Here is a 71,190-nt window from a genome sequence, read left to right on the forward strand (position 1 = left end):
CAAGGCTCAGGATTAAGAACTTCTGGGCTAGAGCCAGCCCTGATGGCCTAGTGGTTGAAGTTCAGCACTCTTACAGCTTCGGCGGCCCAGGTTCGCTTCCCAGTTGCAGAACACACCACCCATCTGTCTGTTGCCATGCTGTGGCAGCGGCTCACATAGAAGAACTAGAAGGACTTAGAACTGGGATGTACAACTATGCACTGGGGCTTTGGGGAGGGAAAAAAAGAGGAAGATTGGCAACAGATGTTAGCTCGGGGCGAATCTTTCCCTGCAAAAAAAAAGAAAAGAACTTCTGGTCTAGACTAGTTTACAGAGACTTGTCAGAGAGAAATCCTAAGGCTGCATTAAGAGCTTGAGAATGTTTGTGTCTTCTCTAGTAAAAGAGATTTAGGGAGGTCTGTGTGTTTGGGAATTAAATTGTAAAGTCCAGTTATTCCACAAATGCTTTATTTAGTTTCTTCCAGTTTTTATTTTTAAAATGTTCAAATCTACCAAAAAGTTGCAAGCTCACGTAGTCTCCAATTGTCAACATTTCTCCCTAATTACTCCGCTCTCCCCATGGATGCTCGTGCTCTCAGGAACCCATGTTTTCCTGGAGACTTTCCTTACCATTTGAGAGTAAGATGCAGATATTATGATACTTCATCCCTAAACACTTGGCATGTAACTCCTAAGATCAAGACATTCTCCTTCATAACCACAACATAATCCCCACACTCACCAAACTTAACATTGAAACAATACTATTATGGAACGTACATCCTATATTCAAATTTCCCCAGTAGTCCCAATAGTGTCCTTTTAGCTTTATTCTTTCTCCTTCCCTGCCTCCTTCCATCCCTCCTTTCCTTCCTACTTTTTCATCCAGGATCAAATCCAGAATTAGACACTTCATTTAGTTCTCTCTCTCAGGCTCCTTTAATCAAGAACACTACTCCAGAGTTTTGTTTTGTTTTTTCTTGTGACATTGACATTTTGGAAAAGTTCAGGCTGTTTTGTAGAATGTTCCCCAGTTTGGATTTGTCTGTGTTTTCCATGATTAGATTCAAGTTAAGCATTTTTGGCAAATGTTGCATCCCTTCTTGGTGCCTCACGTCAGAGGGTCTGTTGGCCCCTTATTGATGATGTTAAGTTTGATTCATGGTTAAAGTGGTGACCTCCAGGCTCCCCTTTGAAATTAATAGGTGATCTGTGGGGTAACATTGTATTTGTTTAAAGCCTCCAACTGAGGCAAATGCTGGGTGAGCCAATGGTAAACACCCAACTCTGTCCTCTCTCTCAGGCTGTTTTTACAGCGCCAGAGGCAGACAATAACCTAGGAAACAAACAAATAATTACACAATAGGCAGTTTTCTGAAGGATGGAGATAGGGTGCTGAGATAAGAGAAGTATCAACTCTAACACTTAAAGTGAACTTAAAGGTGAGACTTGAAGAGGAAAAAGGAGTCAGCCGTGGGAAAGTGGGGGTGGAGGGAGTGGAGGTGGTCTTGGCCAAGCTTGGAGGGTGGAAGGAACTGAAAGATGGGCGTGTGGTGGTCTAAAGGAGGGCAAAGCGATAGGAGAAAGGCCCGGGGTCTGGTAATAATAATGTTGAACACTTAGTATCTGCTAAACACTGTTCTAAGTATTTTACATGGTTTACTTTGTCTAATTCTCTCCATAGCCCTGTGAAGTAGGTGCCATTACTACTTGTGTGTGTGTGTATGAGGAAAACTGGCTCTGAGCTAACATCCATTGCCAATCCTCCTCTTTTTGCTGAGGAAAATTAGCCCTGAGCTAACATCTGTGCTCATCATCCTCTATTTTGTATGTGGGATGCCGCCACAGCATGGCTTGATGAGCGGCGTGCACAGGTCCACGCCTGGGATCCAAACCTGTGAACCCCAGGCCACTGAAGTATGAGAACTTAACCACTACACCACCCAGCCAGCCCTGCCATTACTATCTTCATGCTGTAAAATCTGCAGCACCAAGACATTAAGTTATTAGCCCAAGGTCACACAGCTTGTAAGTAGCAGAGCTGGGATTCAAATCTGGATGGATCTGACTCCACAGTCTGTGCTCTTAACTACATTAAGAAGGAGGAAGCAAGGTCTCACCTAGAAAATAGAAAGTGAAAAAGGATTGGAATCAGAGCAACCTGGACTGAGTGAAGAAGTTCCGCTGATAAAGGATGTGGGATGGGAAAGCAAGACAAAAGAACGGCCCAGAAGATCAAAGAGAGAAGAGAGTTCTGGCCTAGAAGGCAACATAAAATAGGCCAAAGTTTGGTTGGCTGCTCCACCTTCAGTCCATGCCCAACCCCTAGCCTGTCCCTTCAGGCAGGACTCTCATGATTCTCCTGCTCTCCATCCTCCCAAACGAAACCAGGGTATTCACACAGTCTCAAAGTATCTCCCCACAGATTGATTATTAATTACAAAGGGAAAAATAGGAACTTTACAGTGAGAAACCTGGCTGGCTGGGGGTGGGTTGGAGGGTTTGTGAGGAAGGCTCTAGATGAAAAGAGTGGGGAAGTCTTGGGGTTGAGGAGTCTATGGGTGACAGGACAGGGTCCATTGGGGGAAGGGGAGGGGTCTCTGGGAGGGATGGACAAATCTTGAGGTGAGGAGACTCTGAATGATAAGAGCCAGTCATTGGGGAGGCACTTGATGGGAATAGTTTGGGTGACAGGATGGTCAGAATAGGGTCAGTATGGGAGGTCGGGTGGGTAAATTCTGGATGACTAGAGGGTAGAGAGCTTGGGGTAGGAGTGTCCAGGGAAGTCCTGAAAGGGTACACGGAGGGTAAAGCTTCAGGGCAGCAGCCTGTGGCTTGGGGAGGCCCTTTGGCGAGCGCGTCCGACCAGACTGAAGATGGGCAGATTTGGAGGAGGCTGCGGACGGCGGGGGGCCGGGGGCGGGGCCGGCGCGCCCGGCAGGTCCCCCCGCACTGCAGGGGGCGCTGTGAGCTGGGCGGCCCCGGGCCGGGCGGCGGCCGCTCCTAGTGAGGGCGGCCCCTGTTCCGGATTTCCTCCTCCTTCTCCTCCTCCTCCTCCTCCTCCTCCTCCTCCTTCTTCGCCGCCGCCGCCGCTGCCCCTTTCCCGGCCGGCGCCTGCCGCTGCTGGTGCCACCGTTGCCGCCGCCGCCGCCGCTTCGGGGCCGCGAGCCGAGCGCAGGCCGCCGAGGAGCGCGAGCGCCGCCCGCCCCGCCGCCCCGCCGGCCGCTCCAGGGCCGGGCCGGCTCGGCCGGCGCCCCCGCGCCCCAGCCCGCCCGCCCCCGCGGGCCCGGCCTGGCGCGGCCGCCCGCCGCCGCGCTCCTCCTCCTCCTCCGGCGCCCCGCGGCCCGCCGCCTCCTCCGCCCGCCGCCCCGCGCCCCCGGCCGGGCCGCCGCCGCCGCCGCCCTCTGCGCCCCGCGGCGCCCCCCGGTCCCGCCCGCCATGCCCGGCCCGGCCGCGGGCAGCAGGGCCCGGGTCTACGCCGAGGTGAACAGCCTGAGGAGCCGCGAGTACTGGGACTACGAGGCTCACGTCCCGAGCTGGGGGTAACGCCGCCGCCGCCCCCCGCCCGGCCCCTCGCCCCCCACCCTCGCCGGCCGCCCCCCAGCGCGAACCGCACTTGCCCCCCGGCTCTGTCTCCCCGCCCGCCGCTCCGCTGGGCCCGTGCTTCCTCGGGTCTGGGGTGGGAGGCAGAGCCCCCCCCACACATGTGCTCATCTTCCTCTCCCCCTTTCTCGTCCCTTTCTCCCCGCCTTGCGCCCCCGTCCCTCCCCCGTGTCCCCAGGAATGCTTTCTTAGCGGCGAGAAGTGTAGGGTCCGGGGACCAGAGCCTGGTGGAAGTGAGAGAGCTCTTCCTCCTCACACTTTTGGGTTTCTATTGGGGTGGGAAGTCAGCAGCTGTCTTCTTGAGGCATTACAATTCTCGGCCTTTTTAGTCTTTTGAAATGAGGCTGGGTGGGAGGAAATTTTTCAAAGCTGTCCAGATTCTCGAAGCTGGCCCTGGCTGCCTTGAGGGTGTGAAGGATAAGACAGGTGCTGTGGAGCCCCGGGCAGAGGGGCACCCTCTGCGCCTCAAGGATGGATGCTTTGCTCATCCCTATAGATTGGCTCGGAGTGGTGTCTTCCTACCTCCTCTCCCCAAGTTAGGAGGGACCAATTAGGTTAGGAGCTCTGAGCAGAGTGAAGGCAGCCAAGTGTGTGTTGTGGCTTTCATTTAGGGAATGAGTTGTGGTGTGATGGGTAGACACTTCCAAGTGCTTGATTAATGGAAGCGGCTGGATAGGGGTGTATAGTGGGCATAGGCCTAGTTAATCCGAAGTCCTGGCATTTATGTGTCGTTCTTGCCTTTCACAGTAATCAAGATGATTACCAACTGGTTCGAAAACTTGGTCGGGGAAAGTATAGTGAAGTATTTGAGGCCATTAACATCACCAACAATGAGAGAGTGGTTGTAAAAATTCTCAAGGTGAGTGTCTTATGAGTGGCATTAAATTTTTTTTCCACAGGTCAGAAGGAGATAAACGACCCCAGCCACATTCTAGAGTGAGCAATACATGCTCTTATTTTACGTATGTTCTGTCTCATGTCCTTCTGCTATTGCTTCTCCCACCCCATTTTCCTGTGAACTTTCAAGAAAATATGCAGACCTGTTTCGAATCTGAGTTTGATAGTTCAGGACCATCCTTGTTTTGAAATGTAGTTACGGACTCCCAAAGTGAAAATTCCAGAGGGGCTCCATTTGTTCCAAAATAAATAGGTATTCAGAAGAAAGAAGATCGCATCAGTCCAAGGGCTCCTTGAGCACTGAGTTTGTTACCCTTGGTGCTCTCAGTTGTTCCAGAAAGCAAGTCGGAAAAAATTGGAGCAGGTTCAAAGATGAGTTTGAAGCCTGAGTGGAGAGAAACACCTTGGTGGATAATCACTTGTTTCTTCTCCTTTGGTGATAAAAGTTTCAGGTGAGGTGGATGTAGTGAGCCAGTAGTGCCAGGAAGGTTCATTGTTGCTTATCAGCTAGTAGAAGTGAAATTGGGAGCAGTAGAAGAGTACACTTAGAATCACTAAAATAGTAATTGGAACAAAGCAGTCTTAGTGTCTGGTTTAGTAGCCTAAGTTTGATAAGCTACAGCTTTTGTCATCTCTTGGGTGAAGACCCGATCTTAATGAGCGTGAGGAGTTGGCTGAATTCTCCTTCAGGTGACTGATTGTGTAGCTTTAATAACGTTTTATAGGGTGTACTAAAAAGTGATTCTTAGCATCTGTGAAGGGTTTTCATCATTACCAGATCATTTAACGTGTGTGCGTGTCATTTAGTGAAATACCGAGACAACCAAAAAGTAATTAATATAAGCACTTTTATATCTACAAGATTTCCAGTGTGGCCATTTTGCAGAGGCTCTGAATAAGAATGTGGGATTGAAAAGCTGTTTTTGTGTCTTAAGGATAGGGTTAGGGCAGCTGTGCAGCTGTTTAATATGAGGGGTCAGACTTACGTTGTCTGAAAATCACCTTTTGGAAAAGTGATCAACTCTGTTAGTACCATCCTAGCCTAGTGTTGAAGAAGCAGAATTGAATTAGAAATAGGCAGTTATTTGTGCTGTTGGAAACACTGAGAGTGAGAAGTGAGGAATTGATACTGAAGATGTGGAGTTTGATTCCCCTCTTCCCTAAATATGAATTGCACTTACAAAGTCACATGGTCTTTTGTTTTTCTCTTTACAAGCATAAATATTTAAAGAAATGCTTCCTTCAGAGAAGTCACCTGGGGAAGCTATACAGTTTTTTCCTTTATACATAAGCATAAATGTTTTTAATATAAGCTGCTTAAAATCTTTCTAGGCAGTAAGCAAGGCATAAATTGAAATTAGGAATATCCTTATTCCACTGCTGTGCATTCAGAAGAATGAACTGCTGACTCTAAAGCAATTCAGAAAAATGTCTAAACTTTTGTGCCATGGCAGCATTTTTAGAATAAGTCTGCAACTTCCTGTGGTGTCTTTTTTGAAAGGAACAGCATTCAGGTGTACATATAAGTAACAGTATGTTCATTTAGGAAAGCTTTGTGTTGCTCTTTACTTATCCTTCTAGAGAACTTCATAGGGTCAGTTGCTGGATAGTGTTTCCTCTGCTCTAAAGATTTGCAGGATATGTTAAGGGAACCCATAATGGAAGCTGAAGGTTATTTTTACAAAAGAGAAACCCAAGCATGAAGAGACTTAGCTAAAATCACTATATTGCAATGACCCCTAGCCAGAACTCCTGTTTGCTATTTCTTCCTGGCGCTTCCTGCTCATTTTAGCATTGGATCTTAATGTTGAGCACGGAATAAGTTCCAGTGCTGTGGAATAAGGCTTGGGAGGCCCCTCTCATGCTCTAGTTAACAAAGTGTTGTTTCTTGTTTCTTTTTGACACAAGTTCTTTTCAGGGTGCAGCCTGAATCACCTTGTTTCCACTGGTGAAAACCGTACTCACTATTTTCTGTTTTTCAAAGCCCTATGGTGTTTCTATCCAGATTTGGTTCCTATCTGAAGGACGGGGTAAGAAACTGCTAATGTTACTGTTGTGGTTTTCTCATTGTTCTGACAGGCTGCATTAAAGTAGATTAAAAGTATTGTTTTTTTAAGAAAGAACAGGGTCTTTATCCAAAGTTGTGCTCCCCTATTCCGATAAGTTGAAGTTATGACTAATATCTACTATTGTGGTGTTTAGTCACAGGAAGTTAGGTCCTTAACAGAATACCAACTGCTCATAATTTGAAGGAATCTAGAAGAAGCTTCCTCTTCATATAGGCCTACTATATTTCAGCTGCAGGGAGGAACTTAGGTATTAATGTGTGCATAGTGACCGAGACAGAGGATACATTCCACAAGGACAGGCGCTGTCTTCCTTTTTACTCGGTGACATTTCCAATTAATCCTTTCCAATATATGAATGGTTGGATGATGAATGACCACAGAGCAATTTTATATCATTTAATTGGTATCAGTAGATTTATAATATTTTTTGGATTAAAACATACTGAGGCTATTAAGAGGTTTTAGGAATTTAGAAATTTGGTGAGCAAAATTTTACTGCCTATCCTCAAGTGAAATTCTGGGGCTGAAATCTTAAAACTTTCCAATCAATAAGGAGGTTAGATCTTTTTTGACAGAAATTGTCTTGAGGAGAAAAAGAAGAGGTGGGGAATGGTAAGGATTAATACAGCAGGGCAGAAAGCCACCTTAGTGCCTAAAGGTTCATCTTTTGATTCTGAAAAATCAGTTTTTCAGTTCCTTTGTAGTACATCTAAGGAAGATGTACACAGAAATAAAAGCATTTGGCCATTTTGGACAACTTTTAGCATTTTGTGAGCACCACCTGTGTGCGGATGTCAGCCCTTCTTGGGGTCTTTGGGATCCTTCAAATTACAGTGCTATTTCCTAAATAGAAGTTAAGAGCAATACTACTTTTTAAAAAAAAACAAATACAGTGTTTTGAACTCATGGTACAGTGACTTGGAAATTCTTGTATAAGGCTTCCTGTTGCTGGTCTTATTTTGTAAAGAGCTTGTCTATCCATTTTTTTCCCCAGAAATTAATTCTCAAACCTAAAACAAAGAATGATGGTAGTACGGGTTTATTTTTTGTTTGTAGATTTTTTTTAAATTTTGTGCTGTCAGGACATAGTGTTAAAAGAAGGATGACATGACTGTCGATTACAGATCCTTGTTAGTTACCTCACAGTGAGCTGGTGGCTGTTTACGTTGTATCAAAAGGATGCTTTCTCCTGAGACTGATACTGATACAGTACTTTCTCCTTTATTTCTACTTTCTCAGATGGTAGGTTTTTTTACCCTCCATTTACTTTGTTAGGCAGTGTACCAAGACGTCATCTTCCTGAAGCAAGACATTAGTATTAATTTCTCTAAATTTTTTTGTGATTTCTAGTTTCTACAAATGTTTCATGGTATAAAAGTAGTTAAAACAGTATTAAAGTATTACTAACATTAAAAAATATACAAATTTTAAAAATTGTGTGTGAACGAGTCAGTGCTGTTTCTAATATTGTGTTTGTGGGGTCAGAGATTGAGAGTGTGGTTAACCTTTGTGAAACAGAATCAGAGAAGATAGGAGAATGGAAACCATTGGAACCCACGCTCTTTTTTATAGATAAACCAAGACCCAGAGAGAGCCTGCAGTTTGTTCAGGGTCACGTGGTTAGGGAGTGGACACACTGGGTTTAAGACCCTCTATCCCTATCATGGAGTCTTGGTAGATGTGAGGAGCACAGTTAGGACATTTGCTGGACATTTCACTTCTTGATGTACTGAACTATACTGGAAAGATGGGCAAACCCTCACTAGAATTTAAATGAAATTAATTTGTTTCTAATGATTTTTGGAGTTATTCTTCTGAAAGGAGATACTTGACTTTGGTGGGTTGCTAGTTGAAGTGTGGAACAGATGAATACCCAGAGAGCTATAGGGACCCAGACAGGGGTTCTCTGGTTTGTATCCACAGCAGCATGTTTAATGCACAAGTGAAATGTTGCTTTCCTCTCTTGGTTTGAAGCCACAATAACCAGTGTTTTTACACTTTTTTAACCCATACAGTTCTTCCAAATCTCATCATGATCACTTGCCAGATTTTGAGGTTAACAGTTTTATCCCTTTAATATATTAGAGTTTCTTGGAGGGGCCGGCCCAGTGGTGCAGTGGTTAAGTTCACATGTTCCTTTTCAGTGGCCTGCGGTTTGCTGGTTCAGATACTGGGTGTGGACTTATGCACCGCTCATCAAGCCACTGAGGTGGCGTCCCACACAGAGCTACTAGAAGGATGTACAACTATGACATACAACTATCTACTGGGGCTTTGGGGAGGAAAAAGGAAAAAAGGAGGAAGATTGGCAGCAGATGTTAGCTCAGGGTCAATCTTCCTCAAAAAAAAAAAAGTTCATTGGAGAGTGAACCAACCATTTGCGAAAAGAATATCTTGATATAGAGTACCCATTTTTGTGTGTAGAGAATGGCTCCAGATAGTTTCTAGAGCCCAGTTTTAGGATCTGCCACCTCATAATCAGATTGGTATAATGTAAGCAGTGCTATAAATGGAGGGCAGAAGACTTGGGTTCTAGAACTAGCTTCTTCATTTATACCCACTTGACTCTGTTTTCTTATCTGTAAAATGAGTATACGTTTCTTGTTTAACTCACAGAGTTGTTGGGAGAATCAAATGAAATATAGATAGATGGGTAGGTAGGTAGAGGATAGTGTTTTAGTAATCTACAAAATGATTTTCTTTCCTGAGTGTGGCCCGGCAAGTAGACTGCCTGGATTCAGATGTTAATTCCAACACCTAGAAGCTCGTGACCTTGAGCAGTTATTTAAACTCTGGTTCAATGCCTTCATGTAAAATTGCATTAATAGTACTCATCTCAGAGTACTGTTAAACGTAGATTAAATGTGCCTAAAACAGTGCTTGGCGCTTAGTAATAAAATCTGGCTATAGTAACTATATTTCAAATTGGGTCAAGTGAATGATTTTAAGGGCAAAACCAACAATAGAAAGGACTGTATCATTTTCTTGATGAGATTCAAAAGGCCTGCTGTATGCCTTGCTTTTTTAAAAAAATTTAAATTCTGAGAATAAACAGTTACCTCAGGAAGTTAACAATGTAACTGGAAAGATGAGACTTTAAAGATTAGAAGAAAAATTGCTGTGAAGAAAAAACATTGCTCAGATAATGTTTATATTTAGGTCAGTTGCAGTGGATTTTAGAAATACTATCAAGGTAATAAAATAAATGCCATCATCAAGTCTGAACTTTCTTCCTTATTCTATCCTACGTTCCTGGCAACTGTTGTTCATTGTAATTGTTCATTGCAGGTGATGAAATTATATCTTAGTGGAGCAGTTGTTGCTTTGGTAGTAGAATAAAAGGAATCCCAGATTTGAAAATTCTGAGCTGTATTCCTGCCTGTCTTGAATTTATCAATTCAGTTGTGCTTGGAAAGAAATTAAAATGGGACGTCACCTGTTAATATTTGCTGGGATTTATTGAGGTCATAATTCTTGTGCCTTTGGTAGATGTTAGTTTGCCAATTCAGTCAGAATTAAATGCCAGTAGTTGAAATCATTCTCAGATCTGGCTTTTTAAAAATCAACTCTAAGTAAATAAATAGGACAGATTACTGACTTTTATCAACTTTGTTTTCCCAAGCAGCCCATCGCTAAATTTGTCTTTTGTTTTAAATTTTTTTATGTTGGTGAATAGGAGAAGAAGTACTTTATTCTTGGGTTACATTGAACACTGTTCTTCTGAATAGCTGGGACTCTAACATGTGAGCAGAAACCTTCTGGAAAGATTCTTCCTTCCTCCCTCCCTCCCTCAGAAAATTTTAAATAAGTTTTTTCCCTTTAAATATTCTATCCAGGTGTGTGCCAAAATTCATTTATTATTGAAACTTGATTTAATACTTTAATTTCTTTTTTAAGCTTTTTGCTATTTTACCTACTAGACTTTGAGTTCAAAAAAAAACTTGTTTTTTTTTGGTTTAGAAAACAGCTAAACTAATTCAGTTAGAATCTTTTAAACAGATATTCTCTGAATTGGAATAAATGAACCTTAGGTGGGAGAGACTTTTTGTAGCAACAAGATGAAATGATGAGATTGTCATGGAAATGTATGTATTTTCTCCACTTTGCGTAACTGGTGGTAAATGAGTGCCAACACTGGGATAATGGGTCAAAGCGTACTTGTTTCTGTAAAATTCGTGATCTGTGAATTTCCTTAAGTTGCCAAGGGTCCTCCATTATAAATCCTAATTCTATTTATAGAATTAAAATGATGACTTTCTCTCTCTGGGTGCTCATTGGTTTTTTAGCTTCTGGAGTATCTCCTAGGTTCAGAGGGATAAGCTTGAGGCTAAAGGCAGTTACCTATAGCCTGGTTCCTGTAGGGAATAGGTGCCCATGCTTTGGAGGGGAGTGTCATTTAGTCTCTTGGTTTTTGTCAGTATGTGAGGACTCTAGCTGCTGCGTGACTCCATTGTGCCACTTCAGAATTCCCTCGTGTCCCCAATTTCTAGTTTGGGAAGTTGGACAGGTGACCACTGGGCAGCAAAATATGCTTCACTTGCTCTATGTTACCTTTAGACATAATGAAAGATATCTTAATCTTAACTGGGTTATCTGGGAACAGTGTGCCTGCCTGACCTGTTGCTGAATAACAGGAGAGCAAAGCAAGGCGCTATATGGGGCATTGTCATGAAAGCAACTTATTTAGTAATGGGTTACCCCTGTACTAGTTCACTCTTGTGGGGAGGAGGGTTTTTGGTGTATATAGGCTTCTGGCTTTGGTGGTTTTTTTCCCTTCTGTTTCCCACAGATTTGTAACTACTTTCCAGTAGGGGATGACAACTCTTGAATTTTCTTACATTGAATATACTGGTAGCATTTGTTGAATTTATAGATATGATAGCCAGCTTTTATTTTTCTCTTACCTTTTGACATAATTTCAGACTTACAGAAAAGTTATAAGAAATCCCTTATATATCTTGTGCCCAGATTTCTCAAATATTAACATTTGCTTTATCCTTTTCTCTCATGTATACACACACACGTGTGTGTACCAAAATCCTCGGATGCTCAAGTACCTTAGTCAGCCCTCCAGCAGGTTTCACATCAGCAGATTGAACCAATTGCAGAACGTAAACATAGTACTACATAACCCAGTTGTTGAGTCCCCAGATGTAGAACCTGCAGATACGGAGGGCCAACTGTATATGTGTGTGGTCATGTGTCGCATAACAGCATTTCGGTCAACAGTGTACCGCATAGATGACATCAGTCCCATAAGATTAGTACCATATAGCCTAGGAGTGTAGTAGTACCATCTAGGTTTGTGTAAGTGTGCTCTATGATGTTCACACAGCAACGAAATCGAAATCGCTTAACGATGCATTTCTCAGAACATATCCCTGTTATTAAGTGACACATGACTGTACATATATAATTATATTTATTTTACATTTCTGAAGTGTTTGAGAGTTAATTGCAGTCATTCCTACTTTAGTGCGTATTTCCTAAAAACAAGGACTACATAACCCCACAGTGTCATGATCAAAGATCTGAAATTAACATTGATATAATTCTGTCAGCTAATCTACAGCCCCCATTTGCATTTGCCAGTTGTCCTTATAATATTTCTTATAGCAAAAGAAAATCCCAGATCATGGGTTACATTCAGTCGTCATATCTTTTTAATCTGGAACAGTTGTTCAGTCTGTGTATTTCATGACATTGAAAGCTTATTCTGTCTGTGTATTTCAGTTCAGTCTGTGTATTTCATGACATTTTTGAAGCTTACAGGCTACTTATTTTGTAGCATATCCTTTTCTGGCTGTTTTTTTGATCAAGTTGTACTTCGTTTTCCGAAAGTATTGAGCGCCCTAATTACGAAAAGGAGAATAAGGAGTACGATTCCTAAGTGAAGATGGGGAAGAGACACGGTAGCCAGATCTGCTCTACTGGGCACCCTGACGAAGTGGAGTGGCGGGATTGTGGCCGCTGACTTGGAAGAATGCAGCTAGATTCTAGTCTCAACTGCGCACCCTGTTATAGGTGATGCAGGTGCTCTGTGTTTCATAATCTTGTCCCTCTCCGTTTTATTGTGTGTTCAAAGCTGTAGCTTAGTGGCCAAAAAAAGATGAAGGTTTCTCTGGCATATGGATATGTTATATCTCCCTCCTCCTCCCACCACCACGTACACACAGGCTGTTTGAATCTTGTTTCATGGCAAATCCATTGGACTCTTTGCCTGTGCTATTGTAAAGTGTCTCAGTGGTAGAATACTCCTTTTCCGTAGTTATGTTTCTTCCATAGCCACACCTGGGAAATGAAAGCGTAATGGCTGAGAGAGGCCTGCAGAGTCAGACTGTCTAGATTTGAATCCTGCCCTGACTCTTTACTGTGTATGACTCTTTACTATTAGCTGTGTGACCTTGCGCAAATGGCTCAACTTGGTTGAGTCTACTACATAGGAATTTTGTGAGGATGAAATATGATTTATTACTAACTAAAAACTTGAAAATAATAAAACTAACATGTGAGTTCTTACTATGTGTCAGTCACTGTTCTAAGTACTTTATGAAACAGAACTGATTGGGATATGCCTGTTTTTCCAGAACGACTTTCATTCTTCTTCAAACTCTTTAGCCCATTTACAACAAGAAATAATATGTGTAATGATAGTATTTCTCATTAAGGTCTATGCTTTTTCTCTCCAGCAGATTGAAGGGTTAGCAGGTGGCAGAGGTTTTCAGTCACTGGTATATCAGAGATCAGTTTTCTCCTTTGCTGACCATCATGTCTTTCTTTTTTTGTTGTTTTTAGCATTTCTGGGGTTTTGGGCTGGGGAGTGGGGTGGGGGGGCGTGGGGAGGAGATTGGCCCTGAGCTCACATCTGTTGCCCGTCTTGCTCATTTTTCTTTTTCCTCCCCAAAGCCCCAGTACACAGTTGTATATCCTAGTTGTAGGTCCTTCTGGTTCTTCTGTGTGGGGTGTTGCCACAGCATGGCTTGATGAGCAGTGAGTAGGTCCGCTCCCAGGATCTGAACCCGCAAACCCCGGGCTGCCAAAGCGGAACGCGCGAACTTCACCACCACGCCGCTGGGCTGGCCCCCAGCCATCTCTTTCTTTAGGAATAGGATCTGTTGGGAAGTTTTACTGACTCTGCTGATTTCAGATTGTAGATATTAAGGAAATGGGAGTGGTGACAGGAAATAGGAGCCAGCAGCTGGGAAACAAGTTTGTAACTTGATGTCAGTGAACTGGTCTTCACTCCTGGAAGACAAAATTGCATGTAACTCATGGGAAGAGCAGGTGTCTCACCATTTTGTTTCAGTTTTTCCATTTGTGAGTGCATGATGTACAGCTGTTCACAGCTATAACATTTTCCATTTGGCAGTTATCTAGTAAGCATTTTATTTTTAAAGTATGACATGGGTGTTCAAAATTTTTGTGCCTTAAATGTAACTACTTAAAGATCTGACACATAAGCTATATGAGCCTGTAAATTATTTAACTCAATCTTAAAAGTTCTTATGGGTAGGCCCATTTTATCTTGATTTTTTTTTTCCTCTTCTAATTTAGACATGCTCTTTAACGTAACACGGTGTGCAAGATAGTGCAATATACATTTGAGTAGCTAACATTGTTTTAAAGTTTTATTTATTAACTTCAAAAAGAGTCTCACTTCTGATTACTCTTGTGTATTTAAGCCAGTGAAGAAAAAGAAGATAAAACGAGAGGTTAAGATTCTGGAGAACCTTCGTGGTGGAACAAATATCATTAAGCTGATTGACACTGTGAAGGACCCTGTGGTAGGTGCCTGATGGTTGGGGGAGAGAGAGATAATAATGAGTGTCTCTGTGTGTGTGTGTGACACACAGAACCTAAAAATAATGAGAAACTTCATTATATAGTGGGGATGATGGTTAGTCTTTACTACCAAATGGTTTTGAAAACCAGAAGAAATCGCGGTGGCCCAGTGATAAAATAGTCACCACCACTTCTATGGAACCTAAGAGTGTGTGTAGAAAAATCCCTGTCCCAGGGTTATTACCTCCTTATTTTGATTCAGCCCACAAACGTTTGCTGAATATCTCCTTTAAGCCTCTGCTTTTCTCCCAATTTTGACAGCTTATTACTGCCAATTAGCATTATTGTACCTCCCTTAAGTAAGCCTGACATTTGAAAATCTGGGTTTACAGAAGGAAATATTGAATATCTCCATGTGGACTCCCAGCATAGAGAGCTGAGCAGATCACAGCCCCACGGACCCCTTGAGGAGGCCATCTTGCCATTTCTCATACTAGTCTTTAATTCAGCATCCATCGTTAGGGCTCATGTTGTATATGCAGATACAACTAAAATATTTTTTGTTAAAAAGTGCTTAATCTTTAGCCATTTTAGATGTACTGTTTGTTGTTTTCTCTCGCTGGGGAGTAACTTAACCTTAACTTAAGTGTTTATGGTTAGCTAAGGTTTTTTGTGCCATTTTTGTACCACATCCCATCCCATTTCTGTTCTTTGCCTGTTCTACCTCAAATATTTCACTGTTCTCTCATGATAGCTTTTTGTTTAAGTAGATTTTCGCTTCTGTCTGCTAAAGACATCATCATCATGTAGTAGCTAACATGCATTGAATGCTTACTGTGTGCCGAGCACTGTTCTGAGTGTGTAACTGTATCATGTCGTCTAATCTTCACACCAGTCTAGTAGGGTAGGTACCGTTGTTGTCCACATTGTCACATTGTACAGATAAGAAAACTGAAGTCTCTGCAGGTTAAATAATTTGTCCAGGATTACAGTTTTGTTGAACTGAAGAATAAGGCAAGTTTTTCCTTTTGGACCCTGGAAAGACTGAGAAGGATGATTGTATGCTAGATTCTATCTAATTGGCATTAAAAATATATCCCAGCCTGGTCGGCCTAGATTGATTTTACAGTGACTAACTCTGGACTATGTAATCTTTGAAAATGGCTTGTAGTGTGAGCCAGTATGTAGTATTATACGAGGAACATCTTCATTTTGCCTTGTTTTTTTTTTTAAACAGAATTTAGTGATACCCGTCTTACTATTTTTGTAGTTGTTACTTAAGCATGTGTGTGTTTTACGTGATATGTAACAAACGTAAATCAAAGTGGACATAAACCAACAGGGGCTCCTCATCCCCTGAGTTGTAGGGGAACAGGCTTGCTCCCAGCCTGTAGAGATACCTGGTCTTGATAAAACCCTCATAATTTTGGGCTAGTGAGGAATCCTTTGACCAGGACTGCTGCTTGTTCTGGCAGGAACCTGTGTGCGTGCACTGTGGCCTATTTTCTAGGTAACTTTCACCTGCTTCCTTGAGCAAAACTTCCCGCCATAAAGATTTCCAAGATGAAAAAAATAAAAAAGATTTCCAGTATGATATTTTTCTTTGTATAACCCTTTAAGCCCCTGCTTTTCTCCCAATTTTGAAAACATTTGAAAATGCCGGTTAGCATTATTGTACCTTACTTAAGTAAACCTGACATTTGGAAATCTGTATTTATACAAGGAAATATTGAACATTTCGTACTCATTGCATTCAAGATTATAGTGCTTTAAAAATACTTGATTATATATGATTTTTTGGGAACATATCTACTTTGTAAAGCAAGATACTCTCTAGTGGTCTCTAGCCACGGGAATAATTTCACGTTATAGCTAATGGTACTAGGTACCTTTCACCTGCTTCCTAGCTATATCAATGGTTTCCATGTTCCTGTCTTCCTTTTGGATCCTGAAAAGACCTATGATAGATACCCATACTTATGATAATTCTGTAAAATGCATCTGGCTTGCAAAACCGAGATGAAAACATGTCACTCTTTTTGTAGTTGGCAAACTGGAACACTGCAGACTGTAAATATTCACATAATGTGCCAGGCCCACTGACAGGTTGGTCAGGGAATACATCTCTTTAAAAGGAAAAAAAAAACTTTATTATGAAAGATTTCAACCATTACAAAAGTAAAGTGAATAATAGAATGAACCTCCCTGCACACATCACCTAACGTTAGCAGTTAATCAGCTTGTTGCCAACTTTGTTTCGTCTGTACCCCACCCACTTCCCTGCAAATTCCAGACATAAACTTTTAAGAGGGTACTTTCTTAATAGGCTCTTCCTCATGAGTGAATCTCTTTTTCATCTAAATGGGGTTTGGGAATGGACCAGTAAGACAGAAGTAAATTACATTTATTGTTTAAATACTTATAAAGCATTAATATTCTCTCTTGCAGTCAAAGACACCAGCTTTGGTATTTGAATATATCAATAATACAGATTTTAAGGTGCGTATATACTTTTTCTTTCTGGCATGGGGTCAGTGGGGGATGGGGGGTGGCAATAAGCACTGTTGATACTCTAGAACACAAGGGTGCCAGGAAGGACCATTGGTGAGAGTAGGAAGTAACAAATGGGATTCCTTATAGCATGAGTACAGGATGCAGAAAGGGGTTAGGGTTCTTGCATTTGGTGAAATTACCCATCACCCTTTGCCTTACTTACTCTGGGAATAGCTGCTGGGCTGGATCTAAGCTAATGCCTCAGTAACACTCCTGTTTCAGACAACCTAATTTTAGGTAGATGTTAACTTTGATTTTTGTAGGAAATGGTAGGAAGTGATAAATGGATACAGGACTCCTGTGAAAAGAAGCAGTACATGGGATTCAAGCTGTCAGATAGTGTGTGTATTCATGCACACCGTTTACAAAGCAGATGAAACAAAAGCTAGTTAAGAGTCACTGTGATTTAGAAAAGCCCTCTCCTGGGTTATTTACATTTCTTGTATTTATAATGGATATTAATTTAGACTTCGAAGTGTTCTTCTAAAAGCATGGTTTTAAGCTGGTTTTTCGTGAATTTGTTTTTATTGTTCAAACACTACCACCTTAACTTCTGATAAGGTTTTTGGGGCCAGGCGTACTGGACATGGTAGAGCATAATATGAAAACCAATATAAATTGGTTGATTGGTGTTGATTTTTAGGGGCATTTAGAGAACTTTCAGGTGATTATGACTCTGTCAGTGGATAAAAGGTTTGTGATTTTGTTGTGAGGGAATTTAGGGGCAAAACCAAATCAGCATTTGAAAGATGCTGGTATCAGGAGTGATGCTTTTAGGTGAAAATAAAAGAACTTTATCTTCACATTTAATTTTTCTTAGGTAATCCCTCTAAAATGACTCTAAAATAAGGTTAGTGAAAAATAGGCAAAAGAGAATATTATGACTTATAAAACAATAAGCAAGTTTTATATACAGTATAGCTTTTACCATATGTGATGAGTTTCCTTATTAGTGTGACTCCTTAAAGGTGAAATCAATAGTGAACTCTAAAAAGTGGGGTAAGTTTTTCATTCATGGCAGTGCTCAGCTGGTTGAGTACTGTGCTGATATATGTAGGTGATCACACTTGTGCTGTGAACCCCCCAGGTTTATCGAGGTGTACGTGAGTGGGAACTTGTGTGCATTTCTTAGAGAAATAGGCTTTAATGAAACCAAACATTTTCCTAGTGGGAAAGTTTAAAAGGCTGTCTGAGTGGGACTTCATAGTGAAATCCCTAAGTTTTCAATGCCTCTGCTTCCTTAATGAGTTTTTACTGATTGTCTAGCCTTACCTGTGAAATTTCACTCCAGCATTTTGTGTTTCTGTAATTGATGGCTGCTCTGTTGATTTAACAACATGCAGGAGATCAGTTTTTAATTCCCAAGAGAAACCTTACTTCTTACGAAGAGGATGTGTTGATGGCATACATTGTCTAGGAGCTTCGTTTAAAGGGGTCATGGGAAATTAATGTTTTTTTGAGGCATATCTGAATACATCTTTATTTTATCCTCCTGATTAATGTTTGCCATGGTATAGAATTCTAGGTTGTAATTAATAATTTCCTCAGAATTTTGAAGGGATTGTTTCGCTATTACCACCATAGCTATGCTGGTTTCATCTTATGTGATCTGGTTTTTGCTTTTTGTTCTGAAAGCTTTTAGGATTTCTCTTCATTCTCAGTCTCAGATTTCACAGTGATATGCCTTCAAATGGGTCGCTTTCATCTTTTGTTCTGGATACTCACGGGGCTTTTTCAATCTAGAAGCTCATGTCCTTCCATTTTGGAAAAATATTTTTAATGTTCTTTGATTTTCTTCCCTTTCTTCTTTGTTTTCACTTTCTAGAACTCATTCGAATGTTAGACTGCATATCTTAGAGCTCTGTTTTGTTCTCTGAACTTTTTAAAATAGTATCCTGTTCTTTTATGGTTTATGTAATATCTTCTATTTTCTCACTGAGAGTATGGTTTTTTTCCCATTATGTTTTCTTCTTCGTGCCTTTTGTCTGTCTTCCAAATTCCTTTTTTTGTGTGTTTTTGGTCTTTGTCTCTGTTACAGTTGTCTGAAATGTCATGGTTTTTGAATGTCTGCTCATATTTTAGAATAATGAAATTACTGGTTACTGATTGTCAGTTCCTGTCTCGAGGATACAAGCCTGGCTGGCATCTTAGCCTCAAATTGAGGAGAGCTATGGCGAGGGTCATGTAGGCTTTCACTTAATTCCCCCATTTTCAATGCGGTGTTTTAAACTTGTTTTCAGCTCAGTCTGTTTACCCTCTTTCAGTGATACCTGGGGTCACCAATTCCTGAGTCTTTCTGTAATTCTTCAGTTGGAAGTTGTTTGCTTCTGGACCCCCTCCACTCTTGGCAGAATTTTCAGCTTTTTTGGTCTGCTAAGTCAGCTGGACATCTGTTTTCTAGCTTCAAAATGTTGTCGTCTGTTCCATTCTCTTAGTTCTTGTGAGTTAATCCCCCTGCTCCTTTACTGTTATTTTAAAGGAGCTTTGGGAAGAAGCAGAGGTAGGGTGTGTTTGATCTGCCATGTTAAGCTGGAGAGCCCCTTTGACTGTACAGGCCGTGCCGTTTCAGTTAACTTAAGAATCATTCAGCGTCAGGCAGCAGGTGGACATTGTGGAGGAGCAGATCGTGACAGGAGAATCGTTTGTATCTTTGCAGGTGGTATGGCAGGCCACAAACAGCGTAATCAGTTGATTCAATGTCCGAGTGTCCTTCAGGCTTTTTATTTTGTCCTGTGTCCATCTTATTAGAAAAGCTTGTTTTTATTTTTTTCGTTTTATTAAGTGTGTTAATAACTGGTTTTAAGGTGTCACCCAGAGAAGGTTTGTCCCTGGTTTTAGTATCAGGGTAAATCAGTAATACAGCCTGCAGCCCATTCTTTTCAGTGTTTTTTATTGATACAATTGATAATAAATTTTGATCTATACTTTCCTTTTATTGTAGAATCCTTCTAATTTTGGTATCAAGGTTATACTAACTTTATAAAATAAGTTGGTTAGCTTTTCCTTTCTGTTCTCTGCAAGCTTATATAAAATAGGGATTATCTAGGTAGGCGTGTTTTTGGGGAAGGGGGGACTTCGGGCTACACTTTTCCTTTTTTAAACATACTGTAGGTTAAAGGTTTATCCTGGTTTTCTATCTCCTCTTGAGTGTGGATAATATCTCTTTCTACAAGTTGTCCACTTTCAATTTTATTTGCATAAAGATGTTAATAGAATTCTCATAGTACTTAAAAACTTTCGTGTGCCTGTAATTATGCTTTCCTTTACATTTTTAACATTATTTGTGCCTTTACTCCCTTTTCTCTTTATTTATTTATTTATTTTTTTATTTATTTTTCCCCCAAAGCCCCAGTAGATAGTTGTATGTCATGGTTGCACATCCTTCTAGTTGCTGTATGTGGGACACGGCCTCAGCATGGCCGGAGAAGCGGTTCCTCGGTGCGCACCGGGGATCCGAACCTGGGCCGCCAGCAGCGGAGTGCGCACACTTAACCACTAAGCCACGAGGCCGGCCCTTCTCTCTTTTTTTAAAAAAATCAGTATTTCTAGATATCTCATTAATAATTTCAAAGAACCAGCTTTTGGTTTTATTGCTCAGGTGTTGTTTTTGTTAGTTTTTCTATTTCGTTCTGTTTCTGCTCCTATCTTAATTATTTTCTTTCTTTCTTCCTTATTTTTTTTTTCTTGCGTTTTCACTGTTTTTCCCCCTAGCTTCCTGAGTTGAAGTCAATTCATTTAATTTGTTTCTGTCTTTCTTGATTGGTGGTAAGTGTGCTTTAAGTCTGTACAACCCGGGGCTGGCCCATGGCTTAGTGGTTAAGTGCTCGCGCTCCGCTACTGGCGGCCCAGGTTCGGATCCCGGGCGCGCACCGACGCACCGCTTGTCCGGCCATGCTGAGGCGGCGTCCCACATACAGCAACTAGAAAGATGTGCAGCTATGACACACAACTATCTACTGGGGCTTTGGGGAGAAAAAGGGGAAAAAAGGGAGGAGGATTGGCAATAGATGTTAGCTCAGAGCAGGTCTTCCTCAGCAAAAAGAGGAGGATTAGCATGGATGTTAGCTCAGGGCTAATCTTCCTCACAAAAAAAAAAAAAAAATCTGTACAACCCCAAGCAGCATTTTAGCTACATTCCATGGTTATGGAACTCACTTCTGTATGGTTTTCTTTTTTTCTTTTCTTTTTTTTTTTTTTTTGATGAGGAAGATCAGCCCTGTGCTAACATCTGCCAATCCTCCTCTTTTTTTTGCTGAGGAATACTGGCCCTGGGCTAACATCTGTGCCCATCTTCCTCCACTTTATGTGGGACCCCGCCACAGCATGGCTTGCCAAGCGGTGCGTCTGTGCGTGCCCGGGATCCGAACTGGCAAATGTTGGGCCACCGCAGCGGAGCGCGCGCACTTAACCGCTTGCGCCACCAGGCCGGCCCCATATAGTTTTCAAATTAGTGGTGCAAATTCTAAACTTGTGGATTTGCGTTTTCTCCACAAACTTTTTACTTTGAAAAATTTTAAACCTACTAACAATTGGAAAGAGCAGCACGATCAGTACCCCTATGTTAGTCACCTGGCTTTATCAGGTGTTAATATTTTGCCACGTTTGCAGTTGTTTCCCTCCCTCCTCCCACCCTCCTCTTTTTATCTCTATCTCCATCTCCCGTTCTGCTGAAGTCATCTTAAAGTAAGTTGCAGGCATCATGATACTTCACTCCTAAATAGACTAGCACTGGGACTAGGTAAGACATTTTCCTATGGAATCACAATGCTATTAGTATGCTTAAGAAAGTTAATTTATACAGTAATGCCACCTAGTCCACAGTATAGAGTCCATATTCAAAAGTTTCCCAGTAGTTATTGTCCTGGTACTGTCCTTCATAGCTGTATGTTTGTGAACATATGACCCAGGATCCACTTGATTTTTTTAAAAAAGTTATTCTTTTATTGTTAATTCCTAATTTGATTGCACTGTGTCCAGGGAACATGATCTATATAATGTTGATTATTTGAAATTTGTTTCATCTTATGGTAGAGGTACTGGTTTCGTCGATTTCTCCTTGAGATTCAGTTATGCTTCATATATGTCAAAGCAATAATGCAAGATACATGGTCATACTTAGAATAAAAGGCAAAACTTCCAAACAAATGAATAAGAAGAGCCAGTCTCTAAAACTTGGAATGAATACAGTAGTTATAGAAAACCTCAAACTCAAAATTTTCTCAAGGAAGCTAAGGGGCCATTTTAAGGTAGAAAAAGTTTCTGTTGGGACATGCTTTTCAGTTTTCTGTGCGTTTAGAAGCATATAAATAAAAATGAATATACAATTTAAGTAAAATACATCATTTGGGCATTTAAAGATTGATATGGCATCCCAAATGGGCTCCAATTTCAGAAGGTGGTAGACCTGTATTGAGCTGTGGAGAATTTCTAAATCACTCACACAGAGATAGGCCTTGACCAGCTGGTGTCTTGAGGCCTTGTTAATGCTGTTAGGGTTTGATGTGGAGAGAGTGAGTTCACAGACTGAATCAATAACGTTTCCTTAATTGGGGGGACAACATTTACTCTTATTATAGGTCATTGACATTATTTTGCCATTTCTTTATAAGACATTTTCAGGTGATTTGTAGTAACTTTGATTTATTTGCTTGATTAGTGATTTGTTTTGCTTCCTTCAATTTCTAAAAATGTTGACCTTGGTTTTACTCTGGATCTTGGGGTTACGTGTTCATGCCAAAACTGGTGACTCCTGCATTAAACACCTTTTACTTTCACTTTACATTCCCAGTCCCCTGGTTTTTCTTCTCCCTGCATGGGGACCCCTGGGATTTCTGGACTAGACTGAGCTGTGTATGTTGGGGAATGTGCAAGCTGTATGTTCAGGGTGGGAGTTTGTTGTGTTGGTGATTCCCACATCTGGCTGGGAACCTTCTTGAAGTGTGGAGTCCTCCTAAATGACAATCTTGAGAATGAGGCCTTGGAACCTGTAGCTGATCATGGTGCAGCTGAACCGCAGCCGGGGTCTGAGGACCTGTCTGTGTGTATACAGCAGGAGTGGGGCCCACTTTGGGCTATTCCTTGCTGGGTGTCGGTTTTAGACTAAGGAGGCCCTCAGTCTGTTGATCAAAATGCATTTTTCTCTTTCTCTTCCTCAGCTTTCTGAGGTTGATTAAAAGTCCCAGGAAATTTCCACCTTGGGCTCTTTGAGTAGTCCTGGAGTAGAACTGATTTCTAGGGAAATGCCATTGTGTTTGAGGCTTGGGAACCAAGTGAAGGTTGGGGAATAGTTTCTTCTTCAGCACCTTTGTAATCTCCCGGGAGGCATAGGCTTGTTTTGTTTTTGTTAAGTCACTTACTTGATGAAAATGTAAGCAAAGCTAACTTCCAGCCAGCATTTTGCAGTTGACTGGTTAATGATGTTCTCCACATAGCTGGCTAAGAAGGATGGAGGAAAAGCATGGTTCTTATGAAGTGTCCCCTTGTAAATTGTCATGGACTGTTAGTACTTCTGTTTCTCGGAAGACCGTTTTAATTTTGTTCCATTGACTGGTGAACAACATCAAAGACAAATATTTATTGACTGCCTTCTGTGTGCAGTCAGGGAACCACCTTACATGGTGTGGTGTATAGAAAGCATGTGTTATTCTGCTGTTCTGCTATGTGAGGACTTAGAGTATGGACTGAGGTGTGCGGTGGACCCCTGACATGTTTAGGGGAGGGAAAATTCAGAGATCTTGAATGAACAAATGGGTGACTGCCACCAGCCACAGCACCCATTTCTCCCCATCGTGTGTATGCCCCAGGACGCAGGGACGCTGTCATGGGACTCGGGGTATGGGCAAAGTGGAGCAGCCTCTTGTTGTTCACAACAGAGTGAGAAATTACCTTGGGAACTTCAGGTCTCTGCCAATACCTGAATGAGGAATGTTAATTCTGGGACACTACTGCTGTCAGTGTCCTGTGAACACCCCAGAGGACAATGAACGGCATGGGGGTTCAGAGAAAGAAGAGACCACTGTCAGCTCTGTGGAGCCCAGGTGGGGTGGGTTTTGACTTTACGGGCTAAGGAGGAGGGGTGGGCTATTGCAGATTTTGGGGGGGGAGGCAGGGACTCTGGAGAAGGAAGAATGGAGGTGGCAAATACGGGTTTGTTTGGGCCGAGTTGGGTGCTCCTGGGGGCTACAGTGGAGACAGAGCTGCAAGAGTTGGAGGAAGCCAGACTGTGGACCCTGGCGAGTCCTGAATTTTAGGCCCAGGTGGTAAAACATTACAGATGTAGTTTGGTCTCCTCCTCCCCAGAGCTCCTGAGAAATGAGAGTGGGCATCAGCCTGTCATTCAGGACTTTATAATGTTTTAGGCTGAAACACTATATTCAACTAGTGTTTTTTGTGTTAACATAAAATTGATATTGGTTGGAGTAGCTAGAAATACTATGTTGGCAGCCCAAGGACATTTACAGACTTTACACACATGCTTGGTAAAGATACCATGTGATATGAGAGGAAGGCCTTCCACAGATAAAAGTGCAAATAATAAAATAGCCCTTATTTGTCTTCTGGAAATAAAAAATTCCAGCCCTGTGAGGGTTAGAAAATGCCTTTTTCACTTTCATGGCCTAGTTATTGACTTGAGGTTCACCTTGGCACAGCCGGGGAGAGATTTAACTCTCAGAGGAGGAGCTGGTTTGACACCCAAAGAGATGATAGTATCTTTGGCCTGTGTCTGTAGATAGAAGTTTGGTGTGCTGGCTGAGAAGCCCTCCTTGCTGTGCAGAGCCCAGGGGAGAACCAAAAACTTGGATGTTTGGCTGTTATGCAGTTGAATCTCTCCTGAGCGCAAGTGGCGTGCCTATGTCTGTGTGTGTGTGTGTCGCGCAGTCGGTCCCAGCCAGGGTCAGCCTCTGGTGGCGGAGGAGCTCCATGGTGCCCCCGGTGTACTGGGCTGTGTGGTTTCATTCCCTCTAGTGTCCTAGCTAACTGCTGCCTGCAGTGGATGAAATCAGATATTCTTACTAAGCTGGAGGGAGAATTACTCTTACTTAAAAGGGGAAATTTGAGAAAGAAACTAAGTTCTGGTGTTCTTAGAAAATGTTACATTTGGTTCTTAGCAAATTTGTTGTTTTTCTTAAAAAAATTTTTTTTGAACAAGTAACATATTTATACAGATCTAAAACATAAAATGGTATGCCGTTTTCCCCTGTGCCCCAACTGTCTATCTCCCACACACATATATGCATGAAACCACTTTTTATTCATCTCTTTTATATCATTCTTGCAGATACAAATATGAATGTGTAGTTTTACTTCCCTTCCCCTTTTACACAGACACATCACATACACTGTTCTGTGCTCCTTGGAGAGATTCTTAACATTGCTTGAGTCTTTCAACAAAGGGAGAAACAAAATAATGTTTAATAAAGGCGTGCTGATTAATTTTATGGAAACTGCTGCTTGGACTGATGAGGAAAGAGATTTACTTAGAATTGATTATCAAAAATAATAGTATAGTTTCTGACCAGGGTTTGTGATGATTTTTAATGAACCTGGATGCATAAATGCTACTCTGCCTCTTAGAAATTGAAATTTTGTAAAAACTCCCGGTGGGTAGGTCTTTGGATTATCAATAATGAAAAGTTTCATTTGTGTGTCAGTTTGGCCTGGAGTTATTTTCAGTACCTCTGTCTTTTTCTCTTTTAACATCTCACTCTATCACTCCTTTTTTCTTCCCCCTAAAACATTTTTTGTCTTTAGTTTCCATCAGTTGTTGTCTGTGAAGTGTTCCTTTTTTCCAGCCTGGAATTGGTTTTGGGGGAGTGGAGGGTATAGATTTTTTAAGTCTCTTACCATCTCCAAATGCTAATGCAGTTCATTTTCCTCGGGTTTCTTTCACAAACAGACTGATTGTCCTCCTGCTGTTTTACCACATGGGCCGATAAAGTTTCAAGCTCTGCTGTCCACTCAGAACTCAGTGCTGTAAAGTGTACTGTGGGGTCAGTTTGTTTGAAGTGCAGTAAGAATATGAGGACAGTTGAACAACTTGGACTTTGTCTCCATAAAAATGTCATCGTGGGTATTGAAATCATGAAGCATTAAACACGTTTTTAAAAGATCTGAGTTGGTTTAAATGTTTTTCTCCCCTGGAATTCCTTTCTTATTTTTCTTCTGAAGACATGAAGTACTAGACCCTCATCTTTAGCCTTTGTCCCCATTTGTTCCAGATCGGGTAGAAAAAGTTCTGGGATTCTTAACTGACTTATGCACTAAGGTTGCAGTGAATAATGACCAACATTTGGGATGACAAGATTCAATGAGACTAAATTAACTTTCTGTTTTCTGAAATCTGTTTCAGCAACTGTACCAGATCCTGACAGACTTTGATATCCGGTTTTATATGTATGAACTACTTAAGGTAAGTGGCATTCATAAACAGTGAATTTTTCCAGGCTTACTCATCAAAGGAGAAGTTTTTGAGAGGGCAAAGAGAATTCAAGCAGAATATTTCTTGATGCCCGGAGAATTTAATGAGGTGTTTTTTTTTCACTTTATATTGAGGCCTCCATGGTGGGATCTTTACATAGAAACTTTGCAGTGGATCTGAAAAAGATGGCCAAGTCAAGGATCCCAGGGACATTTTACCAGAGATTAGAAGCTTCCTCTTCATAGCTCTTTTTGGCCCTTGGATTGTCTTTTTGCTGCTTAATTAATACTTACTATTAGTTTTCACTGCATAACAAATCACTGCAAACTTAATGACTTTTTAAAAATGATTTATGTCTCATAATTCTGTGGGTTTGCTGGGGTAGTCTTTTGGATGCCCTCATTCACATATCTGGGATGGCAGCTGGAATAGCTGAGGTCTCGTCCTCCGGGAGGTTAGTCTGGGCTGCCTCCCATGGTGGGCTCGGGGTTCCTAGCAGCAAGAGAGGGCAAACCTTGATGTGTAACCTCTTTTCAAGCCTCCGCTTGTGTCATATTTGCTAATGCCCTGTTGGCCAAAGCAAGTCGTGTGGCCCAACCTGGATTCAAAGGGTGGAGAAGTAGACTTCACCTCCTCATGGGCAGACCATTGAAGTCACATTGTGGAGGGACATGCATAGAGGGATGGCAGGCATTTACAGCCATCTTTTTCATGCCATCTCCCATAATCCCCTTCTCATATGAGACAACCTACCCTCTTTCCTACCCCTCTAGCCCTGGCTAGTTAACCTTGACATGCAGGGAGAGGTGATGGGTGGAGACTTCTAGGAGACTTAACTAATCCCAAGACTGAAATTTTCAAGCATTACTGATTGATGGAGGAACGATCTTTTTTAGTTTGTCTAGGTAAACACTAAGGTACAGAATTCTAGAAAGGTTTGTAAAATGGAATAGACCAATGGTTCCTAAGTTTTTTAGGGTCATGGATCACTAAGAATCTAATGAAAGCAATGAACTCCCCCCAAAATGCATGTATAAATAAATATACAGTATTACATCAAGTTTTGGGGAGGGTACGGGTCTCAATTTAAGAGCCTCTGAAAGAATATAGAGGTGACTAAGGTATTGGCGTTATTGAAGAAAATTGCCAAGATGGAGTTTTGTTGGGATTATAAACCGTTCCTTGAACAAAATACCAAGTTAAATTAAGGCTGAGCCTTAGGGAATGGGCATTTGAAGTACTAGCTTTATGAAGTGAATGTTTTCTTACAAGCACTTGCACAAACCACTTGTCATTAGAGCCAAGGTGGTGGATTTAAGGGTTCACTCTTATGGCTCATGAGTCTTTCTTTTGTCAATAAGATCAGAAAGGTGAAGAAAGTAGAGCTTGGTTTATCCCACCTTCCTCCATGTCCACTCCAGACTAGACTTGAAGGCCTCGTAGGGTAGAGGTGTGCAGTGCCGTGTCCCATGAGCTGTCAGGCTAGCCCAGAGCCTGGAGGGGCTTCCCAGAGAATCCTGTGCAGGCACCCCCCGAGAGCTGCCATCCAAATCTCACAATTGGTTATTCTTTAAAGTGAGGTATTAAGAGTTTGTGGTTAGCTAGCACACCAAAGGTAAGATTTATAACCTAGCACAATTATCCTTAGATCAGGTAGACAGCCTAATGATGCAGGTTGTCACAGGCTGGTCTTTCAGACAGCGCTCAGTGTCTGATGTCCTCTCTGCTTTCTGGAGGTGACAGCTAGGCTGTGAGGGCATACCTTGTGCTAATGAGGCACAGAATCCCAGATGAAACTCGAAAAATGCCTCTCATGCTTAATGGTCTGAAACTACCAGATTTTAAAACAGATAATCCCCCAAGGAATTTAAGAGCATGTCAGTAACTCCACAGGGAGTCTGACTAGTGAACTCTGCAAAGGAATTAATTTCTTTACTGTATTTGTTCACCCTTTGCTTTCATCAGGTGTTTTTCCCATCCCAGGTATTGTGGTCCTTATTAGTTTATTCCTTTGCGCAAAGACTAGGCAAAATAACAGAATCAACACTTCCTAAATGTTCTCTTTGGGGGGGTGGGGGGTAACGGAGATGGGGAAGAGGAAATATTTAACTTCATTGAAAATGTGGAAGAAACTGAGGCTGAGGACTGCAGAGTGATTGCTCAGTGCCTCACTGAGGCTTTGCACAGAGTCCGATCTGATTCAGGTTCAGGGAGGTCTGTCCTCAGGAGCCCTGGTTTCATAGGGCACTGCCACAAAGCCAGCGTGGAATCTTGCTACAACTCTTGTAAAACAAAGAGAAAGATTGAAGTAGAAACTGCATAAATGAAGTGAACACATCTTAAGTGTACAGCCTTGGGTTTTACGTAAGTGAAACCTTTGCCCAGATCAACACAGAACTGTGCTGTCCAATATAGTAGCTACTGCCTGCAGGTAGCTATTAAATTAAGTAAAATTAAGAATGCAGTTCCTGGGGGCCAGCCCGGTGGCGCAAGCGGTTAACTGCGTGCGCTCCGCTTTGGCGGCCCGGGGTTCGCAGGTTTGGATCCCGGGCGCGCACCAACGCACGGCTTGGTAGGCTATGCTGTGGCGGCGTCCCATATAAAGTAGAGGAAGATGGGCACGGATGTTAGCTCAGGGCCAATTTTCCTCAAGAAAAAGGGAGGATTGGCATCAGATGTTAGCTCTGGGCTAGTCCTCCTCACAAAAAAAAAAAAAAAAAAAAAAAAAAACAGTTCCTTACTCAAACTAGTCACATTTCAAGTACTCAGTGGCCTCAGTGTGGCTAGTGGCTACCATATTGAAGAGTGCAGATACAGAATTTTCTGTCGTTGCAGAAAGTTCTATTGGACAGGGTTGGTAGACAACATTATAAATACCCCAGAAGGCTCTCTTGTGCCCCTTCTCTTCAGTATTCCGTCCTCTGAAGATTATATTTTCACCTCTACCACCATAGTTTAGTTTTGCCTGTTCTTGACCTTCATATAAAAAGCATCATACACTGTATACTTTTTTGTGTCTGAGGAAAGCAAAAGTTGCTTATCCCTGGAATGCTGATCCTAGGGATCATTCTCTTGTGTATGTATTCCTTCCCACGTAAAGATACCTAGTCCAGTCCCCTTGCGAGTCTAGTCCAGTGGTTCTCAACTAGGTTAGCTTTGTCCCCCAGGGGGCATTTGGCAGTGTCTGGAACCATTTGGTTGTCACAGTTGGAGGGGTGCTACTGGCATCTGGTGGGTAGAGGCCAGGGATTCTGCTAAACATCCTGTAATGCAGAGGATGGCTCCCTACAACAAAGAATTATCTGGTCCAAAATGTGAACAGTGCTGAGGTTGAGAAACCCTAATCTTGTGCCATGGAAAACTCCACCAAGAGCACTCAGTGCCAAGCACATAGTTGGTACCATAAGAGTATGGGTTGTTATCATTATTACTCAAGGAGTGTATCATGAGGTTCATGTAGCCTTCAAGTGCTTTTTAAGACAAACTGAAGAGCCTAACGTTGAAATTTATGAAAACAGTTATTGTGCTAATAAAAAAGGGAGATTTAGGAGCAAATTTTTGTGTTATTTAAAACAAAAAGGAAACTTAACCCAAATAGCAGATGGGTGAACGATTTGAATCAACATTTGTCCAAAGAAGATGCAGGTGTACCTCATTTTATTGCGCTTCACAGATAATGCATTTTTTACAAGATCCTCCACCAGCAAAAAGATTACGACTCACTGAAGGCTCAGGTGATGGTTGGCAGTTTTTAGCAGTAACGTATTTTTTAATTAAGGCGTGTACATTGTTTTTTTAGACATAATACTATTGCACACTTAATAGACTGCAGTATAGTGTAAACAGAACGTTTAGATGCACTGGAAAATCAGAAAATTCGTGTGACTCGCTTTATTGTGATATTCACTTTATTGCAGTGGTCTAGAACCGAACCTGTGATATATCTGAGGTATGCCTATAGAGGATGGCCAATAAGCATGTGAAAAGATGTTCAACTTGATCACTCATTAGGGAAGTGCAAATCAAAACCACAGTGAGATACTGCTTCAAACCCACTAGAAGAGCTATAATCAAAAAGATGAACAATGACAAGTTTGGGCAAGGACGTAGAGAAACTGAAGCTCTCAGACGTTTCTGATGGGAATGTAAAATGGTGCAGCCCCTTGGGAAAACAGACAGATTCTTAAAAAGTTTAGTGTAAACTTAAGATACAACCCAGCACTCCCACCTTTAGGAATCTACCCCAGAGAAATGAAAGCATATGTTCTCCCAAGGACTTGTACAGGAATGTTTATTAGCAGCATTATTCATAATGTCAAAAAAGTGGAAACAAGCCAAATGTCCCTCAACTAGTACATTCATATGGTGGAATACCACTCAGCAAGAAAAAAGTAATATCGTTATGCTGAGTAAAAGAAGCTAGACAAAGTACTGTATATTATTTCAGTTTATAAATGGCCAGAAAAGGCAAATCCGTGGCAACAGATAGCAGATCAGTGGTTGGGAGGAGAGAGGAGGGAAGGAGGAGGTAGGGGGAAGATGGGAAAGAGGATTGATAGTAGGCAAGCTTAAGGGAAATTCTTGAGATAGTGGAAAATTTCTAAAACTGGATTGTGGTGATGGTTGCACAGCTCCATAAATTTACTAAAAAATCATTGACTTGGAGGGGCCAGCTTGGTGGTGTAGTGCTTAAGTTCACGCACTCTGCTTTGGCGGCCCAGGGTTCACAAGTTCGGATCCTGGGCATGGACCTACGCACCACTTATCAAGCCATGCTGTGGCAGGCATCCTACGTATAAAGTAGAGGAAGATGGGCATGGATGTTAGCCCAGGGCCAATCTTCCTCAGCAAAAAAAAAAAAAAAAAAAAAAATCATTGACTTAGAGCCAGCCCTGATGGCCTGGTGGTTAAAGTTCCCTGCACTCCACGTCAGCGGCCCAGGTTTGATTCCTGGGCGCAGAACCACACCACTCATCTGTCAGTAGCCATGCTGTGGCGATGGCTCACATAGAACTGGAAAGATCTACAACTGGAATATGTGACTGTGTACTGGTGCTTTGGGGAGGAAAAAAAAGGAAGATTGGCAGCAGATGTTAGCTCAGCGTGAGTCTTTCCCAGCAAAGAAACAAAACAAAACAAAACCTCATTGACTTATACGCTTAAAAATCTTATTTGTTGGGCCAGCCCCGTGGCTTAGCGGTTAAGTGCGCGTGCTCTGCTGCTGGCGGCCCAGGTTCGGATTCCGGGCACGCACGGCCGCGCCCCACATACAGCAACTAGAAGGATGTGCAACTATGACATACAACTATCTACTGGGGCTTTGGGGGAAAAAATAAATAAATGAATAAATTGTTTAAAAAAAATCTTACTTGCGTATCAACTGTCTTATAGAAAGCAATTGCCTCCCTTGGAGTAATAATATAATCATAATTCTTAAAGTCCAACTGGTTCAGGGATTGTTTTTAAGGAAAATACTAACATTAAAATGCATATTAATCTAGAAAACCCACATGGGACACTTACCTGTAAAAGAATCCATGTTGACAGATATATTTGGCTGTCATTCTTCGTGTCCACGTGAACTCTTGCATGTCATTTGAACCACTTGGAGAGGTGATTTCAGTGAGGTTCCCAGATCTAGTTTTAAACACATCATATTAGACCAACAAAGTAATGTATGATTTCTGAATGCAGGTGGTTGATAAGTTACTGCTAGCTACAGGTAGGGGAGGAGTGCCTAAAGAAGTGTATCGCTCCCCCTTTTTAAGAAACCTTCATCATAGCCTTTGATGTCCCTTCCTAGCAGCTGCCGGCGTGTGCACAGACAGCAAGGGGTGCCTTCTGAAGCGTGTTTTTTCTGTTTTGTTACAGACAGTCAGCTGCCCCTTGGGAGCCTGTATTCAAGTCAAGCTGTCACAAAAAATAAGAATATGCTTGCACTGGGGGGTGGTAGAGGGTTTGCTTACTTTTCTCTGTGCTTTCTTATCTAATAGGCTCTGGATTACTGCCACAGCAAGGGAATCATGCACAGGGATGTGAAACCTCACAATGTCATGATAGATCACCAACAGAAAAAGGTACCATTACAGCCAGGCAGCAGCAAGCCTTTCACTGGAGGGCTTAGGGCCGACTAAAATGTGGCCAGTACCTAGGTGGTTTCTGGAGACCCATGCTGTTTTCTTTGGCAGACTTATGGTACTGTTACTTCTTCAGTCTCCAGGGTTGGTTTCTACTTTACATAAGCATAGTACTCAAGGAAAGTAGACAGCTGACCGGTTGCCACTTGTTTATTTTGGTCATGGTTCTCTGGGGGCCTCAAGAAAGAAACTGCAGCTGATAGTTTCTACTTCTTTTTTTAATGACACTCAGACCAATCTGCCTGGCCTTAAAAGTACACTTGGGTCCCTCCTATTTTCAGTATCCAATTCTGGTTGTTCCTGACTGGTGAGTAAATGAATCACTAGTGTTAGATTAATGAAAACCTGGAGCAGTGCTTCTGTCCAGGCAGGGGGCATGTGTCCCCAAGCCTTTCAGTTATGACTAGAGCGTATAAGGAAAGCTGTTAATGATGGGGGGAATGTGTCACACATCTAAGTGGTATGGAGGCAGAAAGAACCTTAGCTCTGTTGATCTAGAGAGGATGGTAAGTCAGGATAATTTAAATTTATAAGAAGAAAAAGCAAATGAGATTATGAGTGCTCTGCTCTAGAAATGTCCTCTTATGCAGTTGCTGAAAGTGTAATTTTTTAGCCAGTGCACGCATTTTTTATGTGGCCAAATAATCACCTAATGTGATGTGGCTGTGTTCTGAGGCACAGGCATCTAGAAATAGTGGTTTCACATCTTGCGTTTCCGTATTTGTAGCTGCGGCTGATAGACTGGGGTCTGGCGGAGTTCTATCACCCCGCCCAGGAGTACAATGTCCGCGTAGCCTCGAGGTACTTCAAGGGACCGGAGCTCCTTGTGGACTATCAGGTAAAGGCGTCAGCAAAGCGCCTCTGGGTTCTTTTTGTATTTCCTTAGGGCTTTTCCTAGTTTGCTGTTTGTTTAGTCACGTCAGATACGTTCAAAAACCCAGTCTTGATTCCACTCCAAAATGATAAATTTCTGATTTTTCTCAACTAGTTTTTTTTTTGGCTTTGAATTCTAAACTATCTGCAAAGATCAGCTGAAGACTAGAAACTCAGAACAGAAAGGTGCATTTCTAACACCCTTGACTGGTTGTCCTTATGTCCTCAGATGTATGATTATAGCTTGGACATGTGGAGTTTGGGCTGTATGTTAGCGAGCATGATCTTTCGAAAGGAGCCCTTCTTCCATGGACAGGACAACTATGACCAGGTGAGCAAACCCCATCTGACTCATATCCATTTGGGGGCAGATGCGAAGAAGACAGCATCCCTTGATACGGATGCTGGCCCTGAGCCACTAAATAGCACTCAGTGTCTGCATATGAGCTTTTCTTCACGGTAAAGAATTTCACAGAATTTTGTCTGTGGTTACCAGGTCTCCAAAGAGGTAGAGACCCGTAATGCTTTCTTATGCTCAGCTTCCAGAGTGCGTCTGGGAAGACGTCAGGCGCCTCCTTGCCTCTTAAAACTGGCTTCTAGTCGTTAGATTGTGGTGCCTGCACAGTTGTCAGCTTCTGGAGGATTATTGTCATAAGCGTGTTACTGTTCTAAAGGCAGTTTGGAAACATGCATCCATGTGAACTTCGTGTCGTTGGGCATGCTGCCTGTCGGCCCAGGCTTGGATCTGTATGTGGAAGTTCTCTAATTCCTTGTGCAGTGTCGTCACGGGCTCACAGCGAGTTCTGTGCTCAGTGATTTGGTCAGTTTGTTTTGCGTTTCAGCTTGTTCGCATTGCCAAGGTTCTGGGTACAGATGAGCTGTATGGGTACCTGAAGAAGTATCACATAGACCTGGATCCACACTTCAACGATATCCTGGGACAGTAAGTAAGAGAAGGAAAGAAAGAGGGTTTAACTTTCCCACTTCAGGAGTGGGAAGGTTAGCCGAAAGTGCTTTCTAAAGTTTCTTTCCCCTTTCTGGCCATGTCAAAATGGAAAGATCTTTTTTTTCCGTGTGTGTTTTTTTAACTTATTTTGAGATATTTGGGCATTGTTTATTTGTGTCATCTAATCATTTTTCCTTCTCTGAGAGGTAACCTGTTTATTAATAGAAAATGGAAGAAAAATCAAAGTGTTACAGAAAAAAGCTTTCTGGTACAGCATATGCTTATTTTAATGGAAAAATCATAGAAAGCTGTGATTCTGCTTTTAATAAGAGATTTGTAGTTTCTTCATGTTCTATGTAATGGATTTTCTGTAAGGTAGCAAATTCTAAAGTATATTTTCAGGTACAGTGCAATAGTGTTGAAATGTAAATGTTGTGTTGACAATTTTCAAACCGTATTTTATGAAACCTCATGTTTCTGAGGATAGCTCTCTAAATATATCTGCTGAACAATAAAAATTACTCAGTCACCTCTGTGCCTCACCCAGAATTGACTAAAAGCCTGGGGTGTAAAAAATAATCTAGAAGGGGTCCGGCCCAGTGGCGTAGCAGTTAGCAGTTAAGTGCGCGTGCTCTGCTTCAGCAGCCTGGGGTTCGTGGGTTCGGATCCCGGGCGTGCACTGACACGCCGCTTGTCAGGCCATGCTGTGGCGGTGTCCCATATAAAGTGGAGGAAGATGGGCACGGAGGTTAGCCTGGGGCCAGTCTTCCTCAGCAAAAAGAGGAGGATTGACATTGGATGTTAGCTCAGGGCTAATCTTCCTCACAAAAAAATAAAGTAATAATCTAGAAGAGTTCTGCAAATTCTAAATCAGATGTAGAACTTTTAATTAATTTCATTTATCAGTCACAGGACACTGTTTGGTTTGAGGATGCTGTGGTCGTAACTATGGGGGTGGAGCAGGTACCAATAAGAATGAGATTTAACGAGCTTATAGTCAGTGCTGTATTCTGAAATTTTGTTGGCTTTAGCCCTAATACGTAAGGAAGGATTCTTGTTGAATTTAATCCCAGAATACTAATGCTTCCCTTTTCTTCTCAGACATTCACGGAAACGCTGGGAGAACTTTATCCATAGTGAGAACAGACACCTCGTCAGCCCCGAGGCCCTAGACCTTCTGGACAAACTTCTGCGATACGACCATCAACAGAGACTGACTGCCAAAGAGGCCATGGAGCACCCGTACTTTTGTGAGTCTCCAGGCGGGCAATTTATTAAACCAAAATTCTTCTACCCTCTATGTTTGAGGCCAGTCAAGAGAATTCTGGGTATTTGGATTGAATTGTCCTTGGAATTTGGCCTCATTAGTTCTAGACTTCTGAGACAGGTTTGCAGATCTGTTTCTTGATCCTCACGGGTGTTTGCTTATTCTCCGCTGTAGCTCCCTTGAGTCTGGTCTGTTGGACCATTCCCCGTGGCCCTGAGTTGATAGATCACAAGTGTCTAAAATTTGTTTTCAAATATATATGTTTGTGTGTAAATCTGATCAAAGATCTTTTCTCCCTCAAAAAACAAGTAATTAGCTGGAAGTAATAAGGTAACCATAGTGTATTTTTAAAAAAGAAAATAAGTTAAATAGAAGGAATTTGAGGAAAGGAAAGCAGGTATGGAAAGACCTCACTAAACTCCTATCTGAATTACTGACTTCTTAGGTCTCACTTGGAGCTGTGTGTGTATATTCAGTTGATGTGGCTACTTATTGTTCTGCATGCATGCAGTTCTCCCCACTGATCAAGTATGTCTCAGACTTTCTGCTTATTCTCTGCAGTGTGAGGTGATTTAGTCCAGTCCCAGAGGAGACCGAGAATCAGGGAGGTTAAGTGACCTGTCTCAATTCACCCTCTGAATCGAGATGAACACTTTCAACCTGTGCTATCATTCATTCTCCTTTTTTCCCCTCTGGAGAGTAACTAAATCTTCCCGGAAGAATGCATTGCTGTGTGGTCTGGCACTTGCTGGCCCATGAGCATTAGCAGACAGCAGAGTTAAAATGTCTCAGCCTTCCAGCCTCAGACTAGCGCAACTCGGGTGTCCTCTTTCCAATTTCTCGCACAGAAAGCTATTTTCACCCTTTGAGTTAGATTGAATTAAGAACGTTTATAATGTGTAACTCATGATCTGTCTGCTTTTCTGAATACACATCATACTTCTATAAAAATTTTTTTTAAACTACCCTTGCTTAAAATTGATAGGTCTTCTAATGGCTCTTTTTATTCACCCTTTCCTCTGAAGGGCTTATTGCACAAACTTTGAAGAAATTGGGGGTTGGATATGATGTTAGTATTCAAGGAAAATAACACATAAGAAAATGAGGAGAGATTTTGAACAGTGGGAAATGAGTGTTTCTCTGCCTCTCTTTTCCATGAGTCTCAGTAGTTGAACGTGTTTTCTGAGGAAATATAAGAGTTGACTGTAAGAGCAATTCTCCTGGTCGTTTTTCGGTGTCTGGTTTTTCTATAACCTTAATTCTGTAATTTCTGTTGCCCGCCTGGCCCTGACTTTCCCAGCAGTCTGACTGCTCTCTTTATCTCACTGTGGAAGGGTTGGGTTTGTCATGGTGCTCTCTCCCACGCTGACCAGCTGATTCCGCTGACTTTCGTCCTGTTTTCTTGCAGACCCCGTGGTGAAGGAGCAGTCCCAGCCTTGTACAGACAATGCTGTACTTTCCAGTGGCCTCACCGCAGCCCGATGAAGACGGGAAAGCCACGGGTAATGCGGCGTTGATGCTTGCCAGTAAAACCAACCAACCAAACACAAATCGTGAAGGAGAACTACAGTGTGATAAAAAGAAATTCTAGTCATTCCTTCTAAACAAAGAAGAGTAAAGACCTAAAAGTCTGTCAAAAAGAAAGAAACTCCCCAGTACTAGTCTGCAGGGAGCTGCCATTCTGGCAGCGTGGCGGTGCACGTAGTTCGGGATCTGAGGGAACTCTCCCTTTGGAATGCCTGGGAGATGAGAGACTCGGAGTTGTACATTTCCCTTTATTTAACAGGAGACCACTGTTGAATTAACTCGTTCGGTCAGCCAGCTCTGAATATCTGACTTCCCATCTATTCCACTGTGGTCTGGGTTCCCTTTGGTGAGATTCAGGCTCAAGTTTTAGCAAAACGTCAGCAGTCTGTACTGACACACCAGCCTCACTTACGAAAAGGAGATATTAAAATAGTGACAGTATTTTTTTTTTTAAGCTCTTATACAAATTCATGTTTTATGTATTTTTTTATGACATGAGCTCTCTAGGAAATGTACCTCATCCCTGTGGTTTTCTTCTCAGTGTCTTCATTTGGGAGCAAACTGCAGTCACTCGCACGGAGTCCCTTTTGATGTCAGGAGGCGTCACTTTAAACTTGGTGATGCCGTGAACAGGTCCATCTGTCTCATCAACAGTCCCATGCATAACTCGGAGCTCACTCTAACCTTTGTTGATTTGCCTAACCGTAAAATCGTGTTGCTGTTTTTTTCGTGTAGCTTTTCTTTTTGCAGCCTTGTAAGGAAAACCCTACCTTTCCCAGCACATCCCTGTGTGTGCACCTATTTTAATGCACCTCTCTGAAACAAAAAGTTTTTGTTCACAACCATAACTAAAGCTGGAAAGTCAGTTCAGGCAGGTCGGGGAGGGAGAAAAACATCCTATCAGAATTTATTCAGGAAAGACTTATTGGGTGAAAAAAATGTTCTCCCCCCCTTTTGCCTCTCTTTATCCCCATTAGAAACAATTCTTGCTGTTATCAGAGTAATCTGCATTTTTAAGCTCTGATAGGTAATACGTAAGTGTGTTAGCAAAGATAAGTCTCACGTGCGGGGACTGGAGTTGTGTGAGCAGGGCCACCCCATAACCCAGGCAACTGAGGAGAGCAGTTTGCACGGGGCTTGGGGAAGGAAGTGGAGCTCCCGGGCAAGTATCAAAGCTTGGGATCCATTGTGCTAGCCTTCACGTTAACAGAGGAAGCTAGATTGTGTTTAAAAAAATTAAAAATAGGGCTGATTTCATTTTGGGGACTTGTCACCAACATGGTTTGCAAGCAGTCCCCCCACCCCAGCTGCACAGCTGTGGGGGCTTCACACACCTAGGCTAGAGCTAGAGGTGTCTACCACCAAGTCACACTTTAGGATTTCTTCATTAACTATTTAATAATGCCATACATTTTTATAAGGTTAGATTGTTTGGAAACGTGTTTACATTCCATATTCCAATAAAATCGTATTGGTATTGGTAGCAGGTCCTATCTCTAAATGTAGATTCTATTTTTGTCATTTGGTTGGTGGGAACTTAAAATGCAAATAAAACTCTTATTATAGAGTTGAACTATCAAGTTGAGCAGATTAAAAATTAAGATCCCAAGGCCAGGAAATGCATTCAGTTAACTTCTCATACCAATAACTACCTGCCTGTCTTGCATATTCTGTATATTAACGTATACATTTGTTCTACTTGAAAATCAAAGGCAAGACATGAACTCTTGGCAGAACCTGTATTGATGTGTCAGGCAGCAAAACTCAGTGTTTTGGATTATCAAAAGCCTTCGAATGTGCCCTTCTATCAGAATCCCATCGAACTGTTGGATGTTAGGGAGAGGTGCCACTGTGTGTCTTTCCTGCCCCCTACCTCTCATCGTCTCCTTTGTCTCCCACGTGTTTTTATTTTTAAGTTGGCCGTCTGGGCCAGGCAGGGGGAGCCTGTTGGAGGGTCTTGGTGAAGTAGTAACCCTGTTTCTTTCCCTTGGGTCCCCCAGAGGCAGTAAAAGCAGCCGGAGCAGAAGAGTCAGGTGCCTTACTTCTGCCTCTCTCCCCTTTGGTCACAATGTGGTTGGTGCAGACACAGCTCACCTGTCGGTCCGTGGGTTCTGTAACTGCCGCTTTGACACAGGAGTAGTTCTTCATTTTTATGCATACAGTTTACTTTTCTACCATATATAGTTTTTACCTCTGCTCACGCGTTAGACATACACCATAACTGAGTTTAAGATGCTTACTCCTTTCTGAGTCTGGTCTTGACACCGAGCCTCCGGGCCTGTAGGGTTGATTGAGGTGGTTCTTTCCCACACTGAAGCGAGTCTAGTCCAGACCTTTTCTCGTTTACCTATCTCCAGAGCCATTTTGTGTCCAGATGGGCCTAGCTCCCCTGAGATTTTATAGAGTATATACCTGGGTTAGGAGATGGTCTTGGAGAGTTCCAGAAGAGGGCTGAGAGTGTGTGAGAGAGAGAGAGAATGTATGTATCTGAGAGTGGGAGTCTGGTCTTATATTTAGACGAAGCTGTGCTAGATTTACCCACCCAGTATCCTTTTCAGTTAGCATGCTCTTTCTTTAATTCATCTCAGTAATTTCCATTAGACGTTTTGTTTGCTTCAGTACTTTATAACTGGTTAAAAGTGCCTATGATAAGGACTTGTTATTTCCTAAAGAAAAGCAAAAAAACGTGGGGAACAGGGTAGTGTTAACACTATCATCTCAGGTACTGCCTGTGTTCGAGAATCTAGACCTGATGTGAGAACAAAAGGTTCCTGTGCCAAACAGAGCAGCGTGTCATAGTTCATTGGCCACAAGTGAGCATAGCTAGCCAGGTTTTACTTCAGCCGAGGAGTCTCTGGTGAGAGCAGAACCAAGAGAGGGCTGCGAGTTTCGTCGGTGGTTTGCTTGCAGTTTGCTCTGCTCGGCATCGTATCAGCTGGCCTGCTCCTGTCCTGTCCTGTCCTAGCCCCGTGGAGGTGACTGGCTGGGAGAAGCCATCAGTGTATAATGCAGACCAAGCATTCCTGGGTCTTCTCACCAATTAGAGGAGTGTCAGTGCCCGTTCCGTGCAGCACTTAAACATCAGTCTCTCCGCTGGGTCTCCTAACAGACGTTGTCTAGCACGTCGGTACTCACGGGGCTCAAAGCAAGTGTATTTCTTTGCTGAGGAGGAAGGTGCTCGCAGACTAATTGATTGGAGGAGATGGAAGAGTGGCAATCCTTGGGGGCTGAGAGAGGGGCTGTTGCAAGAAGAAAGGGAGCCAGTAAGGAAAACAGACGAAAGGGGGAGCTTGAGGAGGGAATATGACCTCGAGGGGAGAGGCTAGGGGACGTGAAAACTTGGAATGGCACTTCCCCCTGGATTGGTTCCAGCCGGACTGAAAGGTGGTGCTCTCCCGGTGGCTGCTAAGGCCCCGAGAGTTGGCGGCCGTGGGTCTCAGGCTGCGCCTACTCAGGGAAATGACTTAGGTTCTCCCAGGTGCTGCACTGCTGAGGATGGAAGCAAAATTATTTTGGGACACAAGCAACAGTTGGAAGAATTTTTCTATTGAAATGGATCTAAGAGAGCCGAGTTAACAGTTTCCTTTAATGCCAGTTCAGATTAAATGATTCATTTAGTAACCTGTGTTACTGCATGAGTACCCACAGGGAAAGGCAAACTTCCTTCCTGCAAATAAATAGGAGTAGATATAGCTAATCAGAGTCAAGGTCATTGAAATAGAAACCCTTCCAAAAGCAAAAGCAGGGTCCACATGAGCACACGAAAAGTCAAACTTTGTCAGTGAGCTTAATAAATCTTAAGACTGAATAATGTCCTGCCTTTGAAAACTAACCCCAGGGTGGGAACACAGGGGAGGGGAGGTGGCAGAGAAACGTCTGGCTAAGAAAACCAGTAATAACATACCTTTTTGAGCTATGAGGATGTGTTAATGAAAACGACCCCAACGAGGTGTTCTAGAGGCTGGGGAAAGTGATGTGATGGGATATACAGGCGATGTATACTTTTGTGTAGAGTCTCACAATGTGCTAAAAATGTGATGCTTAATCCTGAACTGCATGTATTGGGGATTGTTAAAAAAAGAAAACTTTCATTGAATCAATAAATTAACAGTTTTTCACTTGCTGGCTTTTCTTGCTGTAAATGATGACTTAAGAGCTTGGGACAGAAATCTTGACACCCAGTGGAAAGCTTGGATAAATCTTCAAGAACCATGGAGCCAACTATTTCCTTCTGTTTGCAGAAAAGCAACACTGCCTGGGTGGTGATCCTTTACAAATGACTACTTCAGACAAGATTGGCCACCTCTTTGTATCACTGGATGACTGATGTGTGATAAATGTGCTGCTGCCCTTAGAGGAAAGAAAAATGCCATGTTAAATCCTGTTTTCATAAATAAAAATGTTGATGATCACCAGCCTTCCCAAGTGGGAGACAAGCCACTGCTATGAAGGCCTTAAACTTGTATTTCCTGTCTCTTGGGGGAGAGGAGGGCTGAACCTCGAACTGCAGAGCTGTGTGTGCGGTGGATGCAGTAATCACCTTGGTGTGAAGAGTCCTTTAGCAGGAGAGGTGGGACTAGAGTGGTGATTTGGTGGGGACTGTTCTGTTTCTTGGTGCTTGGTTCTGAATTGCACCACTCAGACACCTGCTGCTTGGGGTTGACCTGTGGCACAACTTGAACCTTTGTGGCAGGGTGTTCTGCGTTTATGAAAATCTCTGCACCCCCACTTTTTGCAAAAAAGGCAGGCACACACTCTTGTTTGGCAAATGGTGGTGTCTTTAATTAGTGTGCTTGCTTCTCACTGATCCCTCTGTGGAGTTGGACGTTTGGAAATCAGTTGCTGAAGTGCTTAAAAGCAAATAGAGTTCGTTCGTTCTTAATGTTAAGTGCCACGTGGCCTTTCTCAAATACTAAGCATAGAACCCCTCTTTTACCCAAAGAAAGTTTTCACAAAATGATATTTGTGTGTGACAGCTTCCTAAGTGCATAGTCCTTTCTCTCAGTGCTGTACTGTTCTGAGACAATCCTTACAGAATCCTGCTGGCATCTCACTACCCACTCACTGTGCTGGACATGGAAGGAGAAACGAGGTTTTCAGGCCATGCCAGACAGCTGCTTCCAGGGGAGAGTTAAAAATATTTGAGCTCCCTTTTGCTCCTTATTAGTGGACTCGGCCCTTTCCCTGTGTAAATACGGTCATCTGATTCTTTGTCCCAAGACGTCCTCAGTAAATTGGGTCAGGTCTGATGGGGATCTAGAGTTGGACTGCTGAACTTGTAGCTTGGCTTGCACAGAACCGTCAAGAGGCTTCAGTGCTTCTGAATCAGCATCCTGTACCTAAGAGAAGGGGAGGAGACCCAGTCACACACGTTGTGTCCAGAACTTTCCCCTTGCTCTCACTTAAGGCTGTCCCCAGGACCACCTCTGTTAATGGTGATCAGAAGAGGAAAGAAGCGGTACTCTTTGAAACCTGCAATCATAAAGTCGGTCCTTTACTAGGTTTTCCACAAAGTGGCATGGGCAAGGCAAGCTTGCGTGCTGTTCCCAGCACTCTGCAAGAGAAGGCGGCCGCGTGCACGTGGAGGCCTGTCCTTCCTCCGGGTCAGAATAATTAATGCCGTCTTTCCCCTCCTCCCGTCTCTCCCCAGGTCTGTTGCGGTTCCTCCCACTTTTCCATAAGCAGAACAAGAACCAAATCAAACGTCTTAACGTGTGTAGAGAGATCACGTTCCGTGAGCAGACACAAAATGGTGGCAGGTTTGGCGAGCACGAACTAGACCAACCGAAGGGCAGCCCACCACCGTATACCAAACCTCACTTCCGAATGTAAAAGGCTCACACGCCTTTGGCTTCCTGTTGACTTCCTCCTCACCCAGAAAGCATGGGAAATGTGAAGGGTATGCAAAATGGTTGTTGGTTACTGTTGCTCCCCACGCCCCTTGACTCGTCCTGTGGCCACCTGTTTTTCCAGCAGACCACGTTAACTGGCCGGCCACAGACTCCACAGTGGGGGAATGGGGGCATATATGGCATGACGGGCAGTTACATATTATAATTTTAAAAGTATATATTATTGAATAAAAGGTTTTAAAAGAAATGTATGGAGAGTTTTCAGTATGGAAGGGGCCAATAACCGAGACCCGTGGCCACAGAGGCCTGAGAGAAATAGAAGAGCGTTTGTGCCAGGTGCCAGCGGAGGAAAGGGGGAGTCCCAGAGGCGAGGAGGGCCGGGCGTAAGGATGCGCTTTACAGAGATGAGGAGTTGAAGAGCGATGGTGAACTGATCCTGGGGATGGGGTGAGCCGCAGATGGTTCAAGTAGACTTGGAGAGCCAGGAAAGCCAGGCTTTGCCTTGAACACGTTCGTCTTACCTTGACCCCTCCTTCCACAGCAGGTGAGTCACCCAGCGATTTAGGTGGAGGGTAGACGTTAGCTCTGGTGAACTCGGGAAGGTGCTGTAGCTCCTCCTTTGCTTTCCCTTTGCTCGTGTCTCCACACTTCATCCCACTTGCCAGTCCTGTGCCCCCTCCCCACGCCCCCTTCTGAAAAAGCCTCTTACCTTGGAGCTGGGTGAGTCTGCTGTCCTGAGGCAGGGAAGGGGTCAGGGGCCTTGTGTCCAGACCCAAAGGCTGCTTCGGATCGCGTCTTGAAGCTCCCGTGGACGGGAAGGAAAAGGGGTTGCTCAAATGTGCAAGTGGGTGGGATGGAGGCACCAAATCCGTTAAGTGAAAACAACTAAACCCTTGTTACAAATGAGCCGCCTCAGTCCTCCCCTCGCGGGACAGCCGTGCTACGGGGAGGTGAAGGCAGTGACAACCTAGTGGCTGCCAGCCGTGTCTCTGTCCTGGCACTGCCCGTAGGGAGCAGAGGCGGCGGGCAGGCCCCACCCGCCCAGGTGGCTGGGTGGGGCGCCCACTAGTTCTCCACAAAAGCCACTTGATCCACACAACATTCCTCCTCCTGTCTTCTCTGCTGCTTGTCCTGAACAGGTGACTATGGGAACCCAGGTGTGGATGCTCACAGTTTTTGAAGGAATTATGGGGGGAAAGCAAAGAGGCCCCTCGGGGCCACCACAACGTCACAGTGTACCTTGGACCAGCTTCTGTCGTATCCAAGCAGTTCCTCGGGTGTGGGCGCTCAAGACTGTGCGTGGCCCTGGACACCAGTGGGTGAGGGCCCGCAGGCCCACTGCCAGCTGACTTGGTAAGGCCAACGAGACACTGAATGGATGGACTTGGTACTTTCTCCCTCCATCACTGGCCTGGTGGTCTCAAGTGGTCTCTCAGGAGGCCCCTTTTTGACATAAGGCTCTGCAAATTTCTGTTAGTCTCCTGGATCTCGGGCACAGCATCTCAATACCTTGTCATAATGAGCATGTCCCTGAAGCTCCTGTGGACGTGGTGCTTTGTGTGTGTGTGGTTATCTACATAGTATGTTATCTCCGTGTTGACCAGGTGGTGTTTGAGGGCCTTCCCGGAGACGAAAAGTCTCTTTGGAGCAGATACATGGTCACCTGGCGTGAGAGTGCTTTCGATGCCGTGCAGAACTTGAACGCTAGCTTGGTCCTCCAATTTCCCTTCTCAACCAAGATAATCTTGGTTTTTGTGGATGATGATTGTTGGGTGAAAGGGTTTGGTTGTGGAAAGAAGGGGAAGGAGTGTTTGCTTCCGTTGTTTTGGCCTTGAGAGAAGGGGACAAGGAACCTGCTAACCCAAGAACAGTCTAAAGCTGATCCACAATGTGCTTGGAAATTCAGAACATCAATTCACGTCTTTGAATAGTCCTGCTTGTGTTTAGGTTGTTTAAAGTAATATTTATTGAATTTTCCTGAATACCAAAGTAATGTATGCTCATGGTAAAAAATTCATGTGTTACATAAAAGTGAATAATGAAAGCCTACCCCCCCAACCACATACACACATGTACAAACTCTTTCCTCCCTTGGAGGTAACCACAGTTAAATTTGGCATATATCTTCCAATTTTTTTCCTATGCCTTTACTAACATTTTTAAACTATAATGATTATTTTTATAGTAATGTAATCACACTATACATTCTTTTTCTACAACTTGTGTTTTCACTTAGTTGTGAAAATCTTACTGTGATAGCATGTATAGATCTACCTCAGCCCTTTTCATGGCTGCGTAGTATTCCATTCTGTGATGTACCACAGTTGAAGCAATCCCTATTGATAGACTGTTAGGAGTACTATTACTAGTGTTGCCACAAGGAACAAATTTGCAAATACATTTTTACACAGTATATATGTTTGTGAGATAACATCTTTAAAAAGAACTGTGCTGTATGATTTTTTTTAGAAAGGGTGTTGTTATGATTCAGAGAAAGCAGTCTTCCCTTCTCTTGCTGGCGTAGGTTGGAACCGTGATGCCTTTAGTCATGGAATTCTTATGGGACTCTGTCAGGCACTTGGGGCATGTGCCCAGGGTCTATGAGCTTTCCAGGGGCCTCCAGAAATGTTTGAGACTGGAAAAAATGCTTGTGACTCTAACATAAGAAAGTTGCAAAATAAAAATAAATAAATGTTTTTCTAATCCTGTGAATTTCATTAATTGTTAAATTCAATATTTGCTTTTAAAAATATTTTTCTCATGATAATTAGTGAAGAGTCCAGACAATCACAAAATAAATAATTTCAAAAGCAAATTCTAAAGACCTTTGCAAAAAAATTACAGGAAAACAGTTATCTTAAATATGAAAAATGGCTGCCTTTTAATATCTTTGAAATGCTACGGGGAAGCCTTCAAAAGGGAGCATGGCAAACATTTTAAAATATCCTCGGCTAAAGGAGGCTGGGTGGTGGAACGGGTGACCAACGCTTTGCAGAGTATTCTACAGGCCGTTAGAACATGCATCTCAAATGCATCGTGCTAAGTGAGGAAGCCAGACTCAGAAGGCTACATAGTGAATGATTCCATTTATATAACATTCTGGAAAAGGCAAAACTGTAGAGGTGGAGAACAGATCTGTGGTTGCCAGGGGTTAAGGATAGGGGGAGGGTTTGACTACAAAGGAATAGCGTGAGGGAATTTGGGGGGTGATGGAACTGTTCTGGACGCTAAGTGTGGCGATGGTTATGTGACTTGGTGCCTTTGTCAAAACTTTACACCAAGAAAAGTACATTTTACTGTACGTAAATTAAAAAATAAATTTTAAAAAATAGCAGTGATGTGCAGAGGCCCAACACAGTCGCATTTGAACTTCACTCTCAGATTTGCAGAAGCCTCATCTGCCTACCACCGGCTCTTACTGGCGTAGTCAGGGCTGGAGGATGTAACCACCAGAGCTGGGATTCAGTGGTCCTTCATCTGCTGCTGGACGCCCAGTCGTTTGGGGCGCTCGTCTTTGTTCCCAGCTAAGGGGTGATTCTCCAGGCACATCCTCGCCTCATTGCTCTACCTCTGCATCCCCGTCAGCAGGGAGGGGTGGGGAATAAACTCCGCCTTTCTGCCTTACAGTGTGTGGGAAGTCCCTCGTGTCTCTTGGAGGCCGGGTGCTGAGTTTCTGGTCTTGGACTGGCGTGAACAGACACTGTCCTGGGTTTTAGCCTCTGACCAGGGCCTTGTGCACTGAAAAGGATGCATACAGTTACTGGTGTTTTAAATAATATCTTAAAGTTGTACATTTAAAAATCGAAATGTTGGGCCGGCCCTGTGGCTTGGTGGTGAAGTGCGCGCGCTGCGATGCTGGCGGCCCGGGTTCGGATCCCGGGTGCGCATCGAGGTACCACTTCTCCGTTCATCCTGGGGCCGAGTCCCACATGCAGCAACTAGAAGGATGTGCAGCTACGACACACAACTATCCACTGAGGCTTTGGGGGGAAAAAATAAAATAAATAAAATCTTTAAAAAAAAAAAAAAAAAAAAAAAAAAAATCGAAATGTTTTGGGGGCTGGCCCTGTGTCGTAGCGGTTAAGTGTGCGCGCTCCGCTGCTGGCGGCCCGGGTTGGGATCCCGGGCGTGCACCGACGCACCGCTTGTCAAGCCATGCTGGGGCGGCGTCCCATATAAAGTGGAGGAAGATGGGCACGGATGTTAGCCCAGGCCCAGTCTTCCTCAGCAAAAATAGGAGGATTGGCATGGATGTTAGCTCGGGGCTGATCTTGCTCACAAAAAAAAAAAAATCTAAATGTTTTGTGTCTTTAAGATCAATTTACAGATCTTGTTATAACTACAAGCTAGTTGGTTTTGTATATAAATATGAACACTTTTGCTTAATCTTTGATCGATGCTCAATTAATTCAAAACTTAATGGGTTAAACCATAAGTATTGTTCCCACCCTTAATCTAGTTTCCTTAGACGTTTCAAAGTCAACCACGTATTTAATCTGTTTGATTTGCGCAAACACTTCCAATAGCTAATATGGAAGACCTAAAATCTGATGGAATCTTCCTTAGCATTCAAACACTAACATATCTAAGTCTAGACTCTTAGATTTAATCAATCAAAGTCGTTTAAACATTCATTGTTTACAAACTTAAATTTTCTCTAAATTTTAAATTAAAATCACAGATCTAATTTCAAATTCCTTTAAGCATTTCAAATTAAATTCAAAGTATCAGATACGTTAAGTTATCTTAAATATTTCAAATATCTTAACAAACAAAATATCACAATAAGCAGAAACTTATTCCTCAGTTTGACACGGATTACTGATATCATGGGTCTGATTTACTTGCCCTAATATCTGTGTGTGTTTTGACACCCCACCAAAGTGACATGTTCTAACTACACGCAGGACTGCGATTAGCTCATGGTCAGAGATTCTGGGCTGGGCACAGGACTGGTTGCTACTTCTGTGCCAGTTCTACCCAACTGCAGGTTAGCAAAGGCCCTTCTTGTACTAATGGGATTCTCAAGACCACCCCGTATCTTTTTTTTTTTTTTTGTGAGGAAGATCAGCCCTGAGCTAACATCCATGCTAATCCTCCTCTTTTTGCTGAGGAAGACCGGCTCTGAGCTAACATCTATTGCCAATCCTCCTCCTTTTTCTCCCCAAAGCCCCAGTAGATAGTTGTATGTCATAGCTGCACATCCTTCTAGTTGCTGTATGTGGGACGTGGCCTCAGCATGGCTGGAGGAGCGGTGCGTCGGTGCGCGTCTGGGATCCGAATCCCGGGCCGACAGTAGCAGAGCGCGCACACTTAACCGCTGTCGGGGGAAGAGGGAGAATCCCCCTCTGCCCTTTTCCTTAAGGTTCTTATGGCTGGCCAAATAATTAACAAGACAGGTTAGCAGGAGAAAATAATACCAAGTTTAATAACATGGATACATGGGAGAAAGCAGGGACACTGCGTTTCTCAACACAATTGCAGAAATTCTCGTCTTAAATACCATGTTCAGCCAATGACAAAAGAGGATGTTGGGGGTGGAGGGAGTCAGTTATAGGAGATTACCACTAAAGCACAGTACACAAGAGTGAGGTTATTATGCAGATTTAAGGCCTCACCTTCTACATTGATAAGTCTCTAGAAATGAGGCCATCCCCCCTTTTCCCAATACAGAGAGGGAGATACCTTTACAAATGGAGATTTCCCTTATAAATGTAAATGTTTGTCTGGCAACTCCTCGCAGGGCCATCCAAAGAATGTGGCCAGAAAGACAGAACTTCTGATAAGATGGGCTTGTTGGTGCCTTTCCTATTGTAACATTTATCCTACATTATCTTTATAGCCATCATGATAGAAGATCTGTTCCAGGAAGGAGCCACCATGTCAAATTCTTTAGGCAGTTAGTGGGGGAGGTCAAATGTCCCGCAGAGAAAACAATCAAGGTAAAGAGATATATTTCAGGGTGGCCAAATCTTGATCTCCCACAGTCCTGCCTTTGAAACTAGAAGTTTCACAGTCCTTTTGAAACTTAAAGAAGTTTCATAGTCCAGAAGCTGAGTTGGTAGGCTGTTTTATCTCACTGAACACATTTTTTAGTCCTGATAATAGATCAGTTCAATTAAGTTTATTTTAGAAGGTGGTGATGCAGGTGGGCTCTCAAGGTTACGCCTATATTATGGAAGCAAGCAATCAAGTATTTAATAGAAGCATTTCTATGTAAACAAAAGAAAAACAAGGTTAATGGTTGGAGCAAATTGGAAACGAGTTTGAGTTAAGAGGACGGCCAGTTAAGATTTTTAGATGTCAGCGTCAAAGTATCTTTTGCAGTTTAAAATGTCTCTGATGGTGTCGTCAGGTCATCTCTTAAGTTTATGTCAAGTCCATCAGCTTCAGTTTGTAAGGCTTCAGGAAAAAGGGCAGGTTCAGTTTTCAGTGATTTTAAATGAAAATGATGGGAAAAATCAAAAACGTTAGTTTGGACATCTGTAGCCAGATTTCAGGAGACTGGAAGAAATCAGGATCCAGTCTAGTCAACAGATATAAAACAAAAACCTCAAAAGACAATTAACAAAACTAGGATCTAATATCCGCAAATGTACACTATAGTTTTTACTGAAATATAATTTTTCTCTAAAATCACCCTCATTTTTATTAAGATAGACAAATTAAAACTAACTAGTTTGCAAAATAAGTCTAGTTCCAATAGAGTTGGCCCAATTATTTATATAAGTACAGCAAGAATGGCAATGGATCACATAGGCTCTTTTAAATCTGCTTTGCTGGAACTTTTTTTTTTTTTTTAAAGATTTTATTTATTTATTTTTTCCCCCAAAGCCCCAGCAGATAGTTGTATGTCATAGCTGCACATCCTTCTAGTTGCTGTATGTGGGACACGGCCTCAGCATAGCCAGAGAAGCGGTGCGTCGGTGCACGCCCGGGATCCGAACCCCGGGCTGCCAGCAGCGGAGCGCGTGCACTTAACCGCTAAGCCACCGGGCCGGCCCTGCTGGAACTTTTTATAAGGAATCTCAGATTGAACTTAAAGGCCTCTCGAAGCCAGGAAAGCCAAGCCAAGGATTTTGTCATTAGACTTTGCCTGCAATACCTACAGATTTGGGTGAATTCCTCTCTTCTGAGGTTCCCCCACAATATTTTGAGGTTCTTTGTGCCTGCCAGATAAGTGACATTCTTTACTTATCCTGGTAAGTGCTGCTTGGAACATAAGGTACCAGGCCAATATTTCCACATGGCTTTATTCCATAAAGTCTAATCTTCATTCCTCAAAAGCTGTATGATTATATCGCAAATATGATGTTCCAGTCACAGCCTTGGTAATATAACCAGTGTTTCCAACTGTGTCTTGTTATAAGGAGAACAGATTCTTATTGAACTTATGCAAATAACTATGTTGCCATGAAAACAACAATACTCACTTATTAAGAGTTTCTAAATCCTGGAGGGATCAGGTAGAGAGAAAAAGATAAATATTTCAATTTTACTTACAAAAGTATCATTTACCAAATTGCTATAAGTCATAGCTAGCTCAGGATAAAAGAGAAAAAGTTTTCCTTAAATCTGAAAAAACAAAACATTAAAAATTCAGCAATACTTCAAATGAAAAATCATAAAAATTATAATCATCCTTATCAGTTCATTTAGTCCTCTGTAATCTATTCTTGATCCCAATCTTTTTGTTAGCAGCTTTATGAAGTTATCAGTTTCTCCATCAGATTTCTGTAATTTTTTTTTTTACCAAGTTCAGTTTTATGATCAGAAAGTTTATCAGAAGCCTGTACTCCAGTGTAAATGTCAGAGTCCTTTCTATGATTTTTTTGAAGTTGAAACATTTTGCAAAAGCATTAGAGCAAAGAAATAATTCTGTAAACAACAAGACCTCAAAATGGCAATTGACAGAGAAATTTGGTTAATTTTGTGACATACAACACTTTAAAATAATAATAACCAGAATTATGACTGATAACCAGGACAGATCAGAATTTCAGTAATGTTATACAATTTTAAAACACCTATGTCAATAACATTTGCCCACATAATAGCACCTAAGCAGACTTATCATCACTTGTCTGACAATGCTTTCCATGTAATTTAACATACTAAATAAGCCTAATAAGTTAAGTATCTTTCTCCTTATAGGAGGAGAGCAAATTTCTTTGAGAAGTTCCAGGGCCCTTTGAAAATTCTCAAAAAAAGTAAAAAAAAAAAGACTTTAAGATATGAATTTTGGGGAGCTTGTCAAAAATATAAAAAGTCAAAGCAAACAGAGCATTAACAGTCCAAAAAGCCTTAATAGAGAGACCTCAGTCTTGAACGCAGGAAATTATTTTAACAGTTTTTTTTTTTTTTCTGTCTTTTAGGTAGACTTACCCAAAGGTAAAGAAAACTCTTTTATAACCTCTTTATCAAGTTCAAGAAAATTATCTTTTTAAGAGAAATAAGACCAAATTATAATTTTGTACCAGTTTACTTCTGACATTAAAACTCATTTACTTAATTAAATTCATTTCAATCTTAGCCAACTTGACCATGCAAAAAACTCCTTTTCCAGAATTTTTCTTCCACAAACTTTCTATAACTTCCTTTTTACATTCAGAATTTGTCCCATGTCTTTCTTTTCCCTTCTAGTACTTGAGGACAAATTTATCTTTCTTAATCAATTAAACAAAATATTTCCATTCTTGGTTCCTTCTTTATATATCTTACTTTCCTTGTACACAGACATATTTTTTTTAATATTTAGTAGCTTCAATCACATATACTAATTAGAAATTTTAACTCTTTTTTTTTTTTTATAATTTTATTTATTTATTTTTTTCCCCCAAAGCCCCAGTAGATAATTGTATGTCATAGCTGCACCTCCTTCTAGTTGCTGTATGTGGGACTCGGCCTCAGCACAGCCGGAGAAGCAGTGCATCGGTGCGCGCCTGGGATCCGAACCCAGGCCGCCAGCAGCGGAGCGTGCTCACTTAACCGCTAAGCCACGGGCCGGCCCAGAAATTTTAACTCTTAGAAACCCCAATTTCTAAGTAAAAACTAAGTAAATAATTATAAACTTTCTTTTACATTAGTATCTTGTGGCTTGGAAAATTTATAAACACTTTATAACTTCTGGAAACATGTTTCTTTATAGTACAGTCTCTTAATAAAACACATGTTTACCAATAGACCCAAAACACCTTTTAGTTTTCCTGTAATGAAAAGCCAAAAGTAGACAAACATACATTTAGCAATCAATGTCTAATATCTTATTTGGAAATGATCTAGATACTCAATTGAATTTTTATCATAAAATTTAGCAAAACTCTAAAGTTTTAAGTTACCAAAAAGAGTTTGGAAGCTGTAACCACCATAACACATAATTATTGTTTAAAGTTTATCCAACATTTATCTTTTTTACAACTATTTACTTGTTCCCAATAATTATTTAGATTGCCTATAAGACTTCATAAGACATCAGATAAAATTAGCCATCATTTAAGTTATTATTTTTGTTAACCAGTTCTGTAATAGAAATAACATCAGTTTTTTTCCTACAAAATTTCATGTAAATTTCATCACCTCTTATACCTTTAAACATAGTTATCATTAAGATTTTTATCAATAGGTCTTGGTCTTCTAATTTTGGACACGGGAAGCATTCCCAATCAGACATTTTAAAACATACTCAGGCAAAGTTGATGTAACCTCTTTATATAAAATTAGCTCAAACATTCCAACCTTTATAATCTTATCAACACTTACACTTTTACATGTTCTCAATTTAATTGTAACCTGAGTCAAGGTTACAATTAGTCAAAGGTTACAAGGCTAGTCAAATTTTTTCCTTCCTTTTTCTGGCCTTAATTCTTAGGTACCAATTAAATAATTATGTGAGAGCTCTCAAAAAAATTTTTTTTCCCCCAATTTAGAAGTTTTTTCAATTCAAAGGATCCGTCGTCTGGCCATTGACGAGTAGGATCTTCATTTGTATATTTATTCCAATAGTGACTCGATCCAATAAGCCTTTTTAAGGAAAGACCCGGAGGTAACTTTCCACGCTTAGAATAAATCTTTACTATGGACGCAAGAGGCATCCCTGGTGAGGGCACAGATGATGTAGCCCCCATGATCCACTGGGTACTGGGAGTAAATCTATAAGCAAGACAGACCAGAGTCTTTCTCCCAGAAGCTCAAAATCAAGTACAGGGAGACAGACAATAAACAAATAAATATATAGACTATAAGTGGTGATAAATGCTATGAAAAAAAATAAAGCAGGGTCAGGGGATGAATAGTTGGGGTGTGGGGGAGCTATTTCAGATTGGTTGTCAAAGAAGTCCTTTCTGATAAGGGAGGTAGTGGGTTGAATAGTGACCCCCAAATTCATGTCCACCCAGAACCTCAGAATGTGACTTTATTTGGAAAGTGGGTCTTTGTGAGTGTACTTAGTTGAAGATCTCAAAATGATATTATCCTGGATTCAGGGTGGGTCATAAATCCAATGACTGGTGTCCCCGTAAGAAGAGGAGAGGACATAGACACAGAGAGAAGCAGCCCATGTGAAGAGGGAGGCAGAGATTGGAGTGATGCTGCCACCAGCTGAGGATGCCTAGGGCCACCAGAAGCTGGAAGAGGCAAGGAAGGATTCTTCCCCGGAGACTTAGAGCATGGCCCTGCCAACACCTTGATTTTGGACTTGTAGCCTCCTGAACTATGAGAGAATAAATTTCTGTTGTTTTAAGCCACGCAGATTGTGGTAATGTGTTATAGCAGCCCTAGGAAGCTGATATGGGTACCATCTGAGCAGAACTCCAAACAAGGAAAGGAATGGGGTAGGCCCAGCCTAGACAGAGGCAAAGGCAAGAGGCGAGAGAGATTGGTGCCAGGCTGCACCGGCTGAGGGCGTGTGTGAGGAGAAGGATGTGGGGGAGAACGTCAGAGAGGTTTCCAGGAACGAGATGGAGGAGGCCAGAATTTGGGTTTTGTTCTTAGCAAAATGGGTGGTCATTAGAGCAAAGAGCCACTGGCTAATAAGAAGACCCCTCTGGCCACCATGTGAATAGACTGTAGGGTGTTAGGAGGAGAAAGAAGAAAGCAGGGAGGAGACTGCTGCAGCCAGGGCTGATGGCTTGGACCGGGGCGGTGGCAATGGAGGTGCTGATGTGATTGGACTGGGGAAGTATTTTGAAGGTAGAGCTACAGGAGTCACTGATGTGGGCTGTGAGAAAAAAGAGATCAAGGCTGCCTCCTGGGTTTTGTCTGAACAAAGAATCGAGTTGGCATTTTCTTAGATGGGCAAGACTTGGGACAGAGCAGGTTTGGGCAAGGGATGTGAAGGGGGTGATAGTTTAAGTTCTGTTTTGGACATACTAAGATTGGGATGCCTATTAGACCTTGGAGGGGAGAAATCAAGGAGACAGTTGGATATGTGCACATGGAGCTCAATGGGGCAGTGGGCCTGGAGACAGACTTTGGTGGGGAACAGGCTGTGGAGATGGGGGCGGGAATCAGCTTATAGATACAGAGGTATTTAAAGCCATGAGATTAGCAGATCTTTGAGGAAGTGGTGGTTTACAGATGGCTCCCGGAGCCCTGCGAAGCACAGATGTGGGGGAGGGGAGAAAGGCCAGCAAAGCAGACAAGGAAGGAATGACCCAGAAAAAAGGAGGAAAACCAGAAGGGTGTGGTGCCTGGAAGTCAGGGAAAGAATGTATTTCAAGAAAACATAAGCAACAACTCTGGCTGCTGAAAAATGAGGAGTGCGAGTTGACCACTGGATTTACCAACATGGTGGTCACTTGTGAGCATGAGGAGTGTGGGGAGAACCAGACTGAACTGGACTCAAGTAGGAAAGGGAGAAAAAGAAGTGGAAACTGTAAGACAATTCTTTGAGAAGCTTTGCTGTAAAAGGCAGCAGAGAAATGGGGCTGTACGGGGAAAGAGGTAGGGCCAAGAGAGGGGATACTTTAGATGGGAGATAGACTTATGGAAATGATCCCATACAGAGGGAGAATTGACGATGCAGGAGAAAGAGGGCGTAATTGCAGGAACCACCTCTGTGATGGGTCAAGGGCTGTGGGACCTGGTACACAGGTGCAGGGGCTGACCTTAGATAGAAGCACAGGTGGTTCTCCTTGTAACGGGAGGGAAAGCAGAATACCCAGGCACGCACATGGAGGGTTGTGTGTTTGGGGGGAGGAACTTGTGGAGGTCTTCTTATGCTTGCTTCTATTTTTCTCAGTGAAATAAGAAGCACAGTTATGCTTAGTAGGTACAAAGTTTCTGTTCAGAGTGATGAAATACTTTTAGAAATAGAGGTGATGTCCAAAAAGAAAACAGCAGCAGCAGCAGAAGCAGAAGCAAGGTTGTTAGCTGAAAGTCAGTAGGGGAAATGTTGGAGGTTGAGGAGAAAGGAGAAAGTGAGAAGGGAGAGCAAGCGGCCAGGGACATGTAACAAGATTGCTGAGCTGCACTAAGTGTCCACTTGAGGTTCACAGTCATGAATTTAGTGCAAGACCAGTCAGCATGGCTGTGAGTTTTTCTCCAGCCATATCCAACTGCTTGGGGCTAGGCACAGAGTAAATGCAGCCATGTGTTGCCAGGGTTGCGGTTTCGCCACGTGAGTCCGTGTGAGTCCCATGGAGAAAGAGGGTAACAAAGTTGTTGAGGATGTATTCAAGCCAGAGAGCTAATAATGGACTGTGGAATTTAAGCGAAGGACGGAGGGAAGTGAGGACATGATGGGGGTGAGGGAGCATAAAAAGTAGGAGGGTAGTAGATTCACAGTCCCAGGGGAGTTGAATAATTTGAGGACTCCAAACATGGGAAGGAGGGAGCCAGAATGATGGGAGGGGGTGGTTGAGTGGATGCTTGAGAGGTCCTTCCACAGGAGTAAGTAGCTGGGGAGAATGAAGGCTGAGGTCATCAAGAACAGTGATGGAAGTTGGCAATGATGTGGAGAAACTGGAACACTCATACATTGCTGATGGGACTGTAAAATGGCACAGTCACTTTGGAAAACAATTTGATAGTTTCTCAAAATGTTAAACATAGAATTACTGTATGACCCCACAATTCAGTCTTAGATACATCCTCAAGAGAAATGAAAACAGATGTCATCACAAAGACATGTATGTGAATGTTCTAGCAGCATTCTTCATAGTAGCCAAAAATGTGGAAACAACCCTTGTGTCCATCAACTGATGAATAAATAAAATGTGGTATATCCATACAATGGAATACTCTTCAGCAATAAAGAGGAATGGAGTACTGATACATACTACAGCATGGATGAACCTCAAAAATATTATGCTAGGTGAAAGAAGGCAGACACAAAAGACCACATATTGCATGATTCCACTTATATGAAATGTTCAGAAGAGGCAAATCTATGGGGCTGACCCCGTGGCTGAGCAACCGGTTAAGTGCGCATGCTCCGCTACTGGCGGCCCGGGGTTCGGATCCCGGGGGCGCACCGACACACCGCTTCTCCGGCCATGCTGAGGCCGCGTCCCACATACAGCAACTAGAAGGATGTGCAACTGTGACATACAACTATCTGCTGGGGCTTTGGGGAGAAAAAGGAGGAGGATTGGCAATAGATGTTAGCTCAGAGCCAGTCTTCCTCAGCAAAAAGAGGAGGATTAGCATGGATGTTAGCTCAGGGTTGATCTTCCTCAAAAAAAAAAAAAAGGAGGCAAATCTATAGAGACAGAAAGTAGATTAGACATAGCCTCAGGGTAGGAGTGACAATGGGCAGAGGTTTTCTTTTTGGAGTGATGGAAGTGTTCTAAAATTAGATAATGGTGGGCCGGCCCCGTGGCTTAGCGGTTAAGTGCGTGCGCTCCACTGCTGGTAGCCCGGTTCGGATCCCGGGCACACACCAACACACCGCATCTCCGGCCATGCTGAGGCCGCGTCCCACATACAGCAACTAGAAGGATGTGCAGCTATGACATACAACTATCTACTGGGGCTTTGGGGGAAAAAATAAATAAATAAAATTATAAAAAATAAAATAAAATAAAATTAGATAATGGTGATGCTAACAACTTGGTAAATACACCCAAAATCATTGTACAATTAAAATGAGTGAATTTTATAGTGAGTAAATTATATCTCAATAAAGCAGTTACACACATATTAGAAATAGTTAATAATGAGAGCAATGGTGGAGAGAGACATTGGGCCAGACATTAAATATCAAGGAATGATCCAGGGATCTGAGATGGCTGTAACAAGGGGTAGTAGGTAGCAGAGTCTGATGGTGTGTATTTCAAAGGACTGGACATTTTAGGAATGAGAGAGAGGAGGAACAGTGAGGATCAAGGAGGATGCACATCCTACCTCTAAACCCAGAGTTTGAGGAGTACAAAGGAAAAGCCACCTCCACTTAAGAGGCTTGCAGGGGAAGCCATATCCTCTGAGAATAGGCAGACAAGGTGAAGGAGGGAGTGGCACAGGCAGGAAATAAGGTGAGAAAGTGCTCACTTATGGGAAATGGCAAAGACCAGTCTGGCTGGACAGAGTACCAGTAAGGGAATGATAGGAGAGAAGCAGAGGCATAGAGGCATAGGCACTGTGATGAAACTCAAGCATCAGAACCTCTCATTTGCTGGGCCCCTTCCAAGCCCCTGGGAGGTGCCTTAGCAATTTGTTCAAGTAGTCCATATGGTTTTGTAAAATCTACAAAGGTAAGCAGAGGATTTGGTGCTCATCAAAGCTGAGTCAAAATGGAACTTCCTTCCCATCTGAAATAGAGTCATTGATGCAGGGTGTATAGTTATAAACATACAACACTTTTTTTTATGAGACTCATACAAAATGGAATTAATCAGAATCTCTGTGTTTAGAGAGCACAAACAAGGAGCAATACTAGAAACAGCAGCACATATGTGAATAAAGTTGCTTGTTTTATGAATACATCTAGTAACCATGATAAAGGAAGACTGAATTATCCTATTTGCTTTCTGAAAATGATATTACAAAACTGTGTCTTATAAAGAGATGATCAAACAGTAGGCACCACAAAACCTGGATCCTCACCTGGTGAGTTCTGAGGCCTTTAAATGTAGGGCAAGGATTTGGACTTTACCCCAAGGGCAGCAGATTAACAGGAGTCGAGAATGCTATAGGCTGATTGACATGGAGGCTGAGAGGAGAGAGGCTGGAGGACAGAGGAACTGGAAGCTCATGCTCTAGTTAGGAGGCCATAGCATGACTTCAATACCATGGATTAGTTTAACCTGTTTTTGATATTCAATAAATCAAATCACACAATCCGGCTTCTTTTGCATCTGGCTTCTTTTGTTCAACATCATTTCTATGAGACTCATCCATGTTATTGAGAGGAGCATTAGTCCATTATTTTCATTGTTATGTAGTATTTCATTGAATAAATATATCACAATTTATCCATCTACTGTAGATGGACATTTGAGTTGTTTCCAGTTTAGGGCTATTATAAATGATATTGCAAAGAACATTCCTGTAAATATCTTTTATGGACATAAGCAAGCATTTCTGTTTGGTACCCAGGATTAGAATTTCTCAGTCACAGAGTATACATATGTCTAGATTTAGTAGGCATTGTCAAGCAGTTTTCCAAAGTGGCTGTACCAATTTATACTCCCATCAAGAGGGCATAAATGTTCCAGTTGCTCCAAATCCTCCCCATCACTTAGTATTGTCATTCCTTTTAATTTTAGTCATTCTGACAGATCTGTAGTAGTGTCTCATTATTTTAATTTGCATTTTCCTGATGACCATATATGGTGAGCACCTTTTCATATGCTTATTGGTCATTTGGATATTTTCTTTTGTATAGTACCTGCTACAAGCCTTTTGCCAATTTTTCAAAATTGGATTTTCTGTCTTTTTCCTGTTAACTTGTGGGAGTTCTTTATATATTCTGGATAAAAGATTTTTTTGTCTGATATATGTATTACAAGTACCTTCTCCCAGATTGTGGTATGCCTTTTCACTCTCTTAATGTTGTCTTTTAGTTAACAGACTTTTAAAATTATAATGAAGTCCAATTTAATAATTTTTTTATGTTAGTGAATTTTGTGTCCTATTTAACAAATCTTTGTCTAGCTTAAGGTCTTGAAGATATTTCTAAGTGTTTTGTTTTTTTTAATTAAGACCTTATTTTTTGGAGCAGTTTTACGTTAACAGAAAAACTGAAAGGAAAGTACAGAGATTTCCCATATATCCCCTGCCCCAACACATGCATGGCCTCCCCAATTATCAACATCCCCCACCAGAGTGGTACATTTGTTACAATTGATGAACCTACATTGACACATCATAATCACCCAAAGTCCATAGCTTACGCTATGGTTAATTCTTGGTGATGTACAACTCTATGGATTTGGATAAATGTATAGTGACATGTATTCATCAATATGGTATCAAACAGAATATTTTCACTGGCCTAAAAATCCTCTATACTCGGCCTATTTATCTCCCCTCCCACCCTCAGCAAGCACTGATCTTTTTATTGTCTCCATAGTTCCTTTTCCAGAATGTCAGTAATTGGAATCATTATGTAGCCTTTTCAGATTGGCTTCTTTCACTTAGTAATATACATTTAAGCTTCCTCCGTGTTTTTTCATGGCTTGATCACTCATTTATTTTTAGCACTGAATAATTCCATTGTCTGGATGCACCAGTTTATCCATTCACCTACTAAAGGACATCTTGGTTGCTTTCAAATTTTGGCAATTATGAATAAAGCTGCTATAAACATCTGTGTGCAGGTTTTGGTGTGGGCATAAGTTTTCATCTCCTTTGGGTAAATACCAAGGAGTGGAATTGCAGAATCCTATGAAAAGAGTATGTTTAGTTTTGTAAGAAATCTCCAAACTGTCTTCTACAGTGGCTGTTCCATTTTGCATTCCTACCAGCAGTGAATGAGAGTTCCTGTTGGTCCACATCCTCACCAGCATTTGGTGTTGTCAGTGTTCAATGGAACAGAATAAAAAATCCTGCAATAGACTCAAGTGCACATGAAAATCTAATGTAAGATAATTGTGTTACTCCCTAGGATATTTTGAAAATTTTAATAACAGTCAAAAGATAAATTGTTCACTGGCCTAAAGTATACCAAGTCCCTAGAAATCATCCAGAAGTAACAATTTCATATAAAAAGTTCTGACTTTCTACTGTAATAAGATCCATATATTTTTTCCCCTATATCTGAAAATTCTGGCTGGATTGTTCACACACAGGGCTGCTGTGAGGATTAAATAGTTTAATAAAGGCTAAGACACTTAGCATAGTGCCTGACACATAGTATAGTGCCCAACACTTAATAAATGCTCCATTGATGTTAGCTGTTACTGGTTGTTATGATGATGGAGTTAGCTGCAAACTCCTTTTTCTTTCAGCCACAATACCCAGCACAAGCCTGGGCACAGAGTATAATATTTAGGTACATGTTCAGTGAGTGATTATCTCCGACATTTGGGATTTCTTCCACACTTGAAATATCATAGCTTATTTTATGTCTCTTAAAAAATGTTCTAAGTATTAATTGACTTTTTAAAAAAACCCAGCTGTTGATTCAACTCAACGAACTCAACTTTATTTTGTTTAATTTTATTAATTTCTGCTTTTATCTTAATGGTCAGGCTTTCTTGTTTTCTAATAATGTATTTAAGGCGATAGATTTTCCTCAGAGTACTGCTTTGACTGCATCCCACAAGTTAAGATATGTGGCGTTGTATTCATAGCGACTCCGTTAATAATTAAAGCAATGATGCCCACAAGGCGCTTAGCACAGTTGGTGCTCAATACTGCTTAGCTGCCTTAACCTTATCCTGTACTTTTGGCACGCTCAGGTGAGCAAGCAAGCGCTTGCTTAGCCAAGCCACGTTCCGAGCCTCTCTCCGTTTTCCCGTAGCTCCTCCTCTCTCCCCAGGGGGCGGGGCCTAGTCTCCACGCCCCCTGACCCCCCGCCCCCCGCCAGGTTACCTTGACACGACGCAGGTTCTAACACACATTCTATAACCTTCTGTCTCCTTCCGCCTTCTAAAAGCTCTAGGGCGATGATGGGAAAATAGTCCCTTGGCATCAGAGTTCTTTTCACGAGGAGGCGGGACTAGGGCGGGGCTTAAGAGCGGAAGGAACAGGAAGTAGCGAGCCCTGTGAGGTGATTGGGCTCTTTCAGGGGGCGGGCTCAAGTGGGTGGAGGGATCCATCTTAAGCGCCGCCTCCATTTAAGGCGGGGAGAGCGGCGCGGTCAGCAGTTGCTGTGGTTTCCGTGTGGACCTGGGTTAGTGCTTCCTGGAGGTGAAGCTCACGGACGTAGCGTCCGGCGTCGAAGTCCAGCGGTGGGTGGCTGCTGATCGGGCGGTCAGGAGAGCAGCGTCCTTCTTCGGACCAGGGCCAGCCCCCTGCGTTGCCTTCGCCGCTTGGTGCTCATATCTAGGTCGGCCCGGCGCGGCGGCGGAGAAGGCCGCCGGCGAGATGTTCAAAAACACGTTCCAGAGCGGCTTCCTCTCCATCCTCTACAGCATCGGCAGCAAGCCCCTGCAGATCTGGGACAAAAAGGTCGGGGGCTGGGGGCCGCGCCCCTCCTCGCCTGGGGGCTGGGGACGGGGCGGTGGGTAGTCGTATCGAGTGGCGGCGGCCCGGGGAGGCCAGGCGGTCGCTGCGGTGCCCTGTCCCCAGCCTGGTGTGACCGAGGCGCGAGGTGGGGGCGTCGTGCAAGCAGCGGGGGTGCCTGTGGGGTGGGCGTGGCTGGGTGTAACTGTCCTGCGGCCGTGGGGTGGTTGGGACAGTGGTTCCTCGCCCCAGACTTGACTCGGCCAGTCAATTCTTCTGAGCCTCGGTTTCCCCATCTGTATGGTGGGGTTGATAGTGCCCATGTCATACCGTGAGATGCATCAACTTGGGGTTGCTTTGGGAACGCACAGATGAACGGAACTGTTGTTCACTAATTTCACCAACATTCACTGATCTCCTGTCTTGTGCCAGGCACTGTGCTGGGCACTAGACACAGAGCCTTTGTGCTGGGCATCCTGATAGAGGCGCAGCCAGAACGCGGTTATGTTTGGGGTTCATTCATTCGCTTCCTTCCTCCCACTGGTCCCACACAAGCCAGAATTCCGTGGCTTTTGGCACCTGCTCCAAACTCACTGTGACTTGGGGTCTGTACGGTGCCTTGAATGCCTAATTTCTCCATCAGGAAAATTGCATAATGGTGAGAAAGTCCTGTCTGGATTAATAAGCTCTGAGCCAAGGGTGAGCCTCATTGTCCTTAATCAGGCATCCACTGGATGATGCTTTCACCGACCACAGCAGGTGATGACCCTGTCCACTTTTTGGAGTTATTGAATAGCGGGCATGTGTGTCTAGCAGTCTGTGAGTAGGTCTGCATTTTATTATTTTCGTCTTTCATCTCTCATGAATTCCCAGACAGTCAGCTGTCCCCTTTTTGGAAGATAGTGAAGATAGGCACTCTACTGTGGAAGACAGGTGATAGAGGGTATAACCTTAGTACTGCCGTCTTCCGGGGAGAAGGGAGAGAGGTGGTATGTTGAATGGTGTTTTTACAGACGTGGATGTGGAATAATCTAAATAAGTAGTTTATTGGTAATGAAGCCAAGAATTTTTGGATTTCTTTTCAGAACAACTCCCTGTCTTCCCTTATCCACAGATGCAGGTTTTGGGCCACATAGAGGAGAGAACACGGACAGCCTTCTGTCTGTCACCACTAGGGAATTCTGCATTCTGAAAGCAGCTTTGAGCGTGGTGTGTTCATAATGTCATTTTTATAAGATGGTTGAAAGATCTGTAATAGTGGAACATCTGGAATGAGTTTCGGCCTTAAGCATATGTGAAAAGTGTGACCAACTTGCCACTTGAACAATGATTCTATCCACAAGCTAAAGCTAATGCCAAGTGTATTACATGGGAAAACAGTCTTTAATTTTTTCCCTACATTACTGAGGTTATCAGTTCATGGTTTTGTTCACATTGGAAGAAAACATTCTAAACTCTGAAATTGCGCCTCTACCAAGAGAACCCGGAGTGAGTGTCCCTGGGAACTTTATAAGGATGATGGCTTCCCAGTTGTGCTGGACTTGGTTATGGGCTGTCAGAAGGCCTGGAGAGAGTGGCCTTGTGTGCCAGTTGAACTTGGAATTGTAACAAAAATGTCAATATAAGCAGTTGAAATAGAGAACGAAACTTGATCTAGGAGGAGAGGTTTTCAAGCGGGTCAGAGAACTACTAACCCTGAAAGAATTCCACTGGGAGAGAGGCCTCAGCATTCCTGTTAGGTGAAACTTTTATCCATGTTGCCCATTTTAACCTTTCTGGGCTTGATCTTCTGTAGTGTATTTTATATTTCAAATGCAGCTTTTTGATTAGTCAACATGTTTACACACGGAATATAAAAGCAAAGTAACCATGGTGCACCGTGTCCCTTAACAACGCCACTAGAGGTCGGATGGTACCCTAATGACATAAACACGTGTGAGGACATTCTTAGATCAACTGGAAGGATTACATGGAGTAAATTAAACAAACATTTTGGCAAAGAAAACTTTTAGGAGAACCCTTCATTTTAAGCAAAATTCTCATAATAGTTAAAGTTAATTATATGTTTCTACTCTCCTTATTTAGACTAGATTGAAAAGTGTTTAGCCGTGAATTTTTTTCCCCTGGGTCAAGGGGAGGAAAGGGAGGAAAAGAGAAAGTCTGGGGCCAGATCCATAGGCTTTGTTGTCTGTGTGCCTTTTCTCAGCTGTATTATAAAGTCCTCAGAAAGTGTTGGGAATCCAATCCAGTCAGGGGAAAAACTGGGAATTGATATACTTATCAAAGATTTATTGAGCAAAAGCTAAGTGACAGGCATTGGGTAGATTTGGGGAGATACAGAGTTGTAGAAGACATTTTCCCTGCTCCCAGGGAATAAGGCAAAGTTGTAATAAGGGCAAAGTTTGATGATGGAGGGAGGAAGGACTGTCCACATATATGTAGAAATGAACATGATCTTTGCCAGTAGGTACGTATTACCAGTGCTGCCTATTTTTAGTTATTTTGATTTCACAGAACTTTATTATTCCCTTCCTGAGTTTATGGAGAGAGAATTTCTGTAATTTGTTTTCTGTGAAAAATAATCTTGGAAAAATTAGGTTTGGCTTCTCTTTAGGCCCTGTGTCTCCTTATGAATATGAGGAGTGAGTGCCATATTCACAGTACTAGTGAATTCGCAAACTCCATTTTTGTGAGTGTGGTTACATTTGTAACACCTGCATTTATCTGACACTCTGAAGTTGACAGCCCCTCCCCCTCATCGCACCGCTCACATCTCAAACAGTTTCATTGGGAGCTTCAGTGAGGTCTCCTGTGCTCCTGTGGCACTCTCTGTCTCACTGTGTGCCAGTTGCCTATTTCTTGTGTATCTCCCACTAGACTACAAGTTCTGTAAGGGGAAGAATAGTATCTTACCTTGAAACCCCAGTGCTGGAGCATGAGCGGACACCTTGGATTTGCGTCCTGGCTCTGTCATATGTCCTATGCTGTGTCACCTTGGGCAAGTGCTTTACTACTCAGTTTTCTCATCTGGTGATAATGCCACCTCTTTCTCCTAGTTCTGGAGATTACATGAGGATGTATATAAAGTGCTTAGCAACAGAGTTATTGCATAAAGTACTAAATAGGGTAGGGAACTGAGGAATTTGCTCAAGAGTGAAGAAGAATTTTATACCTGAGCCCAGTATTCAGAAGCCTAGGAATAGGAAGTACAGTAAAGCCAGCCTTCTGAAATGAGAATAATTGAGTCATTGTACTATGGCTTTTCCAGTCCGAAACCCTTAATATGGCTCCAGGGCTGCACAGCGCATGTCTGGTGCCTGCCTTATTAGTTCTCCAGGTTCGCCTCCCCCAGGGTCGCCCTCTCAGCAGTGACCTCCTGAACTGAAAGAAGGCCTGCTCTCGCTCCCCTGCAGGCTCGTGTTCTTATGGTCCCTCTGCTGGGACCCACTCCTCCACCTCTTCGTTAGTCTTCAGGTCACAGCGCAAAGACACTTCCCCGGGGTTAGTTAATTTACATCCACTTATAGAACCTCTGCTTTCTTTTCGTCATACTCATCACACTTGAAATTAGCTGCTTAAGATCTGTATTCCTCGCTAGACGGTAAGCTTCCTGATAGAGACCATTGTAATTTTTCAAACCAATAGCTTAGGAGAAATTAGGGATTTCTTAATATTCCCTTAACTTCTGGGACCAGTAAATATTACATTTATTAAAGGGCTCTTGCTTAATGTAAACATTACTTCTGGTTTGTAAAGAAAATACCAAGAGTTTCTATTCCTGCTTATGCCTGTGTAAAACATAATTTTCAGTCTTTACTGGTAATATCCTAAAAGTCTACTAGATGAGAAGGTTTATTCATACAAGCTTCTCAGTCTTTTCTCTTACTTTGTCTTTCTCTCAGCTGCTGCTGATCCTCCCCTATTCCCAAACTAAATATTAGAACCAGAATTTTTGTGGTTGTTGCTAGATACGATTAGATTCCCATTCCCATTCCCTGTTCCTAGTTTTATTTTATTTTGTTTATTTTTTTAAAGCTTTATTTTTTTATTTTATTTTATTTTATTTTATTTTGAGGAAGATTAGCCCTGAGCTAACATCCATGCCAATCTTCCTCTTTTTGCTGAGAAAGACCGGCCCTGAGCTAACATCTATTGCCAATCCTCCTTTTTTTCCCTTTTTCTCCCCAAAGCCCCAGTAGATAGTTATATGTCATAGTTGCACATCCTTCTAGTTGCTGTATGTGGGACATGGCCTCAGCATGGCTGGAGAAGCGGTGCGTCAGTGCGCGCCCGGGATCCGAACCTGGGCCGCCAGCAGTGGAGCGCGCGCACTTAACCACTAAGCCACAGGGCCGGCCCCCCTGTTTGCTAGTTTTAAAAATGATCAAAATGTCTCTCCAGGAAAAAAAAGTTCCCACACCCTAGCTTTTAATTAGCAAGCTTTGTTGGCACGTGTTAAACTGATGCAGTTTCCAGTGGTGGAGTTGAGAGCATTTAAGGAATAAAACTTTTTTTCAGACTTTCCCTGGGTCAGTCTGACTATGTTCTTCATTATTCTGAGTAACAGCTTTTACTATAATTGGGCGAAGGCATGGGTTTTAGTTACACTTGCCCTTTCAAGGCACTGTTTGGAAGAGACTGGTTAGCAGTGCACATAATTGTCCTTTTTACTAAGGAAGTGTCTGTATATGCCCAGAGTTGCCTGTCTGCTGTCCGGATAGTTCCTGTGAAGTGCAGTAACGTCTGGAGAGCAGCCTTGGAGCTGGCAAGGCCCAGGCCCTGAGTCGGAGCTATGCCCAGCTCTCCCCACAGAGGGCTCCCTCCGCCTGTTTTCTGACTTAGAGCCCAGCCCCTAGCGGGGCGGGGGGTGGGCAGAAACTTGCCTGCTGAAATGGACAGCTCTAATGGCTTAATGTAAATTGGAACATGTGTCATGAAGCCTAGGACGCCAGATGGCTGAGGGCTCAGCTGTCTGCTAGGATAAGTGGGTGGAGCCAGAAAAATGAAAGGTGGGGTAGAGAATGGATACAACTCATGTGTTACTTTTAAAGCGCCTGAAGAAATATAGAGCGTTGGCCAGCTTCCTCCTTATCCCAGTAGTATTTTTTCCCCTCAGCTTGACCCTCCTCCCTGGGGCTTACATTGAAAAAAAGAAAAATCAATGTTCGTTATTAGTTGCCCCAGCAACCGTGGAAAGCCGGGGAGAGGGATTGCAGGAAGGATCTGAAGATTCTCTTCTGGGCTGCAGCGGCTGAGGACCGTTTTGAGCTGTCATTGCCGGTAGCCAGACTCTGAAGTACCTCCAGCTCATAGCTTGGGGCCGGGGAGAAGGGGAGGAGTTCATGAAATAAAAAAACGTATGATTGGCTTTATTTATTTATTTTTTGGAGAACTAAAACTTTGATAGGCCACACTTGGATAGTGGGAATGTGTCATGAAATTAAAAAGAATTAACAAGTCAAAAACAATTGGCATTTTATAATTTAGAGAGGGAAGTAAAGTCAAACCTTTCACCATGAGCTGTAAACGCTGACCAGTTCATTTTATCTTCATTTCAAAGCCAGGCCTGCCCAGTGACCCCTGGCCTAGAAGGAGCGAAGGAAAGGAAGTTGATGCTTTCTGAGGCCATGTATCTTGTGGTATGTCTTTGTCAGAAGCTGGACTGAGGAGGGGCTTGCTTCCTGGAAGGCCTTTACAGTTTAAGGCAGTGACAGCCAGATTGCCAGGGTGGTCAGGCTGCCTTGCCCCAGATTGTCGACCCTCCTTTCCCTTTGATCCTAGTATTAGAGCCGAGAGAGAGGTTTTGGGAGGTTTCCCACCCTTTCAGGGCTCATATCTCTGGTTAATTGCACCCCTACCCCACTCTTTTCTTCCAATGAGTTTATTATTTGCAGCTTTTGAACTTGATGAAGGAGAGAAATCATAATCACTAACAATTCAGCTTAACTTGATTTCAGAGCTCTGGCAGCTGGTGATATGAGAATACCTGTGTTTTTCTTCTTTGAGGACTGAACTTTCTCTGTGGACAAAGCTCTGTTTAGCTTGTCTCACCACCAGCCAGGTTAAAACTCGAGAGACACTGGTGGGCATTCCTTTGAAAAAGCTGCCTTTTTTTCCTCTGAGTTCTCTTGTTTTGTGGGCTACATTAATTTTGTAAGAGTTAAGTTTGTGAGTGTGGTTGTTGATGTGTTGCTGAAAGAAATTTCTCTTTAGAGAGTTATTGAAAGTCCAACTAAAAGTTAGCTTGCCTCTAGGGCAGAGCATAAGAATACACCAAGTCTCTCTTTTGGCTTCCAGCCTGCTACCTTCTGGGTGCAGTGTAAGGCATTGTTTTCTCCTGTAAAGGCCTGAATAGTCACATTTGCTGTAGTGAAGTCATCCACTGTAAACTTTGAGATGAGCAGAAGGTGAGTTTCCTAACATTTCCTCCCTGTGAAATCTGGCTGGGCTTCCTGGAGCTGAGGGAGACTTCTCTTGGACTCTTGCCTGAGAGACTTTGGGGATGTAGGGGTTGAGGCCATGCTTTCAAACAGTGTTGGTTAAATTGCAGCATGTTGCCTTAGAGCAGTAGTAGTCCTAGGGCCCTAATTACTTAATCCTCTCCACTTAACTGTCTGTTTGATTGTTGCATTATGTACCTTTTTAAGAAAGAACGAAATTATATTCTAGAGAATAATTAGTGGTATGTTATAAAATTAGTGTTTACATCTTGTTGGAATACTGCCAGCTCTAATCAATGTGACTACATCACATTTTTTGGAGATAATTTCTTGATTAATTCCTCCTTTACCGACAAGTCTGCCTGATTTTCCACAGCGGCTGTGGGCTAGCAAATAGAGGAGGAATATTGCCACTTTGGTTGGGAGCGTTTATATGGGAAATGAGGTGGGCAGTATTGGCATGTGCTACACAGACCCAAGCCTTTGTGCTCTTAATCTCCCTTGGAAAGGGGCCCAGAATTCAAAGCAGGAGGGCACTGGATGTTGCCAGCTTTGTTTGAGAAGCACTTCAATGTGATGTTTGTGTCTTGAGAACCCAAGAAATGCTGCATTGGCAGAGCTCTGGGGCCCATCCACACAGCATTTTGTCTCTGACAATGGGCACCAAAGGATGATTTGTGGGAAAGCATTCTTCATGCTGGCAGCCTCACTGGCTTTGTGATATACCCCAGGATCTCTGGCTTCCTATAATAGTCCACGGTGGATTTGTTATCCAGGAATTTTTTTAAAAATCCTCCTTGAATCTATTCATATGTGCCAGCTCTTTGGGTGACAAATTCCAGAAGTCAGCAAATATTTGAATGCTTAGTTTATGCCTAACTAATACTAAGCATTGTAAAAGATACGGTATCTTTTGTATCTTAAGGTGCTTAATCCTTGATCCCTACTCTTGAGCTTATACTTTTTTGAGGAGACAAGACTCAGTTGCTTCTCCCAGAAAAAGATGGGCAGTGATATCAGCTGTCACCTGGGGAACACCAAGCACACCACGAGTAACAGAGCTCACAGAGACTGACATCTAAAAACAGAATGCCATATTATTAATCATCTACGTTGAAAAATACAGCTATCAGGCAGACTTGAGACTGCATTCTCTCCCCATGTGCAAATCTAATGGAAAGCCAAATGATTGAGTCATTGATTATGACAGCCCAACACAGCCATTTTCACTCTACCTAGAAAAAGACCACATGCTTGTCTTTCTGATGCATCCAGTTCTAAACCTGCTTGATCTTTTTCGTGTGTTAATACATTCAGCCCTAACAGTCCAGCCCTGTCTCAGAAGTGCCCTTGCATATCTCTGCTCTGTCCATATTAGGTGTTTAACAGTTTAATGCTTGAGGTAATTGTGCTTTCCTAACTATTTTGAGAGGAGGAAACTGTATTGAATATTGATTCCTCCGCATCATGTACTTCCTACATATGCAGCAAACAATACAAAACAATGTAGGATGAAGTGCTAAATTATGTGGTCTGGGCTACATGAGCCAGAAAAACAAGTCAGAGAGAAGAGAGGTCGGCGTGGGCTGAAAATGCTAAAGAAGGCTTCTGTGTGTGGCACAGATGGCACTTGAATTCATACTTGAAAACACAGAAACTTAGGGAAAAGAAGATAAAGAGGCATGAAGTAGGAGTAAACTTGGGGGAGTATGCCCTCATTGTTTGGTTGCCACCCTCCTTCTCAATGATGTTCAGCATTTGACCTTTCTGGCTGAAGAAGTGGATGAGGCAGCGTGGGGCAGTGCAAAGCCTGGTCCTTAATCCTAACACTCTTACTTAGGATCTGTCATTTGAACTCCCCAGGTGTCTGTGTCCACATTTGTAAAGTGGAAACAGTACTACCTACATTCTGGTGGTGGTGGTGTTGTTGTTGTTGTTGTTGTTGTAAGGATTAAGTGAGAGAGTGTATATGAATGTTCCTAGTACATATTGAGTTGATTTCGTTGGAAAGACATTAATCCTGATTTACAGATTGCCCAGTTATCTGTGATTCCTATGGTGATTGATGGTATCCTGTATCCTGCTGGTAATAGTGTGGCTTACTTACATATAAGCTTCCACATACATGTCGCAAACTTCTGTGTTATGTCCCTTGGGCTACTGTGGTGTTTTTCTTTACGTGGTCCCGTTCAGCCTTCAAAATCTTAACAAAGTTGTTGCCCAATATTTTGATACTAACCAGTTTAATTTTCTTCCTCATAGGTGCGGAATGGCCACATCAAAAGAATCACTGATAACGACATCCAGTCCCTGGTGCTAGAGATTGAAGGAACAAATGTCAGGTGGGTTGCCTCTCTCTTCTGCCAGACATTGTATGCGAGGGAGGCAGTACATCACAGAGGTTAATAGCACAGGCTGCAGAGTCAGACTGCCTGGTGTGAATCCAGCTCTGCTACTTGGAGCTTACCTTGGGCAAGTTACTTAATCCCCCAGGCCTTAGTTTCCTCATCTGTAAAATAGGGATGGTAACAGAACATCTTCCTTATAGGATTATTGTGAAGATTAAATAAGTGAACGTGTATGAAACACTTAAAACCTGCTTAGCAGGGTAAGTGCTATGTAGGTATTAGCTATTGCTATTAGTATTTAACCAAGGTGTGTGTGTTGCACGAATCATCCAGTGGGTGTCCAGTGTGGTTTTCAGTGCCACAGTGGTCTTAGTTTTCTATCATTTGATGGTTCTCTTGGACCAGAATGGAATCTTCTCTCACTGGAAGAACTACCTCAGATCCACTGGTCTGGCTTTGGTCTTCAGCTATGTTATTGTTGGTGTCTAGTCCTGTGTTAAGCTTTTGTTTCAGAGTCCAGCCTTGTTAAAGCATCAGCTGACTTAAGGGTTGAGCCGGTCATTGGATGACATATCTGGATCTTTCAGATCTGCCTGGACCAAGTGTTATTGCTGTGTGTACCACACAGGCAAAGATAAGCAGTGTGTTTATTGGTATTTCCTCTCTCTACAGCACCACATACATCACATGTCCTGCAGACCCAAAGAAGACGTTGGGAATTAAACTTCCCTTCCTTGTCATGATTATCAAAAACCTGAAGAAATATTTTACCTTTGAGGTACAGGTAAGTGTGTGCTCATGAGTGCGCACACTCTTGGCTATACCAAAGAGGTATCCTGTCAACTTACAGGGAAAAAGTGGTCCTGGGAAGATATCTTTATCCTTTTGTATGTACTCTTTTCTGCCTCTGCTATATACTTGATGCAGCCCTTATATTTATAACATAAATTTGG

The 71,190-nt window shown here is 42.6% G+C and overlaps 2 protein-coding genes across 6 annotated transcripts in view; both read left to right on the top strand.

The window, feature by feature from the left end:
• The first annotated feature begins 3,267 nt into the window (after positions 1–3,267).
• CSNK2A2 (casein kinase 2 alpha 2) lies at positions 3,268–43,160 on the top strand. Of its 5 annotated transcripts, none has more exons than XM_087420173.1 (12): positions 3,269–3,521; positions 4,330–4,441; positions 14,231–14,332; positions 16,779–16,829; positions 26,233–26,292; positions 32,295–32,378; positions 33,166–33,276; positions 33,541–33,642; positions 34,154–34,254; positions 35,359–35,507; positions 36,933–37,026; positions 41,206–41,270. In XM_087420173.1, exons 1-11 carry the CDS (start codon positions 3,418–3,420, stop codon positions 37,007–37,009), a joined length of 1,053 nt encoding a protein of 350 aa, XP_087276299.1. In that variant the 5' UTR covers positions 3,269–3,417; the 3' UTR covers positions 37,010–37,026; positions 41,206–41,270. The 5 variants fall into 5 exon arrangements, with proteins under 5 accessions (XP_087276300.1, XP_087276299.1, XP_087276296.1 ...); XM_087420170.1 differs by lacking the exon at positions 41,206–41,270 and adding an exon at positions 42,702–43,160 and having other exon boundaries at positions 3,270–3,521; XM_087420172.1 differs by lacking the exon at positions 41,206–41,270 and adding an exon at positions 41,293–41,516 and having other exon boundaries at positions 3,270–3,521.
• Positions 43,161–61,130: 17,970 nt separating this feature from the next.
• Positions 61,131–71,190, top strand: part of CFAP20 (cilia and flagella associated protein 20) — a 12,683-nt gene continuing 2,623 nt past the window's right edge. Inside the window, exons 1-3 of the mRNA XM_004431660.3 lie at positions 61,131–61,455; positions 70,152–70,231; positions 70,910–71,021. Of these exons, the coding sequence (XP_004431717.1) occupies positions 61,372–61,455; positions 70,152–70,231; positions 70,910–71,021 (276 nt within the window). The 5' untranslated portion in view covers positions 61,131–61,371. The remainder of the gene's footprint in view (positions 61,456–70,151; positions 70,232–70,909; positions 71,022–71,190) is intronic.

This window comes from Ceratotherium simum, chromosome 30 (assembly GCF_057802395.1).
Source record: "Ceratotherium simum simum isolate JZ-2026a chromosome 30, ASM5780239v1, whole genome shotgun sequence".
Taxonomy (NCBI): Eukaryota; Metazoa; Chordata; class Mammalia; order Perissodactyla; family Rhinocerotidae; genus Ceratotherium; species Ceratotherium simum.

Bases quoted from the DNA above. Each gene is read 5' to 3' on its own strand.
- CSNK2A2 (XM_087420173.1), top strand. From the start codon at position 3,418: ATGCCCGGCCCGGCCGCGGGCAGCAGGGCCCGGGTCTACGCCGAGGTG. The intron at 33,277-33,540 runs GTAAAGGCGTCA...TTATGTCCTCAG, and splicing joins AGCTCCTTGTGGACTATCAG to ATGTATGATTATAGCTTGGA. The intron at 33,643-34,153 runs GTGAGCAAACCC...TTTGCGTTTCAG, and splicing joins GACAGGACAACTATGACCAG to CTTGTTCGCATTGCCAAGGT.